Source organism: Eschscholzia californica, unplaced genomic scaffold (assembly GCF_041429995.1).
Source record: "Eschscholzia californica isolate CP2 unplaced genomic scaffold, dmEscCali1.0.p SCAF_5, whole genome shotgun sequence".
NCBI lineage: Eukaryota > Viridiplantae > Streptophyta > Magnoliopsida > Ranunculales > Papaveraceae > Eschscholzia > Eschscholzia californica.
Window position 1 is genome coordinate 38,335,431 of NW_028238472.1, and position 55,546 is coordinate 38,390,976.

Genomic DNA, 55,546 nt, shown 5'->3' on the forward strand with positions numbered 1-55,546 from the left:
ATTTTTTAAAAATAAAATATTGACTAGGATACTCATTACAAAAACATTGATACATCGGCATGATGTGATAAGTACTTTCATGAGATCGAACTTAGAACCTCCGTATTGGGAGTAGATGCACTTATAAGCTGAGCTACCAACTGTTAGTAACATTGTTACATCAATACGATGTGATAAACACGATAACCGCGATCTAACTACTTTGTTTACAACCATGTTCAATAACTCCTAAACTTTTACTTCGATGAGATCGAATCTGAGACTTTCTTATTACACAATAGTTGAGTTTCTATATTTGGTAGTCCAAGTGGTTAGGTGTTGACATAAACTCCAGAAAGCCCTGGAGGTTTCAGGTTCAAATCCCAGAGAAGATGAAATCTTTGATTATTTGATTTGAGATTATTAGGGTATAAATAATGTAGTTGGGTCATCGTCTTGTTGGGCTATAGGCCCGGTCTTGTTTCAGTTTGAGTGGCCAGTTAGTGAGCTTATCACATATTTGATGTATCAATGCCTCAAAATGTAACGACTAAAGTAGAAATAATTCAGCTGCATCAATTTTGTCGTAACCCTTCTTTTTCAACATTTCTACCCTTCCAGGGTATTGACGTCATATCTTTAAAAGAATCAACCAATTAACTTGATTATTTAATGAATTGAAAATAAACGTTTGAAGACCCAAAAACAATCAAAATAAGGAAAGAAAACCCTAGGAAAACGATTCAAAACCAGTAAAAAAACATCACTCACCAACAAAAGCATCAGAAAATTTAGTCATTTTGGCTTTATATGTTGTTGAAATTTCATAAACAGCAATCCTCCTTGCTGTTTCCACTTCATCTTCTCCTACTTCTATTATTCCAAGTCTCAATAGACCTTCATTTATAATCATCAACTAAAAGAAAGAACTTCAAGAACTAGAGAGAGAGAGAGAGAAAAAGATGAAATCGATGGTGGAAAGATGAACTTTTGAGTAAGGAGTGAAGAGATTAATAAATTTAAGAAGTACCCTTTACTTATCTCAAGTGGAATCTTTTTCTTTTTCTTTTCTTTTTCAAAAGTTTGGGTGGAATCTGGTTAATTTAACAAGTACAGAAAATGGTGGGTTTTTCTTTGACAACCTTCTTGTAATTATCCAAGCAAAGTATTGAAAGAATCAAAACCCAGTATTACTAAGAAATGAAGTTCAAGAATCTCTTGAGATGGTTTCTTCTTCTTCACTTGGTTATATCTTTTCATGGCTTGGGTAATTTACTTTCCTTTGGATCTGTTTTTGGGTTATTCTTTTTAGGTATCATTTCTTTACTGAATGATTGATCATTGTGGTGTTTGTTTTGTATGCTTTCTCTTACTGTATTAGATTCACCCTCTGGTTTAGGTTTTTGATTGATAATTTGGACTTTCAAAGTTCAAACTGTTAAACTGTGTGGATTTAGTGAGAAAAGATTTGATCTTTACCATTTTTCTTGTCTGGTTCAAATTATTGTTTGTGTGGGTTTGGCACCTTTCCTTTTTGGGTCAAATTGAAGATTTGGGGTTGTAAAATTTATATCTTTACTAGATTAGTAAGATTTGGGTTTGGACTACTGAAATTTAGATGGATTGGGTTAGTGAGAAAAGTTTATTGAGGATGCTTCCTATATATGTTCTTGCCTATAACAATTGTCCAAGTTTATTATTTTTGAATTCCATGATCTTAGGGTTTGACGAAGCTCGTTCTGGTTGTACCAACTTCTATTAAATTAGTCCATAGAAGAAAAGAATTTTTGTAAATATTAGTGTATTTTATTTGGAATGTCATATATATGATGAAGACTTGGTATACGACTGACTACATGTTCTGTTTCTACGTATCTCTGATGTTAAATGCAGAAAACAGTTGAACCGAATTATGATTGAGCTCTGAGCTCTTAATTGTCTAGTACTGATGCATTCAAGCATTCGAGATCTCAAATGGGCTATTAATGTGTACTACTTTGATGTATGTGGTCATAGTGCTGACGTAATAGATTTATGATGTAATATGCTTGGTGCATCTATTTCTGGCGTTTCTTTTATTCGGTGAAGTTTCTATTTCCTTATTTTTGAAAATATCGAATATGAGTCGCTCTTCGTTGTGCTATATGTGATATGTTACCTATCTTGAAATAACATTAGTAACATTACGTTTAGGAAAAGGTGTCAATGAGCTATTTGAATTTGAAATGTTTTATGTAGAAATTTTAACCCTAATCCAGTTTACCACATATCTCGTGTAAGTTGCGATTATTTCCTCATAAGAGGTGTGTGGACTCTTATAACCAAAATAGAAGACCGCTTCTTGTCCAGAATCAGAATTCCATTATATCATCAATATTTTTGTTTTTTAATCATTGATTTTCTTCTTTTGTAGCTCTGGGAGAAGTTCGGGGGTTTACTGGTACTTACGGAATAAATTATGGAAGGATTGCTGATAATATACCTTCACCTGAGAAGGTTGTAAAGCTTCTAAAAGCAGCAAAAATAAAGAATGTGAGAATATATGATGCTGATCATAGTGTCCTCAAAGCCTTTAAAGGGTCTGGTCTTGACCTAGTTATAGGTCTCCCCAATGAATACCTTAAAGATATGAGTGCTGATCCGGATAATGCCATGAGTTGGGTAAAGGAAAATGTGCAACAATTCCACCCGCATACACATATTGTTGGAATAGCCGTGGGGAATGAGGTTTTAGGGGGTAGTAATCAAGAAAATGAACAAGCTTTAGTTGGGGCAGTCAAGAACATCTATAATGCCATCAACAAGCTTCATTTGGCTGATGTGGTTCAAATTACTACTGCACATTCACAGGCAGTTTTCTCTAATTCCTACCCTCCATCTTCGTGTATTTTTAGGGACAATATTGTTCAATACATGAAACCATTATTGCAGTTCTTTTCACAAATCGGTTCTCCTTTCTGCATAAACGTCTATCCTTTTCTTGCATACATGAGTGACCCTGGAAATATTGACCTCAATTATGCCCTTTTCCAACCAAACCCGGGAATTTACGATACCAACACTAAACTTCACTATGATAACATGTTCGATGCTCAAGTCGATGCTTCTTATGCAGCTTTAGCTAATGCTGGATATGGAAAAATGGAAGTCATAGTTACTGAGACTGGTTGGGCTTCTCATGGGGATGAGAATGAAGCAGTAGCAACAAATCAGAATGCAAGGACTTATAATTATAATTTGCGTAAACGACTTGCTATAAGGAAAGGTACTCCATATAGGCCGAAGATTTTGGCTAAGGCTTATATTTTTGCATTGTTTAATGAGGATTTGAAGCCTGGACCAACCTCAGAGAGGAACTTTGGACTCTATAAACCGGATGGTAGCATCTCATACGACATTGGTTTTCCTAGTCTCAAGTCTTCTGCATCCTCTTCTATTTCGTCTCTGAAGGTATGGAGCTTGTTAAAACCAGTTTTTGACTTTCTCATTATTCAAATTCTTTTTTGCTTTCCTTTTCAGAATTTTTGTGGTCCTGCTGTCCTTAAATGATTGAGACCTACTTTTGTGGAAAAATAGGTTATCTCGAAAGCAGGTGTTTGAAAAACTGGATATTAAAAAAAATCAAAGAAACTAAAGATAGTAAATAGAAATTAAAATTAATCAAAGAAGTAAAGATAGTAATAAAAAAATATCGAAGAAGTATAGATAGTAAACAATTCCAGTCGTATCAACAACTTGTCTTGCCTTTTAATAATTTGTAGAATGAATTTATTACGTATAAGATAACTTTCTGATGTTTTAAATCACTTACTTTGTAGATCGATTGATGTAGCTATAACAGTCTGTGTGGGACTATGGGGCGATACATTATATCGACTTTATCAAATATATCAGTTATATGTTGGGTAATGTTGCAGATAGACAAGGGGCAATACCTGATGTATGGCATACCAACTACGTATAGAACACCACCTAAAGTTCCTATAGACTTAGCTGGGTCAAAAGTTAGGGCTAGACAATGCTCAAAAGCTACTTAACATGGATATTCCTTTTTAGCATTTGTTTCCATGTCAGACATAGAAACTTGTGTTCAATACAAGGATAAGTGCAAGTTGCGTTCTAGTAGGAGTATAATTGAGATGTCTTATGTACGAACTGGGTGTTGCCTACTATGATGTTAGAACCATAATTAGTCTAGGTTTATATCGATGCGTGAGTGTTCAATCCACAGCTGAAAACAGAAGTTTTGAAATAAAAGACGTAAGACAGGAAATATACTACACACGTCATTGTTATGGTATTTTTGTTACATTGCCGTATGTGACGCCTCTTACTGCTGTCAGCTTCCCATACATGTACCTTTTGCCATATTAAATAGGACATTAGAGGAGATATATGAAGTAAAAAAAAAAAAACTACAGATACAGAGTGGGTTTTAGAAGGCTGTATTACTTTACTACTATAACCTAGATGTGAGGGGTTGAATGACTGCCAATTGTTAGTTTTTATGCCTAAATAGTGATATGTTCTTGATATTGAAGTTCCTGATTCAATTAGAAGAAAACATTTCAATATGCGATTGGTACCCAATACGTAGAAATAAGTGAGCATCCTACTTCCTACCTGTCAATTGTTGGATATCAAGTAAAAAAAGTTAAATGTTTTTCTCAATAGGACTAATTCAAGGTAACAAAAAACAAACACCCTTAATTAGCAATGTTTATACTAATAGTATTAGAAAAGACTAGTAACCGATCTTAAGGCATATAAGAAACTAGGTTAACAAATTAGGTGCATAACTGAGACTATAACTTTAGATGTGGTCTTGTCACTGATAAAATGCATGTCAACCGCGGTATGCTTCGTCTATAATGCTGTATTGGATTCTTGTAATCTCAATTTGAAGATTGAGAAGAATTTTTCTACCTCCCTGCTAGGCCAGGGAAGTGTTTATAGTAAAAGTATACTCATCATATTTGTGATAATTCAAAATTTCTTGTGCTTGTTTTTTTTTGGAAATTGACTACGATGTAAGATGTAAGATAGTCATTACAATGACGTTGATATATCAAAGATGTGATAAGCACGATAACTACCAAATTTAACAAGAACAAGCCTAAAGCCCAACTACATTATTGATACCCTAATAAACCAAATTCAATAACCCAAGGATTCCACCTCCTCTGGGGATCGAACCCGGGACCTCCAGGGACTTTTGGAGTTTATGTCAACACTTTAAACCACTTGGGCAACCAAGTGTTGACATATTAAATGCTTGTTAACTTGTTTGAACTTTGAACTAAAATATTTTGAGCCTCTATCATCTTGAGAATCTGATCCATTCTGTGTCATATTCCCCTCAGTCATTCTCAAATGACAACTCTACTTATACTTCTGGTGCGGAATTGACGTATCAAAGAATCCAATTTGCAGAAGTAAGAAATGGTTCCCGTTTTTATTGTTTAATTTATGCTTGGATGCATGTAAAACGAATGTAGTATGTAGAAGTTCTTGTAAAAGTGTTTCATAGCTACCTGCATATTATCTATCTGTTCCTATTCTGATTAAGAAAACAACTTCACTCGTCTTGAACTGATCCATCAAGAATTCAAGATAGTGATTTTGTAAACTGACTAGTTTGTATGTATTCAATTTGTTTGCCGACCATTTCTCAAGTTTCATCTTTTGTAATGCATAACCAATATGATCGGATGATGCATTAGAGAAGATTAAAGGGTCTTCACAGTAAATGAAAGTAATAGGTCCAAGAAACAAGGAAAAAAAGATTGTTATTGGTAGGAAACAAGCTTTGCAGTTTGATAAGTGCATCACTTGTATCTTGGATGTCCGATACCCGTGGTGTCCTATTCCCAAATTATTCTTTGGGGAGGGTAAAGATACCCAAAGACCCGAAGGTAAAAAGCTTTTGAACTATTTCGTGGTTTGATGAGTTATTTGTAAAGCTCGAGATAGGGCTTCTTCAAGAGTGAAAGGATCGATTTTATGGTGACAATCCTTTTGCTCCTCTTTTATTAGGGCCGAGATGAAGGCAATTTTTGCAACAGTGTAGAACTAGTTTGTTAAGGTGGTATGTGTTTTAATATTTGAAGTATAACAGAGAAGTGAAATACTATTTTAGTTGTTTTTGCATGACAACCTAACTCTTAAATCACGAACTCATATTATTTAGATTATTATTATTATACACTTCGATTTATTTATTTTCCTTTTTCTCCATACGATATTACAGGAAATGAGAATCCTAGGATCGTTTGCACCACACAGCATTATTATTACTACTTGTGCTACACTGTTGCTTGCAGTCATGGCTTAGCCAGTGAAGAAATTGTCACCGAAGAATATGCCGAACATTTCAGAGATGGATTATGGATTTGTATATCATTTTGTTAAATATCTCATTGATATGCAAACTTGTAGGTGAGTTACTCTTTTGATTGTTGAATTGGATACTGCTGATAATTTTTATTTATTCAGCAATCTATACTGGATTTGTACAAATTACAAAATCAATCCTCGATAACTGGTTCATTATAGTTGCTAAAATATCTTGAAGTATGAAATCATCCCCTTGCTCTTATTGAATTATTATCCAGAAAATTGCAGCAGGTCAATACATTATACATGTTTGGGATAAGGTTCAAACTTTTCTCTGGCTATGATCCCTTTTGAAAATTGCAGCAGGTCAATACATTATACCTGTATAACATCCTCTATACTTGGTTTTATCTTATGAAACACAGTTGAATATCTCTTTTTTCAGATTCGTCATAATACTATTGCAATTTGAGAAGTAAGACCTATTCTTTCCGAGTCACTCTCCTCTATATTAGTAACTTAGGATGACCGAACAAAAGGATACCACATCCTGACTCATCTTGCATTAAAAAAACTGACTCTAGGTTTGACATTTAAGTTCCATAAATACCTCCAGAAGGAGAGATCATTAAGGTCCGTAGTTCAATGATCTGTTAAGTGTTTGTAAAAAGAAGAGACTGCCTATGAGGATGGAGGGATGGTAAAACCCTCTATCGTTCATGTATGTACGTTATTCCGAAGAGGTAAAACCCCCTTAACATTAATGGAGAAGCAAGAGAAGAACCAGAGGGAGAAAGAGAGATGCAACCGAGTGATAGAGAGGTAGAGAAAAATATTAATCTGTTATAGCTCATGTGTTAATAACACAAAGGTATATACAGGTACATGGCTGCATGCAGATAAATTTGATGAAAGATACAAAATCTAATTATCTGAACAATCGTAATCTATCTGACCATTTGGCTGTGGCTAGGTCAACCGGGTTATACACGGGTGGCCGAGTTTAGGCCGGGTCGGGCCCAAAGGATTCGGTGGATCCTATTACTCCCCCTCAAGTGCAACGGGGATGGAAACGACGCCCAACTTGCCAATGATTTTATGAAAATTGTCCGTGCCTTTGGACTTGGTAAAAATGTTAGCAAGTTGATCGACAATTAGTGTGAAGCGAGGACCGATGATGTTAGCATTGATCTTCTCATGAACTAAGTGGAAGTCGATCTCAATGCGTTCATGGAAGACGGGGGTTGTCAGCAATTTGGAGCGCCACACGGTTATCACAATGTACAGACATTAGGGAAGAGTGGTCAAAACCTAGATCGTAAAGAAGGTATTAGAGCCATTAAAGTTCACAAGTGAGTGGCGAGAGCGAGATACTCGGCCTCAACGAAAGATTACACAACAGTATGCTGTTTTTTACATTTCCATGACAGGGGACTATATCCGAGCATGGTGAGGTAACTAGTAGTGGTTCTTCTGGTAGACAGGCATCCCGCCCAGTCGGAATCACTATATCCAGAAATGCATAGAGAACTGGTCGTAGGTAAAACAATTCCTTTTCAAGAGAACCCTTTAGATTTGGAGTACTCGATGAGCCTTATTGCGGTGAACAATACTCGAGTTTGCAAAAATTGACTTAGATTATTGACAACAATGTTATGTCAGGACGAGGCGGCGATAAACTGTTAGCTCTGGAAGGGGATTGCCATGACATGGGCCGAGCGGAGTTTTTGTTCCATGGGAAACGAGGACAGACGGGAGGCAATTAAGCCTGAATCTTCAATTATGTCTAAGGGCAAATTTCCATTGACAAAGGAAGATGGAAAAACAGGATACTTCTATGCCAAGAAAATATTGAAGGTTGCCGAGATCCTTCAAAGAGAAGGTGCGATCAAGAAGGACTTAAGTTTAGAAATGACGTAATCATTATTACCGTTGATAATAATATCATCGACGTAGACCAGAACTTAGAGAGTGGTAGAATTTGATGTAAAGGAGAAGTAAGAATAGTTAGACTTTGACTGATAGAAGCCTTTGCTGAGAAGAATGGAGAAATTTTTTTGAAAACCATTAGCGAGAGGCTTGTTTGAGGCCGTAACGTGATTCGCAAAGACAGCAAACGCGAGATTTCCCCTTAGGGGAAAACCCTGCAGGGAGTTTCATAAAAACTTATTCATTGAGATCATCCTGAAGAAAGACGTCATTAACATCAAGCTTGTGAAGAGACCATCCCTTAATGGCGGCAATAGAAAGAACGACACGAACCATTTCTAATTTAGCAACATGGGCAAAAGTGTCATGATATTCTAAGCCCTCGGTTCTAGAATAGCCTTTTGCAACAAAGATGGCCTTATACCGTTCAATGGATCCATTAGTCTGAAATTTAGTGGAACAATTGACGGACCATGTATTATTCGTTTCCAACGCCTTAATTTCTTTGGCCATTGCCTCACGTCAGAGAGGAGATCGCATGGTCGGAGAGAAGGATGTTGGTTTAGTCTTGGAAAGAACCGAAGAGAGAAAAACCCTTACGTGAATTTGAGAAATAATTAATAGAGACATAGTTCGTCAAAGGATAAGGAGTTTAGAAGAAGTTTGGCAGACATATTTACTAACTTTTGATGGAAGGCGCCTTACCCGTTGTGGCCGAGAAGGGGCAACAATGGAAGCGACGATGCCGATATGAGTCGAGGAGGTGTCAGCAGGAACTAAAATACATTCGTTTTTCGATAATGTGGGCTCTAGAGGCACACGGTGGTTTCTGGAGCAATAGGTGTTAAAGGTGTTGTTGGGGTATTAGACACTGTTTGTGCTAACTGTTGGGTTTTGTGGTCTCTTAGTGTTGGTAGCGGAATCTCAGACATCTAATATGTCTAACACTAGTATCCCCAAGATCTCATGCATAAGCTAATAATCATAACTAAGTTAAACTAGTTCGATAAATACCTTAATGACTAGTTTTTTCTCGAAACTTTCCAATCGCTTTTGACAAGACTAAGAGCTCCAATTGTAGCTCCTTTACTTGGGACACCGAGAAATCACCTTGATCTCCCACCTTGTTGCTAGTTAGAACACCCATGGTGGTTAGATGAAGAACACCTTCTTCTTTGACTAGATAGTTGATTGGGAATTATCTCTCTTTCTTTCTCTACTTAATGTTGTAGAGTAAGAAAGCTCCTTGAGAATTTTCTACACCTTATTCAACTCTTAAGATATGGAACCTTAAGTTAGAGTAAGACCCTAATTAGGTTTCCTAAAAGACCATTTTGAATAAGATTAAGAAAATAGTCAAAAATAGAAACCTATTTCTATTTTTCCAATTCCCTTACTCTGGCCGGCCAGAATAAGCCCTAATAGAGCAGATCTTGCCGACCCCTATAATGGGCCCAAATTGTCCTTTTAAGCCCGACCCAAAACCCACTTGTTTTGCCCCTTTGTACTATCTTTCTCCAAACTTCCTTTAGGCCTTAGGGACACATTTATGGGTCTTACCCATGTATATATGTCTCGTCCCTTTAGTCATCTCTTCCGATCAAGTTGACACTCTTTGTGTAACCCGTTGTAGGATCCGGACGAAGTTAGCTGCGAATCGACGATCGTAGTTGGTTTCTAGCTAAACACTACGACCTCTAAATCATCCGGACTTGATGATCTTCTTCATCAATTGTCCTATCCGACAAATTACCCACATTACATCTTTGGTTGAAGGACATCTCCTGCATTAACTTTGCTAAAGGCGACACTGTGGGTTCTAAAGTTGTGGGTTCTAACGGCACCATACTAGTCGACCGAGGTAGATAGGGGTTGATTAAATGAGGGTAAGTTTTTTGAGAGGAAAATTCAGAGTCCCCGTTACATCTTTGGTTGAAGGACAAATTGCTCGCATTACATCTTTGGTCGAAGAACATCTCCTGCATTAACTGTGCTAAAGGCGACACTGTGGGTTCTAAGGTTGTGGGTTCTAACGGCACCATACTGGTCGACGGAGATAGATAGGGGTTGATTAAATGAGGGTAAGTTTTTTGAGAGGAAAATTCAGAGTCCCCATTATCAGGAATCGAGAAAAATGGGGTAGGAGAAGGAGGCAGAAGTGGTGGTGAGGAGAAATTATGTGCCATGGGAATACGATCCTCATGAAAAACTACATCACGTGAAGTGAAAAGTTTACAAGTGGTAAGGTCGCAAACTCGACAGCCCTTTTGTTCGTATCTAATAAAAACACCTGGGGAGGCACGGGGGTCCATTTTGATCTTGGTTAAAAGAACACATACGTAGCATAAACATTTGAATAACCGAAGGTGAGAAAAGGTCGGAGGAGAGCCTAAAAGTTTCTCATGAGGTGACAATCCACGAAGTAGTGGTCTCGGAAGTTTATTAATTAAATAAATTACGGTAAGAACACATTCTCCCCAAAAGGATAGATGGACAATTGCTCAAATACGAAGAAAACAAACTACTTTGAGAATGTTGCGGTGTTTTCTTTCCAGCACCCTATTTTGTTGTGGGGTGTGATGTCGCGAACTTAGAACTATTGCTGGAAATCATGGGTCATGAATTCTGTTCCATTGCCGGAACTAAGGTTGAAGTTGAAGAAATAGGATGGAACCCTTATCAGAGTGAATATTTGAAATTTTTGTGAATGAAATTGAGTAGAATTTAAAATAAAAAAGGTAGAGAGTTATTCTTTAGTGCTTGATTTAGAATGCATAAGAAATAGCCAAGTGCATCGGGAAAAATCGTCTATTAAAGTTAGAAAGTGACGACAAAAGAGCCCCATAAATCTTCGTGAAGTAATTCAAAAGGTCTAGTACAAGACTGGGAAAGACAAACTGGTTTGCTTGCTTAGATTAAGGACAAACATTGCACATTATTAATAATATAACTAAAATTCATACATGTACTTTTGGAAAAATATACTTGAAACGGGAAGTAGAAGGATGACCCAAACGCCGATGTCATACATCATAAGAAAGGCCCCCTACTTTATGACCAGCTTCCAGCGTAACCTCCTACTTTATCGAAAATACCCAGAACGACCCTTTTTTCAGTCACCGTTAAATGTCCGTTAACTAGTCATCACCTCTCTCTCCTCCATCTCATCACCTCTTTCTGCCACCTCATCGTCTTCACCGGCGAAGGTCGTCGACCGACCAATTTTTCAGCCGGCGACCTTCAAACATAAAAAAAAAAAAAAACATTTTTTTCTTCTTCTTCCTCTCCCCTTTTCTCCCTATCCTCTCATTTTTTTCTCTCTTCTCATTTTCTCTCTCTCTATACTGGCCGGCGAAGGGGGGAGCCCTTCGCCGACCAGTATAGAGAGAGAAAGAGTGAGAGGAGAGAGAAAAAGAGAAATTTTTTTTTTATGTTTGAAGGTCGAAAAATTGGTCGGTCGCCGACTTTCACCAGTGAAGACGATGAGGTGGCAGAGAGAGGTGATGGGATGGAGGAGACAGAGAGGTGATGACTAGTTAACGGGCATTTAACGGTAACTGTAAAAAGGGGTCTTCTGGGTATTTCGATAAAGTAGGGGGCTACGCGGGAAGCTGATCATAAAGTAGGGGGCCTTTTGAGAAGTAACCCTAAGAAATATTACTACGACTATTACTGTCTGAACTAGAAAAAGATAAAATCCTAACTCTGTGAGAAGAAAATAGAGGCCATCACTGGGATCGCCAAGTGCAATCGTCTTGTTCGTTGATTGGTCTTGAAAGACACAAGAAGTAGAGTAAGAAAAACTTACAATGAAGAGGGGAAGAGATTTCAGAAACAGTAATTAAATTAAATTTAAAAGAAGGGATATGTAGTACGCCAATTAAATAAAATGTATCCGAAAAGAAAATAGAAACAATGCGTAGTACTTGGACTCTCGATCCACTGGGTAACCGAAAAAATAGTTTCCAGGAGCAAGCGAATAATTAGATAAATGAGAAAGGACTGAGCAAATATGTTTTGCAGCCCCAGAATCAATAACACAAGAAGATGAAGCAATGGACACACTGATGAGATTAATGGGCGGTTCGGGAATCCCTACAGAGGCGTTGCGTGCAGACGAAGTTTGCTGCTCCAAATAGTTGACAAGGCAACGGTATTGGTCGACCGTAAGGGATGTGTCTAAAGCGCCATGGAGAGGTCATTGTCACTAGAGACAGAAGCAGCTACTGGGTCGGGACGTGATCGGGTTCGACCCTTCAGACCGGGCTGAAGTGGATAGCCATGCAATTGATAACATGTGGATATAAGGTGTCCATGGATCTGACATTGATGACAGTAGGGACGGGGTATCATAGGTTGCTGCTTTTCTGGTCGGTCCAGTCTTAGAGGAAAAGAAACCATCAGGTGGCCAAAGCCAAGGGCCGCGACTTCAACGCCGGTGGTGGTGGAGGAAATAATGTTTTGTTGAACCCCCTCTTATGTTCACTAGAGAATGAATTTGTTGAATGGAAGGGAAATAGGCCATTAAAAGGATTTGACTACGAATAGTCAGAAAAACGGTCATGTAATCCTTGAAGAAATTCCATATCTCGTTCTTGATTTGAGTAGTCGAAAATGGATGTTCCATGACCACAAATGGAAGGGTCAAAGACCATGAGAGACTAGAGCTCATCTTGAAGAGAATTAAGATGAGTAATTTACGACGTAACATCTCTTGGTTAAACGAAGATATTGCAGGTTTGAGTTGATAAATTTTTGTGCATTCATTTGAAAGAAACGGTCATGAAGATCCTGCCATATATAGGTGACATTGTCTGCGTAAAAAATTGAAGACATGATGTTCGTATCAACGGAGTTGATGATCTAACTTGCCACTAGGTCATTCGCTCCTACTAATGGAGTTCATGTGAAGAGGTAAAACCCTCTTAATATTAATGGAGAAGCAAGAGAAGAACCGAGAGGGCGAAAGAGAGATAAAGCCGAGAGATGGAGAGCAAGAGAACAACATTAATGTGTTATATATTTTATGTGTAACTAATACGTAGGTATATATACGTACATAAAGATAAAGTTTTCTTTTTTTTGAATTGTTCAGCGTGTCTCGAACCCTTGACCTTTAGGATGGAAGATTATACCTCTCACCACTCCAACCAAGGGTTGTTGACAAAGATAAAGTTGATTGAGCTACAAAACCAAAACGATCCTAATCTATCTGACCATTCGTTTGTGACTAGGTCAACTGAGTTATACTCGGGTGGTCGAGTTTAGGCCGGGTCGGGCTCAAAGGATCCAGAGGTTCTTAATAGTTATGATGCCATCAAAATTCATCCCTTCTTTCTCTCTTCTTAAGATGTTGTAGTTTCGCTTGTGAAAGACATCCGCTGCTTATGAACTTCAGAAGGTAACTTCACATCTGTAGCCAACCCAATAACTTGAAGTAATCTTACAGTGTACCAAGTCATATCTAATTGCCACCATTTTAGTCCATGTCGAGCAGAAAATTCAAAAGCATGATGGTTGTTATGCCATCCTTCTCCAAAGGCAAGCACTGCCACCCACCTGATCATATCAAATTTTTAATTAAAAAGTGTGAGAATTGTCTGACACAGACGAAGGAAACTCTTATAACCAAACATATAAACTTTAAAGCCTTCATGCCAATTTTTCACTGATTTTGAGTTGAATGAATGCCAACAAACTAATAAAACGTAGACCCATAAATGATAAAGTATCAAATGTATGCCCATGAAATCGAACTGAAAAACAAAAATTACACTCTAAGAACACTACGAGTGAGCGTGAGAATAGTCCACACATAAATCTTGGGACCAAATATATATACTATTTACGAAGACCTCTTAGCTCATTACGAGTTGATTTCGAATAAGGTGCTTACAGACTTAATAAGTGAAGTACAAGTAATTACCAGAAAAATTTGATGATTTTAAACAAAAAAGATGTTTTGCATCAAAGGGACAGAATTCATACCAATTGTTCTTGGATAAGTCCTTGGTATTCCATTCCTGATTTCCCCAAACATGACAGGCTGAATTTACTAGCCAAGTTATATGGTAAACCCATACTATCCTTACACCCTGCAAAATTAAAGAGTGAAAGATAAAATCAGCTTGAATAGACTAAGGTGTTCTTTTTTCTAATAGAGATGTAAATTTGAATATTTTTTTTAGACAACTGTAAACATCGTATGTATTTATATTCAAAGGTTCATAGAAGTGAAAACAAAGTTACAACAAAGGAGTTAAAATCTAAAAAATACAAGTTGAAATTTATACTCCTAATTGTAATTGTAACCCTTATGGTTGTACCATGGGCCGCCAGAGACACCATCTCGTATCTAGCAGCTTTCCAACCATCACTTAAAAGTGGACGAGTATCAATGAAATCCAACAAACAATTGTTTAGCAAAGTCAGAGTCCACTGCAACCCATCCAGACTCGAGCATGAGATCCCGAGAAACCAATACAAATCTAAAAAAGTTTTGAACCGATCAATCCATACTTGTCCCAAAAACACAAAAATGAATAACAACTCCCAGGTAGGGTGAAACAGGAATTTAACGTCTTCAATGAAGAAAATTAAATTCCAAACTTCAAAATCAACTGACTCCATGGTTACCCTCCAGGCTTCTCTCGAAGGACAAATAATATCCAATTGTCTGCCAAAGGAAGAGAAATTGAATACCTGGTAATTTGGGTTGCTGATACAGATCAAGCCAAAAGACCCGACTGGAACAGTAAAAGGAGGTAGCAAAGCTACCAAAGGTGGAGAGAGTGTTAATAAAATTGTATTGCATGACAAGTGAAGACTAAATCCCTTTCAAAGAGCAATTAAAGAGATGTGTTCAGCTCCAGTGGAGAAGTAATCAGCTCTTGTAGTAATTTGACTAGTAAGACTTAAAATTTACTAGGATCAAACGATTGGCCCAATAAAAATAAGGCCCAAGCTCGCGCGATTAGAAACTCCAAGATAAAAATGGTGCCCTAAACAGTAATATATACAAGCCCGATAACATGAAAGATAAGTGGGCCACCACCAAGCCCCACTAAAATGTAGTAATCCACCCAAGATTTTGTGTGAGAACAAGTGGAAGGATATGTGTGACCTTCAGAAGAAACAAACTCTGCACTAGGAACACGTGTCATTTCTTCTTCAATTGGCTGATAAATTACTAATACCATCGGAATCCTTGAGCTCGGCGGCAAGCAACCCATGAAAATATAGTATTTCAAATAAACCAAAAAAAGCTTATCTTTTATCATCCTAACTAGATTACCAGATCACAGAAGAGTAAAGGAGAGAGAGAGAGAGTAACTGTTGGAACAACAAAACCAAATAGATGAGGATGAGCAAACCGAAAGAAAATAGGAAAGACTTAACCAAATACTCTAGTCCATGAGATATACAAACTTTAATCAGATAGATGCTCGACAGAAATAGTAGACAGTAAAGATGAAATCTGGAAGCAACCCTCTTAAAGGTTGGGCAAGCCATTTCCTCCCATCAAAGACCAATGCATAGAAAACAACTATATACACTAACCTAAATTAAAACAAATCTTGGATATAAGTTGTACATGTTTATGATTAGATGGTTGAATAAATTCTCTCCAAACCTCTAATACCTTATTTTCATGAACTTTTGCATAGGAGTCCCATTAGTGATGGGGCTTACTACTCTGACATTGGCAAACAAACTACTTCTACAAATGATCCCAATGTTGTTACATGTCAATAGTGTCGTAGAACAGGACACGCAACTAATCCTTATTGGAAAATGCTTAAAATTCAAACCGAGGTAGTCACAATTCATCCCAATGTGTATGTATGATGAGCTCATGATTGTCATGTTCTTGAGCAGCTTTGAGCTTGATCTTCTCATTCACTAATAGGGATAAGTGGGATGTTGCACAAATTGACTTAAATAATTCAACAAGTAGCGATATCGGGTCTTGTTATAAGTCAATTTGTGCAGCATCCTCGACAAAAGAGAATGATCTGACGAAGATTGGAAAAACCTTTGGCTTTTAAACCGGAGGAAAATTTAGCAAATCATTGGCTAGAAGTTTTTTTCAAACCATATAATGATTTATAGACTCTAGTATCACCTTGGCTGCTAAAACGGGGAGGAATTGTCATATAGACTTCCTCTTGTAAGTCTCCTTGGAGGAAGACATTATTGACATCTGAATGATGCAACAACCATCCTTGCATAGACATAAGAGATAAGACAACACGAATAATAAACAATTTGGCAACTAGAGCAAAAGTTTCATGATAGTAGACGCCTTCAACTTGAGTATACTCTTTGGCAACAAATCGAGCTTTATAACGTTCGATTGAATCATCAAAGCGGTATTTAATTTTGTGAAGCCATTTACAACCAATGGATTTCTTGTCAGAAGACAAGGGAGTCAGGGACCACGTATTATTGGTCCCGAGAGCTGAAATTTCTTTGGTCATTGCATCACGCCATTCTAGAGATGCAAAGGCATTTTCGAAAGATACTGGGGCGCCTTTAGAGCACCCCCACAAACAATACCCACTCATCTTGTGTGGAGCAACAACCTCTTTAGCACTCATTACTACAACTCATATTTTCTCATCAAAAAAAAAAAACTACAACTCATATTTGTAGTGGTCAAAAATCGTGTTGGGCCCACTTCGTCTAAAGGTCGCCTAGACCGAGCCTACTTCGAACAAATATCACTTGGGCCCGACCCACTTGCCTACTAGTTGGACACTCTCCAACGTGGAATTCGGCCAACAAAAGGTCCAAACGGCTCTAAGCCCTTGTGAACGTCCATCTAGACGAACAATAACCTATTAAAAGCAACAATACTCCAAGCACCCCTTGGTCGCCCTCAACCGAGTATGCCGGTTACCGAGTCAACCTCAACTCCGGAGACCTCGCCACGTATTCATTTGACGAAGTCCCTCTAAAACCCCACGTCGCCTTAAGTACCGTTAGGTGATCTCAGACTACGAAGAGCCTAAAGTCGAGGCGGCGTAATCGTACGATCGAGTTACTCCAGGTGACAGATCGACGGCCAAGAACGAGTCTCCCTTAGGGTTTGGGGTCACCCTCGACCCCAATCATCTCGGATCTGACAGACTCCACGAGTCCATCAGTCGCCTATAAATAGAAGGAGACTCAGACTCCAAAGGCATCGAATACCGACTAGAAAACTACAGAACATTCTTCTCTCTCTCTCACATATTTAGTATCTTCTGATCAGTGCTCTAGACGGCGAGATTACATCTTCAAGCTCCATCACCCTCGAAGTCCTTCTCAAGTTCCTGTTACATCCCACTTCTTCCTTATCCAGAATCTCCGATCGAGACGACCTTTCGACCTGCTCCAGGAGATCAATCCGACCAACTATCCCGTAGAGTCGAAGCTCCGGCCACTCTACGAGTCTAGCCACCCTCCGACGATACAACACGGTGACACCCTCAGCATTCAATCGTTTAAATACTTATCTTTTATAGTTTGCTGACTTGACCGTCGGAGTGCCTTTGGCAAGACACCATCCCGGTGTCCCCAAGACTTCACGGTTTTACTTGTTTTTGTCTGTCTACAGGTCCAACCGAAACTTCGTCCATCTCGAGGTCTAAAGCCCAAGTTGTCGGTGGCCCACCAATCGATGATCTACTAATTGTGTGATTTTCTACCGTCCACAATATTAAAGAGGTGAATGCTACAAGTTGAGGCACCATGAGAGGTTTTTGGGAACAAGGGATCCCACTTTTCTGAAATATTCGAAGGAAATGAAAATGCCATGAAAAGGAAAAACACTTTCAATAAGAAAAAGGGAGTCTAATAGATTTAGGCAGGATTTTTTTTTTTTTTTTTTTGTTGAGAGATTTAGGAGGAGCAAGAAAACCAATTACCATTCCCCAGACAATGAATGGAAGTCCTCCAAACCAATATAATAGAACCCCAAGTCCAATTGGATGGACAACATAGGTAGTTTTAAGAAACCTATAGAACTCTTGCTTCTCCAAGTCACCAACATTAGCAGGTTCTCCACACTGCAACCAACCATATACATTAGATATGAAACAAGAGAGTGAGAGAGAGGTAAGAGTGGAGTGGGAGGACTCACTTTTTCAGCAAGAGAGTTGGTGTCAAAGAGCCAACTCATATGACTAAACCAAAAACCTTCAATTGGACTATGTGGGTCTTTATCTGAATCACAAAATTGATGATGATATCTATGAGTACTAACCCAATCAATTGGATTTCCCTACAAAACTCCCCAAACATAAAAATGGGTTTCAACATTCACTCAAATTCATTACCAATACAATTCAAAAGAAAACTCAATAATTTCCCTCACCTGCATTGCTTGAACACCACAATAAGCAAATAAGTATTCAAGCCATTTAGGAAGTCTAAAACTTCTATGTGAAAGGTTTCTATGAAATGAAAGAGTAATCCCAAATAATCCAGTAATTATATAAAGACTAATTGATACCCAAACTGCAGTCCAATTGAAGAAGAATGGAGCAAAAAGACACAAAATATGCATTGAAAGAACAACAACCCCTGTTGCTATGTCACTATTATTCCATCTTCTTCCTAAATAAACCCTTCTTTTCTTCTTCACCTCCACATCTGATAACAAAATTTTTCCAAAATTCTTCTGTGTTGATGAAGATGGTAAAGAACATGCAATGGGTTTTAACCATTGATTTCGACATGGGTAATGGCCAGAGACGAATGTTAGTGTTGTAACTCTGTTTTTGCTTATTATTTTAGGAGCTCTTAAATGAAAGAAGCTTCCATAAAAATGAAGAGAATTTTTTTTTGATTGGTTGATTGAATGGTGAGGAAGATGAAAGGAAGAAGAAGAAGAAATGAATTTGGGATTGGGTGATGCGGATATTAGAGCCATTGATTGAATTGGTTGGGTGTTTTTTTTTTTTTTTTGTAAGGAAATGGTTGAATTTTTTGTGTGATAGTCTAGTGATTTGGTTACGATGGGGGGGATGGGGACAGGTATTGATTAGGTTGGAGTTTGCCGCATATGAACGGATGACTAAGCCAAAGAGGGGATGAGGGGGGAGATAGAAATCGGCCATAACGGACAGAGAGGAGCTAAAAACTCGAACGTGTCGTTTCGACTCAGACTAGAAAATCTAAAATGGTGGCCTTTTGATTTAAAGCCAACATTTTGGTTGTGTTTCTTTGTTCGTCTGTCTAGAAGTTGTTAGTGTTTTTTCTCAACTTGAAGGAATGACCAAGTAGAACCTATTACGGTTTGCTTAATATTACTGTCTAGTAAAACCCTTAAGTGTTATAAATAAAATTTATTTAATATAAACACATTATCGCAGGTCTTGTGGCATGGCATGTTAGAGCAAGTCCAACCCCAGCCGGGCTGAGGCCAATAATTCAAATTATTGGCCTCAGCTCCCCGCTCCAAGCCCAGCCGCTTGGAGCGGAGGCTGGGGTCGGCCATTCAGTCGCCCCTAACATTAGGGGCGACTGAATGGAGGCCCCAAGTGACCGTTGGGGCCTCCAACGGTCACTTGGGGATCCCCCCTAGCCGTTGGATTTGCTCCAACGGCTAGAAATGGATCCAACCCCTATAAATAGGGGTTGGATCCATTTCATCTCTCACCCTCTTCATCACTTTCTTTCTCTCCATCTCTTGCAACTTCCTCTCCATTTCTATCTCTCTTTCTTTCAATTTTTTTTTCATCTTTTCATTTGTTCACCCATGGATCCATTAGACATCAACGAATTCGATAACCAAAGTTATATGGAAATGTTGTCCCCTAATTCTACTTACCCGTCGGCTCAATTAGGAGTTGATGATTATGAAGTATGTGAGGATTCTTGTGTGCAAGGAGGGACGTCTTCGACAAAGATAACTAAACGGGAACCGTATAAGCCGGATGAAGATATTTTACTTACTAATTGTTATTTGAAAATAACATTTGATGCGGTTGTCGGAAATAGCCAAAAATATAAAGTATTTTGGCAAAAAATATCGGATGAATATAATGCGAGTGCAAAGTTTCAACGCACACTTAGAAGTTGTAAATCTCGTTTCAGTGAGATAAGCTCGGAATGTCAAAGTTTTATATCGACTTTGAGGATAATAAATAAAGTTCCAAAAAGCGGAGAAAACGATTATGACCGGGTAATTGTTTCTAACTTTTTAATTTCTTTTTTCTATCTTTTCACTTCATTCATAATATATACTTATATATATATATATATATATATATATATATATATATATTTTGTTTATTTTAGTTACAAAGAGCTATCGAAATGTATAAAAAAAATCATCAAGGTAAAGGGTTTAGGTTCATACATGTTTACAAAATTTTGATGACACACAACAAGTGGATGGCAGACATGCCAGGAGAGTCAACATCCGGTAAAAGAGATTCTAATACCAATCCATCGGAAGAAAGACCAATTGGCCGTAAACAAGCCAAAGCAAATGCAAGAGTTGGCGAACCATCCACACATTCTACCGCTTCAAAAACTCCCAGTGAGGGATATTGGGAAAAAAGAGACGAAGATTCCCAACAAAGATCAGTAACTTTGAGTGAAGTAGTACGGGTTCAACAAGAGACCCTAAAGGTGCAACAAGATTTTCTACGGGTGCAAACGGAGTTGGCGAACCGACAATATGCGATGGATTTAATGAAGATTGATATTAGGTCTCTCGACGAACATGCTCAACAAATGCTTTTAGCGGCGCGAGACGCTTTGTTCAACGGTGCACCACGAGACCCAAGAAACCCCTTCTAGTTATTTTTAATTAATTTTTCTAGTGTTGTTTAGTCGTATTTAAGTAGTTTTAAATTTTTAATCAATTATTAGTTGTAATCGATGTTTTTTTAATGGAATTTTATTAGTAAATTGGGAAATTCCAAATTCAAATTTTCGGCCTCAAGAGAGACTGGGGTTGGAGCTGAATTTTAGAGGCTGAGCTGAGGCCAATAATTTTAGGTGAAAAAGTGGTTTTTTCGGCCTAAGACAGGCTGGGATTGGACTTGCTCTTAGGTACCACGCGTATTTAGGCAGGTCGTGTTGTCGTTCCTAACGAATTGGATTAATGGGTCTGGAAACCGTGATGGGTCAACACGACACGTCACAACATGTGTCGTGTTGTGTTGACCGGGCTCCTAAACAGTGGCGAAGCCAGGATTTTTCTTATGTGGGGGCACATTTAAGTTAAAGAAAATACAAATTCATATGTTATAAGAAAATGACTTTTACTGATTGATAAAATTTTGAAATCGTTGCATAATAACTTCGTTACTTATGGTATCAAGTAAAAAAATACATTCTATGCAGATAAATTTTAAAATGTTTTGCAAGTGAGAGAAAATTTTTTTTTGAGTAAAACAAGTTAAGATGACATAAACTTCAATTTAATTGAAATAAAGATGAGAACAGAAAAGAAAAATCATACATCTATCTTCTTTTAATGTCACGATCAATAAAAAAGATGAGAATGTGGCTTCGTGAAAAAAAGAATGACTAGATTTATAGTTTTTGCATTCTTATTTATGTCCTATTTGGGTTGGAACTAGGATTCAAGTTAGTTTATATGAATCTTCAACAAAAAAAAGTTAGTTTATATGAAAAAAATATTAGTATACGCAGATGGAATGGATTTTTTTTTTTTTATTTCAGTTACTCAGATAAATAATTTTAGAATTTGAGTAAAAATAATGTTCCTTGGTTGATTAGGGTGAGTGGATGTGTTGGGGGCAATTAGTTTGTTTAACACAACAAAATAAATTTGAAAAGCACTCACCAATTTTGTCATATAAACACATAAAGATAATTTTTGTTTAGTTTAAGGGAAAGATGTGAGTGTTACAAAGTTACAACAAAAATGGTGAGTGTTTTTAAAGTTTTCCTCGGAAACGATGGAGGGTCATAAGAAACCAATGACCCTCAAAAAGACGGGTGGGCCATGGGCCATTTGAATTCTTTTATTTTTGCAATTAATGATGGCCAACAGTTTTGTCAGTCTATGTGTTGCCACTTTACAAAATTAATTTGTTAGAAAGACACTAAAGGCACCTCTATACATAAAGGAGTTCACATTTGGAGTGTGGGGGCCTATGCCCCCTCGGGCCCCTATGTGGACCCGCCCCTGCTCCTAAACGAGGTTGTGTTGGTCCATTCTCGGGTTGAAATGATCCTCTGACCACCATCACTGAAAATCAGACGGCTTTAGTTTAAGGGAGTGGTTAAAGGCACTAGGCAGAATTGCTATTCGGGTTGGGTTCCTATTAGTACCCAGTACTGAGTGGGTGTGTACTTGGGTAGACACCCAGCACCCCCCTTCAGTTGTCCTAATTTTTTTTTCTTTTGTTCTTCTCTTTCTTCTTCGTATCGTCATCATCCGCCATCATGGAAAAAACTTGTTTCTACATCCACCATCATCGATCTACAATTAGAAGTTTAAGAGATAAAGAACCTTATTTTAGAGAGAGAAAGAGAATAAAACCATCATGGAAAGAACTTTGGCCCCAAACAAACCTCGATCCATAATGAGGAGTTAAAGAAAAACAACCTTGATTTCAAACCCTTGATCCAAAACCACCATTAAAAACACTCTCAGAGACCCTACTCTCGGACTCGTCAGTCCTCGACCCAAACCCTTGATCCAAACCCTTGATTCCTAACCCTTAAACCAAAGGTGACAAACTAGAAATGGGTCTCCTATATTTGTCCAACATGACGGGCCCTTGGGGTCCGATGACTTGTGGGCCCATGTCCGAGACGGGCATATCATGCCGCCCTGACAAAGCATAATGTGCGGGCTCAAGTGTAAAGACTTGTCCGTGCTACCGCCCACAGTTGAGCCTGCTTGGTGCCCCATCGGGCGCCCGCAGCTATGACATCAAATATTTCCAATTTAAAATCGATAAAGTACCTGAAAGTTACTTTTGCCAAAACACTTTTAGGTGTCGTTTGGCAACCAAAAGTAGAAGTACTTTTGCTTGTAGTAGAAGTTCTTTTGCTTTAAAAAAGAAAAAAAATTCCAAAAGTATATTTGGCAAAAGTGTTACTTATAAGTAAAAAAGTCAAAAAGTTAGTTTGGTAACTCAATTTACTTTTGATAATTTTATTTTTCTTTCTCATAGAGATACTTGATTTTAATTGATTTTATATATGATTTCCACGATTAGTCTTGTATAGGAAATAGTGGTGATATTGGTGGTAGTGGTGGTGTCATGAAGATATGGTTATGAGGTGTGGTGGTGGTTGAGATTTGATGGTGGTGGTGGTATAGAGGTATGATGGTGGCAGCGGTGGTGGTGGAGGTATGATGGTGGCGATGGTGGTGGTGGTGATGGTGGAAATGCGGTGGTGGTTGGGATACGATGATGGTGGTGGATAAGGTATGTGAGTGATAGTGACGGAGTTATGGTGGTGGTGGTATGGTGATTGTAGTAAAGGTGGTGGATAAGATATGTAGGTGATAATGATGGAGGTATGGTGGTGGTGGTGGTGAAGGTACCGTGGTGGTGGTGGTGAAGGTACCGTGGTGGTGGTGGTGAAGGTACCGTGGTGGTGGTGGTGGCGGTGAAGGTACAGTGGTGGTGGCGGTGGTGGTGGTGAAGGTACCCTGGTGGTGGCGAAGATACGAGAATGGTGGTGGTGGATCTACGAGGTGGTTGTTGTCGAGATGTGGTGGTGTATGGTGGTGGTGGTGGTACGATGGTGGTGGTTAAGGTGTGGTGGTGGTAGTTGAGGTAGGGTGGTGGGGGAGGTGCAATGCTTGTTGTGGTGGTGGTGAGGGTAGAATGGTACGGTAGAAGTTTAGTTGTGGTAGTGGAGCGGAGATAGACAAAAAAAAATCGTCAAGTAAAATTCATGCATGTCTAAAAAAAAGTTACTTTACTTTGAAGTCAAAAGCTAAAAATTTTAACTTCAAAAGAAAGTCAAATTTTAACTTAAATGAAGTCAATAATTTTTGCGTAGCAAACTAACTTTTTGACTTTTCTACTTAAATAAGCAAAAAAGTTACTTATTTTAGTGTTGAAAACGACACCTTAAAGTAGTTTGAGTACTTGCAATTTTCTCCGAACAAGTTGATATGTTACATCTTTAGATATTCTCAATCACTTAACCTAAAAAAATGTAAGGTTATTTCCCTAATGGCCCCCAACTTTGTGACCAGCTTCCCGCCTGGCCCCCTACTTTATGAAAAATACCCATATGGCCACCTTCCGTTATAACACCGTCACTCTCTCTCCTCCATCATGTTTTCTCTCTCTGCCAAGTCATGCCACATCATCTGTTACGCCACCTCATCATCTTCTCCGGCATGGGTCGCCGGCCGGCAAAATTTCTGGCCGGCGACTTTCAAATTTTTTTTCTCTCTCTCTCTCTAAACTCCGGCGAAGGGGTTTCCCTTCGCCGGAGTTCGATCTGTTCAAGAACAGACGGATCTGTTCTTGAACAGATTGAGTCTGTTCAAGAACAGACGGGTATGTTCTTGAACAGACTCGAACTCCGGTGAAGGGTTTCCCTTCGCCGGAGTTTAGAGAGAGAGAGAGGTGAGAATAAAAAAAAAAAAAAAAAATTTTGAGAGAGAGAGGAAAAAACTTTGAAGGTCGCCGGCCGGAAATTTGGCCGGCCGGCGACCCATGCGGGAGAAGATGATGAGGTGGCTTCAAAGATGATGTGGCGTGACTTGGCAGAGAGAGAAAACATGATGAAGGAGAGAAAGTGACGGTGTTATAACGGAAGGGGGCCATATGGGTATTTTTCGTAAAGTTGGGGGTCAGGCGGGAAGCTGGTCACATAAAAGACTAAGCCTGTCCCTCCAGCAAAAAAAAAAAAAAAGACTAAGCATGTCCCTACAATTATAAAAAGGGCCTCATTTTCGAAGTTTATCTTAGGCCCACCTAAATCAAGGACGGCCTGCTCACACATGCAAACACCTTATGTGTTGTCATTTTAGCGGATTGGTATAAATACTCACTCACATCTTCGTTTCGGTGTACACATTTACACGTGAGCTAAAACAATTTGTGTATTACTTTCGTGTTTGGATGACGGAATCATGAATCCGCGGATTCATGAATCCTTGGGACTCATGATTCCACGGATTCATGAATCCAAGTAATATTTTTTGGCTTGTTTGGCAACTAATAAGAATCCTATAATTTATTATTATTTAAGTATTTTTTTCACGAAAATCTTTTTTTTTTTCCGGAAATCTTTTTTTTCGAACATCGTTTTTTCTTTTGGGAAAAAACACAGTCTCTATCAAGCAAAAAAGTTTTTATAAAATTTCAGTTTTCGGAAAAATATTTTTCGAGAAAAAAACAATTTTTTGGTAAAAACGGATTTGGAGGAAAAACAGTTTTCAAGGGAAACTCTGCTTTCTGGAAAAAAAATTGGATATTCGAAAAAAAACTTACTTGGGGAAGAATCGATTCTCGAGGGAAAAAATGGTTGTCGGGAAAATCAGATTTTGGGGAAAACGATTTTTTGAAGAAAAAAATGATTTTTGGGGGAACAATAATTTTCGGAAAAAAAATGATTTTTGAAAAAAATATATAATTTTTGAAAAATACAAATATTTTATAAATTTAAAATAATTATTTTGTAGAAGAAAATATTTTTTCTTTGATTTTAAGTTTGAAATTTAGATTTATTATCCAAAATCCTATTAAATCCTAAGGGGTAGGGTGGGATTTTGGTCCAATAAAAAATTTTGTAATTAGGAATCCTTTGGATTCAAGAGTCTTAAGATTCTTGGTAGCCAAACAGACCAAGAATTCATGATTCCTACAAAATCTCACTTTTGATAGGAATCTTATTTAAGAATCCTGCAACCAAACACACTTGTTACTTCGGTTATTACTTGATACATATTTGTGTAGTCTTGTTATTCTGTCCACCCTATCCCAAGATTTTTTTCTTCAAAATTTGTCTACTTGTTCAAAGATATTTTTAGTTTGTGTTGAAGTTTGTCTTTTGTTTTTTTTTTGATGAAGTTGTTTTGTTTTTTTTGTTTTTTTTTTTGTTTTTTTTTTTTTTTTTGTTGAACTGTGAAGTTTATCTCTTTGTTAGGGCTGCATCTTTTTGTGCTTCTCATGAATGGGTCAAATTTCTACTCAAATCAATTTATTTGTCTTTATAATCTTGTTTACTTTGTGATAGATATACTTTTTTGGTGAAATGTGTGTTTGTGGTTTAAGTTTCTCTCTCTATATTTCCTGCTAAGCTGGTGGACTATTCCCCCCCTCTCTCTCTCTCTCTCTCTCTCTCCTCATAACACAGTATCTGGGTGCAGTTTATCAATGGCAGTCACAACTGCTTCAATAGTTTCTTCACCATCCCAGCTTCTATTCAAGCTTGGTTCTTATTCAACTTCCAGTTCTGGGTTCTCTACTTCTAAACTTTATGGTATGATATTACTACTTTTTTGCCTCTCCACTTCTTTTCTTTGATTTCCCTTGTTATTGTACTTCAACCTCAAATCACCATCAGCTAAAATACAAAAATTCTGATTTTGAATTCAAATTTCACAAACTACCCACTAATTCAATTAGATTCATAGTTAAAGTTTGAATTAGTCAGTAGAAGATTGTTACTCCAAATGATCAGCAAATAAGATTTTGGGTGGATTCCAATTGTTTCTTCATCAATGGTGTGGGATTTACTTTCAATAGTTTCAATCTTTTATAGTGTCAAGGGTAGGTATAAGAAATGTTTTCTTTGAGATGTTATACAAGTTTGGTAGAAGTCAATAACTAATCTGGCTAATTCAGCATCTTTGTTCTTGTAATCTTATTGTTTGGAAGTGAAGTGAATTTTAGGTATTTGTCATATAATTAGACTTGTGATACATAAAAGCTCATTAGACTTGCAAGTCCTATCCCATGTAACATAGACACTACCACCATCCTATGAGTGTCGATATCCCACAGCGACACGAGGTATCAGACGTCCATGATATGTCAAGGTGACTCGGGACAAAATCGATTTGTTCTAGACTAAATTGAAAGACAGTGTCGAATAATTTTATGCAAACTGTGACATGGGTGTCCATGATATGTCGAGGTGATTTAGACTTTTACTTGTCCGAGCTAAAGCTAAAAAAACTGTTTTCGTCGATGCAGCTACGGGTTTTGTGGGTGTTCCCTTGAGAGGGAATCTTCCAAACAAGGGGAATGTTGTGAAGATAATCACGAAAGTCAATGCAGCAGCTGTTGCAACCCCAACACAGGAGGAAACTGCAGAGTATGTAGTATCAATGGATATGTTTTCTCTTCTATTAGTGAAAATTACATATGGGTATCGCTGGTAAACTACAAAATGCTCGCTGGTTTGACGACTATACTTTTACAGGTACGTTCTTCCTACATGGGCTGAGTTCGACCTAGGAAGAGCCCCCGTGTTTTGGAAAACCATGAACGGTCTTCCTCCTACATCTGTAAGTTGCCCAAACTAGCTAATTGTATGATGCTTTATTGCTTTTATGTAACTTGTTTTGTATTGTTGAACTGACAATGCACTCAAACTCTCACAGGGAGAGAAATTAACAATATTCTACAACCCAGCAACCAATAATTTAATTCCAAATGAAGAGTTCGGGATTGCATTTAACGGTATTTTCGTTTGGATCTCATAACCTATAGATTTCAAATTTCACTTTGTATTATTTTAGCAAAGAAGCATCTCTCTTTACATTGAACGGGTCGTAAGAAGCTTGTTTTTTTAATACTCATTTTTTCTTTCCATAGGGGGTTTTAATCAGCCGATCATGTGTGGTGGTGAGCCAAGGTCGATGCTTAGGAAGGATCGAGGAAAAGCTGATCCTCCCATATATACCATCAAAATCTGTGTTCCTAAACATGGTATGTATTGTCCCATATATTTGTATATACACATTTCGATTCAATATCTTTGTATCTAATTCTACTATAGTGTATGTATGATGAGCTCATGATTGTCGTGTTCTTGAGCAGCATTGAGCTTGATCTTCTCATTCACTAATGGGGATAAGTGGGATGGACCGTATAAATTGCAGTTTCAATTTGCCAACAAAGCATGGAGAAACAAACCAATCACCTTCTTCAATGAGGTAACTCTAAAATATACGTTGTGAAACTAAGTTGATCATAGTGGAGGCCATCATAGATGCATAACGAAAAGGAAAAGGGTGGATGCATTGTGAAACTACATAATATTGAGGTTTAATCTAGAAATTACACGTTTAATTTGCTCGTACGATTTTACACTCAATTTTTTTCAATGTGGGGCTGCATTCAAGTGAATACTAGAAAGGGTTATTTTCAATTACGTATTGTTGAGAAGCGAAAAAGTTCAAAAAAGAACCATGAATAAACTACTAGCATCACACAAACAGAGTCTAGGAATCGCACCTCCAGGGAAAGTTTGCTTCCTAAGAATTGGAAGACTAACTCCTAGGGACTTCGCGAAAGAAGAAACAAACAATTGATTTTCGTAATGCTTAGAACTTAACGACACAACCACTTACATTAGTGACAACTACGCATGAATTTTCTTCGACTATGAGATTTCACGAAAATTGACTTCCAAAGTTCCTAAATCAAGATTTATAGAGTACTAAAATTCAATCTAGATTAGGCCTCCATTATGCAATATTCCAAGTGGCCTGTTCATCTAAGATATGCTAAATAAGACTAGGGCCCTTAATCCTCTTTTCTACGCCTTCGATTTACCCTTAAGCGATGCTCCTACTGCTCTCTATCATTCTTTACCTTAATGTGAGATTCTGTTATGTACATAAGATCATATTGAGCATTTGCCAGGAAATTTTATTTTTATACCAAGCAAAGAAGGAAAAACCCAAAAATATCACATTATCTAATATGCAGGGTTTGGCGGAAGAAATGAGTAAAGATGGTGCTTGTGATAGAGCGATCTTTCCTGACTCCAATATTGTTGCTACTCGTTGTGCGATGGTTGGTAATTTATCAGCTGAAGGGGTAAGCTATTAAATAAATAGCATTAAGTTACAATTTGTATTTCGTTTCTTTTTGTTGAATTGTTCAGGGGGTGTCTCGAACCCTTGACCTCTAGGTGGAAGATTATACCTCTTACCACTCCAACCAAGGGTTTTTGGCTGATAATGGTTTGATAAACATTACAGGGTGATCGATGCAATTTGGACTTCGTACTAGGATGCACAGATCCAAGTTCCCCGTCATTCGACCCAAACGCGAATGTAGATGATGGATCATGTCCATTGGATTCAGACTCAGAAGAATAGTATTCTGTAACTCATGCATCTTCACAAATATATGTATATAAACATGTAAATGGTTCAAGTGTAGTAGGCATAATAGAATAGTTAAGTCATCTTTCTGTATACTAATTAAGACAGAAACCTTGGTTCTTTCGTATGCCAATGTCTTTACAGTATTTGCAGTTGGAAGAATACAATTGAACTTGATCATCAACCATGGAAACACACATTTAGCCTACAAAAAAATGTGGCTAATATACACGTAAACAAAAATCTTATATGGATAATATTTTAAAGGGACAATAGATGTTAGAAATTTTATAGGGACAAAAAAATTGGAGTGAAACAAATATACAACATCGAAACTCATACCCTCATAAAATAAACCTTAGATTTATTTCTACTTTTTGACCTTTTGTTGCGTTTCTTTTAACTAAAAATTGGACCGAAGACTCTAAAGCTATATTTTGTTTGGTTACAACTTTAGAACTTGTACTTTCTTTCTTTGGTTAATAACTCAAAATTTGTATTTTATTTAGTTAAACGCTCAATATTTTCCACAACTTTTCCGCAAACTACTGAAAAACTGTTGCAAACCTCTGGCAAATTACGAAAATCCTAGGTAGCTAAAGACTACCTTTTTAAATCTAGTATATTTGTTTTATGATATTAAGAAGGTTAATTCTTATTTCAGTGTTTGAGTCTCTATAGTTGTGTCTCTTAATTAAGTAGATGTCAAATAGGTCAACTATATGTCTCGTAATATTGTCCATATAAAATTTGTTTGTCCGTACCACAAAAAAAAAGAGTTTTACGAGTCCACACATCACTAACGAACCATTTCTGCAATGAAGAAGGGGATGGCGGCCGAAAGGGTGCTGCCAACCTATTTCTGTCTTTCCTTTTCTCTCTCTTTGTCCTCAATTGAGGTCAACAGAGAGCCCTCAATCGAGGGATTCCGAGCTAAACCCTTAGACGGATTTGAATCCTCCAGGAAGGCATTCTCACCAAAATAAAACCCTGGTGGTAGTAAACTGTAGGATTCTGATTCAATGACCATATATGGAAAAAGTTCAATGACTCCAATACTTGTTCTGCTAGCTAAACAAAACAGCTGCAGGGATCAACACACAGAAAAAGAGATAATTTCTTATTCCATCTCGAAAGTATGTAATTCACAGGATGGTTAAATAAACTTAGGTTCCTACCATCTGACCTCCACACGCGCGCGCACACACACACACATATATATATATATATCCCTTCTACATTTACAACCTTCTGCTCGAGCCTTCTACGTGCGAAACCAAATCAACTCGAGTCTTTGATCACAGGTAGTGAAGCTGATTAACCTACCTAATGTTATTCTACTGAAATCTGACAAAGATAGTACAATCCAGATAAATGGCACTGAGTATCATCACCTTTGCAATTGATCTGAGCCAGAAGCTGGATTTGATGCTGTACTTGGACCACCTCCATTTTCAGGTGGCGGATTGGTTCCCCATTTCCCTTCAGACTCTAGGGGCTCAACTACTACAACCCCTCCATCAGTCAGTCCAAGTGCAAATTGATTAGGTTCAGATGGATGAGCCGCTATCACTAGTGGGTAAACCCTTGCGCTATTTGGGCTGTTAAAAGTATCATCATTTAAAATTTACTTCCACCAAACAAAAATACATAGTTTGAATAATCACTCTGTGAAAATTACCTGGGATTTGAAGATAGATAAGCTGTTGGATTAATTCGACACCTCAATCCAAGTGTTGTTGAGGTGAAAACTCCCACACTTCCATCGCCAAAGCTAGCATATATCGACTGACTATCACAGGAATATGTAGCGTTCGTGATGGGTATACCTGATTCTTGGGGAATCCACTGCGAGAGAACAAAATGTATTAATAATTTACTGCTCCTTGAAGAGTAGAGTAGTTTAGAATTTAGATTTTCTTCGGACAAGCAATAATTCTTTATTTTAATCCGAAAAGTTCGCAAATTAATACTGTATAACTTTTTGTACAGAGGGATCATCACAATTGGTGGTTATATCGTTGATATTAACCTAATTGCGGATTAAATTTCTTTTATTATTATATTAGGTAGCTGATATATATTTTTCGGGATCCTAAATATAAGTCTGATTTGCTTTTCTAAAAAATAAAAATATGATTCTAAGGTTTCAGATACTTCAGTTTTAAGCTAGAAGATGAATTAATAGTATGTGATGTTCTTCAATTTGCTGCAAGGAAATAAGTCTATCATATAAACATTTAACCACCTAGACTATAGTAGTGGATAAAAACCTAAATTAGAACCATCAAACTTTTGGTTATTATTTAATTCGATTAAACTGTGCCAGAAGCAAGTGATGAATGTAACATGACAAAAATAAATTGTATCGAAACACACCTGCTTAAGACATTCTAGTTTAGATGCTTCATATATGGCTATCTGTGTATCGTGGACAACCAAAAAATGTATCTGATCTTGGTGAAACTGTACACGCGTTTCAGCGACAGAAGCTGAAACTCGCCCACTAGGAATTTGTAAGAACTTACTGGACTGCTTCTCCCACCCATCAGTATTCCAAACGCAAAGCTGTAAAATAATGGATACATGTTAGACTGATCTTAAACCATTTCAAGATATAATTAACCAAAAATAATGATTTTCTTTGTCCGGTTAACAAGAGAATAAGAGTTCATAAATATTAATTCTTCCAATATTAGGGTGGTCATTGTTCATGATGCTCATTCCTCATGCATGCTTTATACAAGACAACCTTGAGATGGTCTTTTCATCCTTTTGATCACAGTCACATGTCAAGTCTTTTTTTAAAACCTTGAATTAATTGTATTTATCAAGAACTGCACAGCAAGATTCTAGGAGCTGTGGATCAGACTTTGATAACAATTGGTATTAGCGCCTACATGTTATATGACTAGAGCTTCCCGTTTTTACAAAGTCAATATATGTTTTTGCTCTCCCGGGTCTTACTCCGGTGAAATGAGGCCCCTTTGGTGTATTCTATGAGTTATTGGAATGATAACATGTTCTCCTTGAATTCTATTGTTCCTCTCCTTCCATATGCACCAAAGAATCACACGGATATGAGTTTCCACGTGGTTGTTCTCTGGATGCGTTGCCGGTGCTATCGGGGGTCTTAGCTACTAGCTTCCGAACATTCTTCCACCGCCTTCTGAGATCTGGGTTCTGGCTATAGACTTTGTTTTTGGGCTGTGTTTTACCAATCCTTCCCATTGTTCTAAGACCTCTTTTACGTTTCTAGGCATGCTCCAATCCAAATCTAAGGAGTTAGAGATATTATTCCAGATTGAGGTTACTACTTCGCAATGGATGACTTGGCGGTTCCTCTCTAGTAACACTTCTTCACCAAAAGGTCTTTGTCTGGATTATCTTTCCACATCTTCTTGTCTTCATCTTCGGAAAGTCTTACCATATCCCAGACCGGAGATAGGGCTGCTACTATCGCACTTCCCAATCATTTAAATTCCTTCGAACCACTCCGTGTTTGCCGTTAGTACTGAATTTACTTGCAGGGTACCTCTCTTTTAGGCTCACCAGACGCTCTGAGCACTAGACATCACCCCAGAAGCGAAACATGTTACGTTTTATGTTTCCACTATGGATGCCCCTCCACACTCCACATATATCTCATGCTGAGTTTTGTAGTTTCCAGCCTCCTCTTTGTTCACCAAAGTTTTCTTTGCTAATTTTCTTCCACCAAGCCCCTTTCTCAAAGCTAAATCTCCAAATCCATTTTGAGAGTAACACGTCTGTTCATGTTGTGAACATTCTGTATGTCAAGACCGCCTTGAGCTAGGTCTGCATATTGTGCTTTTTGTGTTTTGAAACTTTGAATAAATATACATTGAACAAAATGGATTTACAAAAGACCGAGGAAGGTAAAGGGTCTTTGCATATAGTGGTCCACTCAATCCAGTGCATTTTTCCCTCGACTTCATCCCATGAGAAATTCCTCATTAACTTTACATGGTTGGAAGTTTTAGACTGATGTAACTTCAAGGAATGATCTAAATGACGAATCATGAATAAGTAAGAACAATCATTATCCTGATAGAAATTAGTTGTTAGGATAGGTTCATATATAATACATTGAATGTATAAGAGACTACGAAAATTCTTTCTACATATATATAGGTGGCAGTGGCAAGATCAGTTGACAGCTTATTTTCACATAATTCGCTGGTGACACATGGAAATTATCCAAGGCTAATTTTGTAGAGAGATATCCTCCTCAAGATGAAGATCATCTGGACAAAAGTTTATCCCATTTTGGTTTCCAATCTAACCAATGTCATTACAGTTCAAACTTCAGAATCAAGATATAAATGTTCAAGGAAATCACTCTAAAAAAAAGAGAGGAAATCATTCTGAAGACTTTGGGCGGACTTAGAAATTTTAGAATGGGATAATCTATTGTAACAACTAACAATAATCTTCATGATGTGGAGACATCTTCCCAAAACTCATCTATTGGATCATTACTATGTGAGCCCAGAAAGCTCCACCTCAGTTGTATTAAATAAGCTATCCATGGACACCAAACTTGTACATATATATATATATGGATATCCTTTTTGTGTTTTTTACGTTCCAAAGACTCATTGTTCGGATACTTGTGCCAAACACTCACTTGTCACTTTAAAGTGTTTAATTTGAGTTTTTGTTTGTACATCTTATGTGTACTTAAACATAACTATAATAAGATCAGATAATATCACCCTCAGTATGCGTTTGTGAGTGTAACAATCGACGATCCCACAGTAAGCCGCAAGTAAAATAGCGAAGGTTCTGACATTTAAGTATTTAACTACTAAGACACTGATGTATAGACATACATGACATGTTAGACCGTGACTTTGTTCTAGCATTTTTTCTAACTGTGACAACACCTCATACCAGTGTCAAGATTTAGGTACCTCTATGCGTTTAATTCTTCCATTTTAATGCTAGATGGGCTGGATAGATTCTTACTTATAACTCATTCCATTTTTTATACTACTTTTCATTTTTTAGAAGGATTGAGAATGATTTCTACCTGAGCGTCAGCCCCTGACGATACAAGCACATTTGATGCATTTGAAAAGGCAAGACCTGTTATTCTCTTCTGATGCCCTTTAAGTTTGCTTTTCACCTGCAAAAATATTTGCACAATCTCAATCTTTGAGCAATTATTGAAATCGTTACTATATTCAATTTGCAGCTGTAACGAGAGATTGTGACCTCATCAACTCGAACATTATATATTTGAATTGAGGAGTCCTCCATTCCTATTGCAATGATGTTATTGTCCTGTGGATGGAATGCAAGGAATGTTGCCGTTGGAGGCGGGGGCATGAAGGTTGTCATTGTCTGCGTCATAAATAAGTTGTCCATCAGCAGTGGAAAGAGATCAAATGGTTTAAATTGAAGGGAGAACTAGCAAAAACTCCCTATGCCAATTTTTTTGACAAAAAGATCCATATTACTTTCGAGCTCCATCTCCCTATGTAAGGTTTGCATAGGTTTCCACAGTGTTCCTGTAAATTGAAACCAGTACAAGGCCCAATTTCCTATAAACTAAATAGATTGTTTACTACTAAGAATATACCTTAAACGTCATCATATTGAAGAGGGATATTTTTCCTCCTGATGCGGACATAACATAAGAATCATTCTTGGATAGTGCAAAGCAAGGAACAGCATCTTCAGCTTTTGTATCACTTATCTCATTGGTCATTAATATTCCACTTGGAGGTTTCCATAATTGAGGCTGTATATTCGTTGTTGCCTACACAAGGTTATAAATTTGGTTAGACCAGTTCAGGAAATGAGTTATACGAGGAAGGATTTAATATTTAATCAAAACCTTTCCATTAATGTTGCGATCATTTCTCGTCCACTTCCAGAGCTTGTGAACTGCATTAGATGATAAAGCTAACAAGGCCATTCCTGAATTAGTATAAATCAATCTACACACCTGAGACAACCAAAACAAACAATTAAAGAACGAAGAAGTGTCAAATTAGGTTATCCACTTGTATAAATAGTATATAGTGGCCAAAAGAACCATTAATAACTCATTCTCTTCTAATGACGATTCTCTACACGTGGTGGAAACCACCCCCACACATGCTTACTGTGAGCGCGACCATATATGTAGTTCCTTTTTTCAAAAATAGAACGTACATTCCTGACCTACCAATTTTAGGGTCCAACTACCGTACAGGTAAGATACAAAAAAAAAACAGATAGCTATTGCATGATTATGCACCATATAAATTTCATATATGACCTACAGCGCGAAGAAACAGATATTGCATGGGAATACCATATGACAACCATAAAGTTGTACAGTCAGATACTTCGCGTCTACACTAGCATTTATTAAGAACACTGTATCTGATACCTCATACATGTGCCAAATACTGATATTGATACTTGCAAGAAGTCCAAATTCACAGTAGAGCTGACTCAACTATGATGTTCTTACTTCTTACTTAGGACTGTAAAATAATTCGACAGATTGCTTGAGCAACAATGGTCTATAAGGAACTAAAATAAAGAAGAGAACTCCAAAATTCCAAATGCACTTTGAGGGCATAAAAACAAGAACTGAGTCAGGTAGTTTAAAACAATGGCCTTTTTTTCCTCTTCTAGACTTCATAACATAAAAGGAGTCATTTCTGACTTCTACACTCCTAGGACCACTAAATCCAGGCCATTTAAGCAATATTTGAAATCAAAATTTCTAGATAACGTATTTTAACAAAAGATCTCTAGATATCAGCATAGTTTCCTCATAATTCTGTTGTCCCCTGTAAAACGCACACTGAACTTGTTTTAACTGAATCATGGGTTTCCTTCACCTACCGAACACATAAGATATGCATGCAGAAACTTAGTCACGTGCTTAAACGGTTTATCTGGCTACAAAGGAGGGTCAACAGTATCAACTTCGGTGTTCGAACTTCCCTAGTATTTAACCTTCTCTTACACATTTCTCCCAGTACGAGGAAAGAATGTGCATGTCTTTTGTGCATTTAAGGTACAACAAAATGTGTGTCTTGCTAGTATATAGCAATTCAAATAAATAAAAATTATTACATAAGGAAATGAGAAATACATAGAAAAGGACTCACAGTTAAGGTAGAAATGTGTATGTCTTTTGTGCATTTAAGGTAGAAATTTTATATCAAGTTATCAAATATATTTATGAAGCAAGAACTCACAGGCTATATGCATCTTTCATGTCGGAAAAGCTAAGCTATTTCATATGTTCTGAAGGTTAGAACTTAGAAGAGCGAATACTTACCCTTATAGGCAATAAGCTATCAGGGAGCTTAAGGGAGCGGCAGTGAGAAGGTTCACTGATTTCAGTCAATTTCCAGATCTTAGGTTTCTCTACTGCCTCATCAGTAATTTTAGGTTTTACATCTACCATATTTCGACTGTCTCCATTCTGAACAAAATAAAATACAACTTAGTTTTTGGATCTTCAAACAGTATGATATTATCTTAAGCAAAATGCTAATAACGAACATCTCAAAGAACCAAAAACATATTAACATATTAAGTTGGAGTCAGAACTCAGAAATTTCTGGTAAGCATCGTAGAATCATCACAAGTTAAATATCATAAACTTACAAATCCGCCCAGTGTTATCAATTGAGGACTTCGGTCTGAATGTCCAACACTTGTACCAGCAATTGCACCTGGAACTCCTACTGGACTAATAATTGGTCCCTGCAACAATTTCTACATAAAATGATGATGCGCCTACAGGCAATCTACTTTTATAAGGTCAAATACTCAATGGTATCCATCCCCGAGGCCGCACAGGCCTAGAGCCTTGTTTAAGGCTCAACAAACTTTTTTTGTTGAAATTTAAGGCTCAACAAACTAATCAACATTTTTCACACCTTTAAAACTCTTTACTGCATAGCATTATGATATTAAACCAAAAGAAAATGCCGGAAACAAGCAAGTATCAACAACGAGACCTCATTAAGGAAATATCTAGGATTATCATGTTAGCATCAATATTTCATGGAGAATATGGAAAATAGTATCGATGCGACCCTTTAAGCATAAACTTGCCTTCAAATGTTACATGTCCAGATTAATGAGCCAAAAGGTTCTTATCGAAAAGTTACCTTTCCAGCAGCCTCAGAAGCACCTCGAGAACCTTCAACAGAATGTAGAAGCCGAAGGCCCTCTGTATTTGCTAATATTTTAATACCATTATCGTTTGATGAAACAGCCAACAACAATCCTTCTTTGTTGAACCGGATACGAGGAGAGGCCTGCGGATATTTAAGAAAACATATATTATTCTTTTACTATGGAATATCTTGTGGGATAACACTGAAGCTTTTGTAACACCTACAAAGGTAGTGCTACGGTGACAGGTCTCGATATGTTGAGCCTCAAATTTTCATGGACTTCAGATATTAGACCATTTTTTATCATCATTTTCGACAAACTGTGATAAATAATAAGTATACTTGCAATCCTTTCTAAATGAACTTATACCCCACGATTTAAATATACCAATGAACTCCTGACAACAGGATAACTAAGGGTTTTTTCAGGTGTCTCACATGATTTAGGTTGTAACTTATTCCTGCAAAAGCTGCTATGTCCACGTGAAAGAGTAGAAAGAAAAAGGACAGATAACACACTTACCTGTAATCCCCCATCTGCTTCAATTGTCGCTAGGATATTAGGACTATCCATGTCCCATATTTTGATTACAAATTCATCTCCAACGGCCAAATATCGGTTTTTAGTGGTATCAAACTGCACAACTCCAACAGATCGTTTCCGGAATCCTTGATATGTTCTCTTTACAGCACCTTCACTTTCATTCCACTCCACAAGATACGACTCCCCTTCTTTGCTAGTTCCACACGAGAATAGTCTGGAAATCAAAAGTGCAGATGTTTCAGTGCAATATATCACATTTGAAACAAAATAAATTGTCAATGTAGTAAAAAGAGACTTCTGTAAGATTATTACGCTTAATAGAAAGGACCGATTAACAAACCTTGTCCCATCTGCACTGTAAGACATAGTGGTACAACAATGACCTGGAGCATCATAGTCAACTCTTGATCCCACGTTATCATACAACCACGCCTTAATTTTCCCGTCAACAGCTGTTGAAAAGATAAACTGCGAAAGTGACATAGAGCTGTAAGAGAACTGCAACTCTTAAAAGCTTCTACTTAAGAAGCATGACCAAGAAAAAACATAAAAAATCAGAAGGCAAAACTACCTGAATGTTTTCCTTGTAGTGGGGACAAACAGAAAAAACGGGTGCTTCGTGACCTTCGAAAGTGTACTGTTTCGCTCCGGTTGCAGCATCCCATACCTACATATACTCAATCTCTGTGAATTCATGTCCACACTTCGAAATTTCATAATGTGATCCTTTTCTGGAATGAAATTCATTAGAAGTGATATAAGGTTCTGCTATACCTTGATGGCCTTATCATCTCCACAAGTTATAACGGACAATTGTTTGTTTGGGTGTGAGAAAGCAAGATCATTAACAGCACCAACATGAGCATCGATCTGCAATTATTGAATGAATACACAAATAACTCAAGATGGAAAATACAAACTACCAAGACAAGGTTTTTCACATCATGTAAACGTGATCTGACGGTATGACCCCTGTTTATAAGAAATTGATGGGATTGGGAGTATATAAACAGATAAGAGTATATTTTTATCGGTAACAGAACATGTACAGATTGTTGAAAAACCAAAAATAATGACAAAAACCTCTAAATGGTGCCGCACATCATCCCCACCATGGTAGGAATACACATGAACAATGTGTTTGCTAAATGCAACGCCTACAGCAGAGTTGCAAATATTGTTAAGTAGCAATATAAAATTTTCAAGTCACGCCTTTAAATAAGAATGAACTACCAAGTTTAATGACTTTAATAAAAGAATGTTCTGTCATTCAAATTTTAACATTACCGAGAAAGGCACCATCAGGACTCCACATTACTCGGTTAACGGATATAGCAGTTTCCTTAGCAAGAGCGGCCTAATCAGATAAGAGAAAAACTTAAATTTGCCTTGTCCTTTGTACTTAAGAAAATAACATATGCTGTTTCTAAGACTAGAAACCGACCTGCAAAGGAATTGAGCACGAGGTACTTTCGTAAATCTTGAAATTTTTATGTGCAATCCTTTCCCGGCTACCTAACTCCCATATAGCAATATCACCAACATTTGTTCCAACTGACAATTAGAAGCCACCAGTGATTAGAAGACACCAATGATTAGAAGCCACGGATAAGATAACAATCTCCTACTACACACTGAACAATAGGGGACCGGAACTAGAAAGACAAAGATGAAATATCTAACCAAGAAGTACTGTCTGCTGCACAGGATGAAAATCCATGCTGTTAACCGCAGATCCTTGATGTAGAGTGACCACAACATTTTTGGGTAGTTCATCTGAAGAATATAAGTTCTGGGTATGACTTGGGCCAGGGTATGCAATTGGCAGAATGTTAACAGGCAGATTGTTGGCCTGCATAGTTGATGAAGAGACAACTTAAACCGGAAAACATAAAAGAGTGGATAAAATACAACCCAATAAACAAAGATTCTTCGAAATCACAAATCTCCAAGTGCAGTAACTAAAAACCCTAGATGGGTCCTAGTAGAAAGGTAAAAGGTAATACCAAGTTCAAATCTTTAGTACCTCCTCTGAAATTCCCAAAGTCCTTGACCGCTTGAGCGCATGTTCAGAATCTGCAGTTTGATAATCCATTCCAGGGTTGTTGGTAGGAGTCCTTGGACGCTTTAGAACAGATGCTATAGTGATTATTCAATAACAAAGAATTAAATCATGAAGAATATTGTGCCAATGAAATTCATACAGATTGGTTTAACCAAAGTCCTTCTACTAAAAGCATGATATCCATGTCTTCTTTAAACGAACTGTATGATATCTAAAGTAAATTACGTTGAGCAATACATTCCGTCGAGCCCAACCACAAGTGACTTCACCTGTTCTCAAAATGGGAAACAGATTTCATCTGAAGGAAGTAAGTGAAATTAGGCATGGATTTCAAACATAACATTATCCAAAAGATTATCTGCAGAGACTTTTCTTATCTTTAAGATTTTCAAGGATGACAAAGAATATTCTAAGAATAAGAACTGTAACATACTAACATATACCCTACCAAGCTAAAATTGCTGATAAAACATCTCTCAACAGATCCTGTTAAACCCATGGAAGCTTCAAACGTTGGATCGACAAGGAAAAGACCCTATGCATGTCTAACTCTAAAACACATTTTTATTACAATTGGTTAGCCCTATATTAGCAAAAAGTAAATTAACCAATAGTACCTGAATTACTTGGAGCGCCTAAGCCCATAGGCCCAGCAGAAACTGCAGGGTGTGGGACAGCAGAGGGATTAGCCATCCATCCGGCAATAGATGTGGGAAGAGGAGCTTGCAGAGGCTGAAATGTCTGCATAAGTGAAAACGCAGATTAAATTTCACCACCAGTACTTTAGTTTTTCTTCATTAGAGAGAGACAGAGAGTAGCCACTATCTAATGTCACTTACACCATGAGGCGCACCCAGAGGTGGAAATCCCCCTGTTTTCGCCATAGCACCCATTAGTGGATTTGTAGTGACAGGCGATGGAGCTCGAGCGCCATTTGGTTGTGCACAAGTATGGTCCACAAAGAGAGTCCTGATGTCAGGATTAGGCCTTGGATTTTTACAAAGTTGATGTTGCCAATTTAAACTGCAGCTCAATGTAAGAATCAAAAGACTAATCATCAGATACTAATAACTTATGCTGCACTAATTCATGGCAAACTGGATCATGCATTGAACATGGATTCATGAATTGGATAATACAATTTATATAACTTAGAACTAGGTAAAATTATTGTACTCAATTTTGAGTTGGATGGTTGGACCATATTTATAATGCAGGATCACATAGCTACGAACAACTGCAGCATCTCCAGATTACATTAATCGGAAAGAGATCATTAACTGAAAAACATATTGTGGATAAACATGTAAAGAAGGCTAATCGCTACACAAGGAAGGAAAAAGCATAATAGTAGAACGACTCATATAGGAATTAATGACTATAGCACGTCACAATACTTTATATTGATACCAAAGACGTGTCCATGCATTTCTTTGTCTTAATTTCCAAAATATCGCTGTAGTTATGAGACCATCTTTACGCATTTTCTGTTTTATGATTGATAACATTGAAGCACTTTTACAAGAACATCGAAGCTAAACGTTGTAATTCCAACTAGAGTTACCTCTGATTAATTAGAGTCCGTAGCCTCGAGTTTCTCAAGGTGGGAAACTGAAGCTTATCCCTGAAAAGAGGGTTTGCCTCAATCAACTTTTTGAGCTCGACAAGCATTATACCCCTAGCAGACTTAGTGTCACCATATTTTGATAGCTGCTCATTCTCTCTGAAAGTTAAAAAGCATAAGAATGCATATCACGAATTTCATAATAAAAAGTTCATCTAAGTAACCATAGATTTATTTACTAGAGTACCTGAAATTCTCTAAAGTCAGTAGCTGGGTTATTTCTTTGAAAAGCTCTTCATTAAAAGCCGAAAATACTTTCAAATCCTTGACTAAAATGTCTACTCCTTTAGACCGATCATGCCTAAAAGCAAAACACATTCATTCTTCTTATTCAAATTTTGCATATAATAAAGTAAAATACAGGGTAAACAAAATAGAAAAAAATCAAATACTTGTCTAGAGCTTCAAGATATTTCTGTTTTCTGATCTCGAAGAAAATCTTCATGGAGTATCTATTATCATCAACTTTGGTAAATCCAGAGAGATACTTCTCAACATCATCCCATTCTCCATTATTCACAATATCTTCAAAATATTTCATGTTAAAGAAAAACCCTGATTCCTGCTCCAATCTTCATATAACACATACAAACTCAACCAAATCAAACTCAAAATCACATAAATGGAACTCAAAATCAACATGTAAACAAAAAAAATCAATTTTTTTCATAAACCTAAGGAACTAAAGAAAGAAATACTTACTTGTGAACAGATTCCTTGAATTTCTCTTCATCCAAGAACTGAAGTATCAAAAAAACTAGTTCTCTGCTAAGAGAAGACATCTCTGTCTCCTCCCAGATCCTTCAAACCTTCCTTAAAAGAGCAAAACCCTAAGAAATGGATCCAATTCAACCAGAAAATTTACAAGCTTCAAAATCAAACAACAAGACACAGAATAAAATGATTGAATTAGGGTTTCAACTCTAAATAACTGAAGTTCCTCGAAAAGCGATCTAACATATTGATAATTCTTAAGAAAAATCAAACCAAATTAACTATAACAAAAATCAAACAACAAAATGAGGGGTTTTTCAACAACTACTCGACTGATGAATCGAAGGATAAGAAAATGAGACAGATCTGTATAAATAGATGAAGATTTGCATCAACAAAGGCGAAGAGAGCTAGAAGAAGAAGAAGAAATCGAAGAGTTCGACGACCAGTCGTTTTATTCAGTCTTTACTTTTCTGAGTTTCTCTCTCTAACTTTCTATATATATAGACTCTCTCTCTCTACTTTCTCTCTCTAGTTTCTCTCTCTATAACTCTTCAAACCACAAAAACAAACCGAAATAAATACCATAGAGTCAACCTTAACGAAGACAGTCAACTTTAATTTTGGACCGTTAGATTATAAATTTTAAGATTATTAAATCTGAGACTTTTAGTACGCCTCAGCTGACTTTAATATTAATGAAAGAAAATGCCTTGAAATAAAGCTTGATGGATGTGATAACTGAATCAGATTTATATGATAAGAGCTATTATGATTATCTTATTATCAATGAGTTTGATATTTTGAGGATGATAAGTGAGTGTTCTTATTGTATCATCCGAGATTTTGAGGGAATCAATTGAGATGTGAGAATTTGAACGTTTCTCGCGAGTATTATTTGTGTGAGCGTGAGAGCTGTGACCGACGACTTTTTACTAGGAATTTGTGTAATGACTGATATGGACGTCCTCTATACGCCGAGAAAATCGAAATGTATCGACGGGTCTATGTGTCACGCGGTGCATTACCACCCGTTAGATCTCATGTTATCCTTGGGAGTTTGGGAGCATGAATCAAGGTATTTTTTTTGAAACCAAGGGAACAAATTTCTTTAATAAGTGATTGAATCACAATGTTTACATGGATGAATTCTTATTTCTCTCCTATGAAAACTTCATGAGAGTTACATACCTTTAAATGCAAAGTGCCTCATGAAGAGAAAGAAATTGGACTAGACACAGACACTGTTGGGATCCTAAAGATCCGAGAAAAAAGACCCTAAAGATCTGACAAAAGGATCCTAAAGATCCGTGAAAGGAGACCCTAAAGGTCTGACTAAAAGCAAATTACAACAATAATAATTGAAAATACAAATTAAGAAAATACTAAATTTACATCCCCTTCGTTTTCGCCGGAAAACTGCAATTGTCGCCGGAAAACCGCCGTAGGAAAACCACCGTAGGAAAACCACCGTCATCACCGGAAGGAATAATCAACTCAGTTCCCTGTGATTCTGTTAAGATCTTCTCCATAAAATCTTCATTTTTTCTTTGCTAGAGAGAGAAATTAACAACTTCGGCCACATCCTTTACCAACTCCAACAAATCTATTATTATTTCCTCCATCAGTTAAGATCTTCCCATCAGACATGGAAACCCTAACACAAACAGTATCATTGATGGAAGGCAAAGACTATTTCACTTCAATTGATACCTAGGAAACCATAATGCAGAGAATATAACTAATGGGAGAGTTGTTGCTAAGCAAATCAATAACGATTTCACTTTAATTCATACCCTGAAAACTCTAACACGAAGAGTATAACTGATCGGAAGGTTGTTTCTAAGCAAATGAAAACCGATTTCACTCCAATTCCTACCTTGGCACCCTTCTCTTCACTGCTATTAAAGTTTTTTTTTTTTTTTTGAGAAGAAGTGATTTCTGCTTGATTGCTTTGGATTACAAAAAGAGAAATTGATGGAGAAAGTAGTGGTGATGGTGTTGGAGGAAATAGGAATAGTGCTTACAGTGAAGAGAGTAAACAATAAACAAACTAAAAAGAGGAAAATCAAAGTATTGGTGGACATTTATGAACAAAATGGATATAGATATGGCAAGATATTGCAAAACATTTAATGATATTGCAAAATATTTGAAGACATTTGCAGAATTAAGTTTGTTTATATTTTGGAGATATTTCAAAGTATTTCCGATGTTTCAAAATATTTATGAATAAAATATTTTAACGTCAAATATGTGAAGAAATCCTCTTGGCTTCACAAGAAATAACTTTCGACGTGACTGGGTATTTGTTGTTGTTCGTCGAAGAAAGTTTTGTCGTCAACTATCTTGTGCTTGTGGAGGATATTTTTGTTGCTTTGATTACACCCTCGCTCTCTGGGAGAATTTTTTTGTTTTTTGTTATACATGTCCCCCCCTTTATTAAAGAAATGAGTATTCTCTATGTTGTTGTTTTCCTTTTGTTCTTGTTGCTGCAAAATTTATTTAGTTTTGTAGTTTAAACTTGACCTCTGACTGATCTCTCGATTATTCATGTCCATTCACTTTACTTGTGCCCCGAATTCATAGACTCGATTGGATTTCCAATTCACACTGGCTATCTTGAGTTTTCCCCTGGATTCTGAAATTTACTTTCCGGATCAACATTTGGTGAAGGGCTTCACGTCGATCTTCATCGGGTTGGTTTTCATTTGATGATCTGCTAAGACTTTAAATTATTCGGGGTCATAACAGAAATGCCTCAAAAAATTTATAACGTCGTTGTTCTTGTAAGTTCGTTGCTCTTGAGGAAACAAGACTTATTATGTCAAATTATATTGCCCGACAAAGCAAGCTTACCGTGCATGGCGAAGCAGGACTTACAGTGACTAGGGAAGCATGGCTTATTATTTGTCTGACAATGTTTACAGTGTCTGGCGAAGCAGAGCTTATTTGTTTGGCAAAACAGAGCTTATGAACAAGGCTTCTCTTCTTAATTCATAAGTGTTTTTTGGTTGGGGCCTTGTTCATATAGGAATTTTGGTCGTGAACAGTTCAAAACACTCTTCTACTAAACTGGCATGGTTTTTCTCATGAGTTAGTTATCGCTTCGACAATTCATTACTTCAGCTAGCATGCCTTTTTCTTGTGGCCTGATTATCGTTATAGTAGTTTCATTGCTTCAACTAGTAGCCCTTATATTTGTTGTCTTGTTACCAGTGGCGAGTACATGATTTTTTTTATGTGGGCACACATTTAAGTCAAAGAAAAAGACAAATATATATACTATGAGAAAATAATTTTTTATTGATTTCTAAAGTTTTGCTTTATTACATATTTATAGGTGTCCTCGACAAGTTTTCATCTTCTGAAATAGTTGCATAATAACTTCATTACTAATCGTATCAAATACATCCTTCTTAATGTAAACAAGTAAATTATCATTCATCCATTTGTCTCCCATTCTACTCCGTAATATGTTTTTTTACAATACTCATACCAAATAATATTTTTTCTACTGTAGCAGTTGCAATCGAAAGCGTTAGTGCCAATGTCAATAGTAAGTAAACAAGCGGGTACACTTTATATTTCCTTTCTCTACCATTTTTTGCAAGATCAGAGGTCGCTTTCAATCCTATGAACTCGTCGCTAGACTTCATATCAATTATAGAATTCTCAAGTTGATCTTCAAGCACCATAAGATCCCATATTAGAAAAATCTTGTGCGTAAAATTTAGCAAGACAGATCAGATTTTCCTTGTCAAATGCTGCAAATGAGTCGACTAAATTCATACTAGCTAGACAAATAAGAAACTCAGTGTTCACCTCATTGAATCGATTATTTAACTCCTCAAGTTTCATATTAGTGACTGTAGTAAAAAATTCAACACAATAATGATACATATTTGTGATTTCTTGAGTATTACGCCTTGGGTTACCTTCACGTCTAAACATATTACCCATATTAGGAACTTCAATATTGTGTTTCTCACAAAAAAGAAGTCACTTGAATAAGCAAAGAATCTCAACCACTATCTCGCATCTCTTGCAGGCGTAACTTGCATGTTTTTACTAACTTAACAACATTCACTACTTGATGTTTTCTTTATAATGCTTGTGACAAATCATTTTTGATTCCTAATATATTTTTTGTTAGATGAAGAGATAAAACAAAACAAAATGTCTGAGTAGAACTTAATAAAATTTTTGGTCATCGACCACAATCTCAAATGCATCTATTATAGATGAAAACATTTAATCATACTTGATAAAGTTTTGTTGTATGACCTCAAATGTATCACCAGCTCGTGTAAGACTTGTTTCTTGATTCAGTCCATGTCAATTAGAAGAATCATACATAAACCAGCTCGTGAAGAATATCACGACATTTAGGTGATGTTCTAACAATATTAACAACCAAAGTAAATAAATCGTTGGTTTCTGTGTGATTCTTCGCCACAACGACTAACAGAAGCTGATGAGCGAAGCAGTGAACGAAATGTGCGCATTCATTTTCTTTTAAAATAAGTGTTTAAGACCATTAAACCCCCTTGGAGGAAAAAAATTGAAGGGCTTTTGTTGCGGCCCAAACCGCAACAAATGAACGAAAAGTCGTAGAAAATGAGCTTTAGCTATCACAAATAGCATGTAGCCAATAGTGACGTCGCAAATGACTTTACCTACAAAATTTCGACTACGGTGTAGTTTTTAACTGAAAAATAAACTTTTTGCGTATGGCTTTAGTCGTAGCAAAAGGGCATATATTCATACAATATATGCTATATTCATTTCACAAAATTTATCAAAATAATTATGTCAAATGTACAACTTTGTGGGTTGCAACTAGGGCTGGGAAAACGGTCCGGAAACCCGCGATCCGGCCCGTTCGGCACGAACCGTGAGAGACCGATGACCGAAGCAGCCCCGAGCCGGGCTAACCCGGCCCGATATATCGGGCTAATAGGGTCGGGACTCGGACAGGTTCTCAATTCCGAGTCCCGACCCGTTAAGCCCGTCCGAGTCCCGGCCCGATGCATAGCCCGACTACAAGCCCGACGAAAGAGCCCGACTACAAAGCCCGACAGTTAGCCCGAGAGGGTACCCGTTAGAATCCGCGTGTCATTTTATAATCCAACGGCTGAGATAGGGCGCCCCTTCAAATCACATCTCAGCCGTTGGATTAAAACGACGAGCCTATAAAACCCCTCACAGCCGAACCCTAACTCTTCTCTCCTTCTCTGCCTCTCTCTCCCTCTCTCTCTCCTACCACACCAGACACCAGAAACTTTAACCCTAAACCCTAAAGCCTCACGAAAACCTAAAGCTAGAGCTTGTTTGTTAGTAACCCTAGTCCCTAAACGAAAACCTAAAGCTACTGGTTAGTAAGGATCTACAAAAATCGAAAACCTAAAGCAAAATCGACCAGTAAGGATCTACAAAAATGGTTAGTAAATCCTTTTCTTCTATCTACTTTTAGTCTTCATATGTTTCTACTTCTGCATGCGATGTGGGTTTCGAGTTTGGACTTTGGAGAAAGGCGATCTACTTCTGAGTTCTGATGATGTTCGGTTAATGGTATACGCTGATGATCTTTAAGATCAAATGAAGCGGTTAAGCCTTCGAACTCATCTTAGATAGGTTTTTTATTTTTATTTTCTGTTATGATGTTGTTATTTGTTTTTGATTTGTGAAAAGTAATCTTATGTTGTTATTAGATCTTAGATAGTTAGTATATTCTTAAAATGTTAACAGATCTGTTTGATCAGAGTACAGATCAGAGTTCTAAACCTTTGATCTGTCTGATCAAATAGATCGGATTAGGGTCTGTTCCTGTTGTAATTTTTTTTTTTTTGTGGTTGATGACTTGAAGTCGATGTAAGATGTACAGACACAAAAATTAGTGGAAAAGTTTTTTTTTTTTGTTCTGAAACAGAACACTCATTTGATTTAACAGATCAAACTCAAATGAGTGTTCTGTTTCAGAACCATTAGATAATATACATTGATGATAGATCATAGATAATCATTTTTTTTTAGTTCTGAAACAGAACACAAACATTTGAGTTTGATTTATTTAATCAGACAGATCTGAGTCATCTGACTATCGATCTGTCTGATTAAACAGATCCGAGTGTTCTGTTTCAGAACCATTAGGTAATTAATAATATTTATAAACAGATCTCTTTTTTAAACAACTTAGTTAGACTTGATCATAGATTAAAGTATTCTCTTTTTTCAAACAACTCAGTCAGACTTGCTCACAGATCTGAGCCAACATGATGATCTTGCCTTCATTTCTTCTTTTCTTAAAACTATTCTCTTTTTCTTCTTTTTTTAAAACTATTCTCTTTTTTTTTCTAACAACTTTTTTTTCTTAAACTACTTCTCTTCTCTCTGTTTTCCAAAACAATTCTTTTTATAAAACAATTACCTAATTTTCTCTTCTCTCTGTTTAAAACAACTTCTATTCTCTTTTTCTTCTTTTTTTTAAACTATTCTCTTTTTCTTTTTTTTTTTAACAACTTTTTTCTTAAACTACTTCTCTTCTCTCTGTTTTTCCAAAACAATTCTTTTTATAAAACAATTACCTAATTTTCTCTTCTCTCTGTTTAAAACTACTTCTATTCTCTTTTTCTTCCTTTTTTAAAACTATTCTCTTTTTTTTTTTAACAACTTTTTTTCTTAACTACTTCTCTTCTCTCTGATTTTCCAAAAAAATTCTTTTTATAAAACAACTACCTAATTTTCTCTTCTCTCTGTTTAAAACTACTTCTATTCTCTTTTTCTTCTTTTTTTAAAACTATTCTCTTTTTCTTTTTTTTTTAACAACTTTTTTTCTTAAACTACTTATCTTCTCTCTATTTTTCCAAAACAATTCTTTTTATAAAACAATTACCTAATTTTCTCTTCTCTCTGTTTAAAACTTTTTTTCCAAAATAATTCTTTTTAAAACTACTTCTCTTCTCTCTGTTTTTACAAAACAATTCTTTTTATAACTACTCTTTTATGTTTTTAAAACTACTATCTTTTGTTTTTCTAAACTTCTCTTTTTTTAAAACTAATTTTCTTCTCCCTGTTTTATTTTCTTTTTGTAAAACTACTATTCTCTTCTCTTCTCTCTTTTTCTTTTTTCTAAGTTCTTAAACTTGTTTGTTTTTTAACTTGTCTATTTCTAACTTCTATGTTTCTTACCTTCTCTGTAGGACTCATGATTTCAGACTGGATCACTTGTCATTCCAGTTTTGGATGCGTTGTTTAAACACTTAGAAGGACCGAATTGATGAAGAACCTAAATGGTTCTCCCAATTGTGGACACTTCTTTGTTGTTAGAACACTGTAACCAAAATGGGTGATTCAAGGAAGCTGGTTAGAAATTGAATGTCCGAACGAATATTGATGTTCCTACAAACCGATGATGAACTTCGTTATCTTAGATCTCTTCACATGAACTCAAATTAGTAGAATGACTTTCTATGTTGGCTGTGGTTCTACTTAGGTTGATTTGACGGAGAGTCAGACTGGTGCTCATGGAGAAATATCTCCTGCTGGTACTGCTGATCCTCCTGTTCCTGGTGTGTCTGTTCCTGCTGGTTCTCCCGCAGGTGAAGTAGATGTGCTGACTGGAACATCAACCTGTACGAGAGGCAGAACTTCTAAGGTTTGGGACTTTTATTCCTTTCATGATGCTCCTGATCCTAAAAATGGAGGCAAGATCATTAAAATGGCCAAATGCAACTTTTGTGGTGTATCTCGAAATTCGAAATCTTCTAATGGGACAACACATTTCAAGAGACACACATTTAAGTGTGCTAAAACACTAAAAATCGACTTAACTCAATCAAAGTTGGTACAAGATCCAAACAGTGGAAATATGGGTTCATTTCAGTTTAGTCAAGCGAGAGCTCGCAAAAACACGATCAAGCTTTTAATCCTTCGCGAGTTGCCGATGCAATTTGTGGAGGACCCTTTCTTTCAATTTTATATTACTGATTCCTTCCATCCTGGGTTCAAGTCATTTTCTAGGAGCACTGTTAGAAATGATATCCTTAAATACTTTAAGGAAGAAAAAGATGCACTTAGAAATGCTTTACTTAGTGCTCCTGGTCGAATTGCTCTTACTTCTGATATCTGGTCTTCGAACCAGAGGCTTAGTTACATGTGCATAACAGCGCATTACATTGATGAAATTTGGTGTGTCCAAAAGAGAATCATCTCTTACATTCTGTTGGACAAGTCTCATACTGGGGAACATATTGCCAATGTTTTGTATGATAAGTTAACTAATGAATGGATGATATCTGGCAAAGTGTTTTCCTTGTCAATGGATAATGCTAGTGCAAATACTGTGTCTGTTTCTCGTTTAATCGAGTTAATGCCTCATTTACCATTGAGAGGCGAATTATTTCACGTTCGATGTTGCTGTCATATCTTGAACTTAGTTGTTCAGGATGGTTTTAAAGTTCCCCAGTTTAAAGAAATGCTTACACGGCTGAAAGGTTGTCATGAATATATCTCTGCATCGGAGACTCGAAATGCACAATTTCGAACACATTGTGAATCAAAGAACTATTCTCCTAAAAAATTGCAGTTGGATGTAAAACATCGTTGGAATTCAACCTATCTTATGTTGAGAAGTGCCCTTCCGTTTAAGGATCCGATTGACTCGTTCTTATCTGATCGATCTCCACCTTTTGTCTTATCGAGTAGTGATTGGCAGCATGCCAATTTGTTGTACAAGTTTTTGAAGCCTTTTTATGAGGCAACCAACTTCTTTTCTGGTGTTGATTATGTGACTTCTAACTCCGTCTTGGAGTATTTGGTTGATATTGGGATGGTATTTTTGGATAATCGACATGATCCTATGTTTGCGGGCATTATTCATTCGATGGAGGCTAAATTTTGCAAGTATTGGGGTGAAACTCCCGTATTGTTTGGTGTTGCATGTATTTTAGATCCAAGGATCAAAATGAAAGTTGATATGCTCTTAACCGAACTTGAGAACTGTTTCGATACTTCGGCTCATGTTATCAAGTGTTCTACTGAGCAATCTATCACCATGATCGGCAAGTTACGTGAATTATCTAAAGAATATATGTCTGATTTGAGTGTGCCTACATCCGTTTCTTCGTCGTCTACTGTTGATCAACCCGAGAGTGAGCCCGATGGACCGTCTAGGCGTGGTGCTTTTTAGAGAAGTATTAAGAGAGTCCGAAAGGACCCTATAGCTACCGCTTCCGAAGAAATATCTAGATATGAGTCTGAGCTAGATCCTGCGGTCGATAATATTGAAAAGTTCGATGTTTTGGGTTGGTGGAGTGAGAACGAGAAGAGGTATCTGATTTTGTCCCGAATAGCACGTGATGTTCTTGCTGTCCCGGTTTCGACTGTTGCTTCAGAGTCGGCTTTCTCTTTAGGTAAAAGAATTTTGGGGGACTATCGGAGTAGCCTAACTCCGGAAATGTTGGAGTGTTGTGTTTGTCTTAAGGATTGGTGGAAACATGAGCTTAATGTTAGTTTGAAGGAGTTTGATCCGTTAAACGACGGGTTTCCCGAACCAACTCCTAGTCCTAGCATTTCTCAAGTTCAATTGCTCGATTAATGAATGAAGGAGAGAAATGTAACTTTTTGTTTATATTTTGGACTTTTTGTTATTAAAATGTTGGAGGGAAATGTACTTTTTGTTATTAAAATGGGTGATTATGTAATTTTGTTTATGATATAATCTGATAATCATATATATAATGGTTGGTATTTTAATTAATTATTGTTTTTTTATTAATTTATTATTTTATTATTAAATTATTGTTTATTTTATTTTTTTTAATAATTCATTAAAACCCGAGCCCGCCCGACCCGAGCCCGCCCGACCCGAGCCCGTTGAAACTCGTTCGGGTAGCCGGGCTCAAACGGGCTACGGGCACTACAAGTGTTTGATTCGCCCGGCCCGATCCGCCCGGCTCACTACCTCGGGCTCGGCTTATCCGAGCCCGACACTTGGTAGTCCGAGCCCGACCGAGCCCGCCCTATTCCCACCCCTAGTTGCAACTACATTTGTTGAAAGAGTTTTTTAAGATATGAAGTTAGTCAAGACACGTAAGTCGACCCTAGTTTTTAGGAGGCCCAAAGCGGATCACAAAATTTTGGCTCCATTGGAGGAAAAAATACAGTGTTTTGTACATTTTATGATGTAAAAAATATTAAAAAATGGTCTTGTAGAAGTTGGACATGTTAATCTATGTTACTTAGACGCACAGTTAATCTATGTTACTTAGACGCACACCTTCCCAAGTATATAATGATTTATTCAAAATTAGTTCATTTTCTACAAAACTATAGTTGAGAAATGGGGTTGGGGATTTGAACACGGGTGTGAAAGGACAAGTAACAAGCATTAAACTGATGTGCTACAACTTCCTTGATGTTCAAACTGGACCTGCTCTAATACGTACTTACTACTAGCACATTGACCCCCTTCTAAACTTGGGGCCCAAAGCGACCAAAGTTCTGAAGACACGCTTAAGAAACAAGGTGAGTGATCCATAATTAAATGGTAGTTTAGTAGTCTTTATTGACAATAAGTCGATTATGCGAACATTTCAGAAGATGAACTCTTGTAGAGGTCAACTGCGCTATTAATCCTTAATGTATTACTATTATTTATGAATATAAGTATTTTGTTAATTTCAGTATTTGAAAAAAAATTGAGTATATAATTCCGCACCCCCTTGACCAAAATCCTAGATCTGTCCCTGGAGCAACAAAAATTCTTTTTCGCAACCAGTATTTAGAGGTAGTTATTTTTTAGTTTTCTCGCAAGTAAAATTAAGTTTTCTCTTCCTATTCAATATCTACAGGGAAGGTTAATTTTGTACATGAATTGTCGTTTGGTTAGATAAGTAATTTGAAATTTAGTGTTTCTTTGGTGGTCAATATATGGACAACCAAATATATTATGTGTACAACTATTTTTGGGTCTGGTGCAAGTTAATTGTGATTGACTTAATTTTAAGCGTTTTTCTACCATGTGTCTTTAGGGCACATAATAAACATTAAATTTTTGCATTGAAAATGTAATTTCTTTACTACAATCAATTATGGGGTTTCAAACTAATTGTAATTCCTCTTTTATCCTTAATCATTTATGGTTTCAAACTATTATCACTACTTTTTTTTTTTTTCTCTCAAGATTACGTCTTCTTAATTAATGACACATTTTTCCTTTTTCCCTTTTTCTTTCTTTCTCTTACGAACAATTACAACTAAAATGGCTCTTAATTATATTAGTCTTAATTAATAGTAACATTCTTTTTTCTTTTTCTCTCTCTTACAAACAATTACAACAATCAAATTATTTCTACATCTATTCTTTTTTATCTCTAACAATTTAAAAAAAGGTTACACGTCAACTAACATATTGTCATAGATTAAACAAAATTAATTCATCTCCTGTTATAAATTACAACTTCTGTACACTAGAGTTTAGAGGTATGTTTTTTTTTTTGTCATTTTCTACAAAAAAAGATCTTTACCAATTCACATTTCTTTCTACCAAATGTTCGATATCAAGTGAGACAAATGTTTTTCAAAAAAAAAGTGGGACACATGACCGCAAAATTTCAGTTTATAACTGATGTTATTTTGGGAGACTTTTTGGCATAAATTGTGACTATAAATTGGTTGATGAGTAACCTTTTGTTATTGGTATTTAATATATTACAACTTAATTATCATTATTTTTCAATATGAAAATATATTTTTTTTATCTTTTCTTATTAATTTATAAATCATTTTGACAAAGAGATTCTGACAAATAGTATAAATAGTTAGTGAATCTAAAAGTAATTTTTATAAATGATGACAAAAGGTACACATATATTCTAGAGAGAATGAGTTAATTCATAGAGGATATAGATTGATTTACAATAAAAGAAAACAAAAAATATATATATTGGAGTAGAGATAAATAAAAGTTAATCTTAGTTAACTAGAATTATTTTTAATGATTAGAGATATAAGAGAATAGATGTAGAGTCATTTTAGTTGTAATGGTTCGTAAGAGAAAGAGAGAGAAAGAGAAAAAATATGTCATTAACTAAGAAGACTAATATAATCTTGAGAGGTCAACATTATTCTTGAGGAGATCTAGCTTCTCACCGGATACTAATACGAGGGATTAGTTGATCGGTTTTTTCGGTGCTACTAAGTTGGGATGGAGAAGGAGTTTGAAGATATGATTGCCCTAATGGGGAACCTGATGGGGAGAGAAAGTGAAGGAAGGATTAGACTAGTCGAAGATGATATCAAATCTGAAGATGAAGGAAGAAAGAGTTTAGCTATTAAGCTTATCTCAGGAAGAACACTAAATCTGAATGTTTTGAAAGAGATATTAATCGGTGCCTGGAGGCCAATTGGAAAAGTTTGGGTGAATGAGTTCCATGAAAACTCATATCTTATTACCTTTGAATTAGTTACTGATAAGGAGAAGGTTGAGGAAGGGTCTCCTTGGTATGTACAAGATGATTTACTGATTTGGGAGAGTTGTGATAGGAACAAAGTTCCAGCTGATTACAGCTTCAGTAAAGTTGATTTTAATCTACAAATACATGGACTACCTGTTGAGTACCTCACTGCTGAGGCTGTAACAAAGATTGCTAAGATGATAGGGGATCCACATAAAGTTTCTGAAAGCGATATTAAGAAGTGGGAGAAGTACGCCAGAATTAGGGTTTGCATGGATATAAAGCAAGCGTTAAAATCAGAGATAACAATAGAGTTGTTAAACTCCAAACCTTGTACTTTGAAAATCAGGTATGAGAAATTGTGTAAATATTGTTATTTTTGTGGAAAGATGGGGCATTTAATGCTAGCTTGTGAAGCAAGAGCCAAGATTCGAGAGGCCATATCC

The 55,546-nt window shown here is 36.8% G+C and overlaps 4 protein-coding genes across 7 annotated transcripts; 2 read left to right on the forward strand and 2 right to left on the reverse strand.

Moving 5' to 3' along the window:
* Positions 1 to 531: 531 nt before the first annotated feature.
* On the forward strand, positions 532 to 6,560 carry LOC147539046 (glucan endo-1,3-beta-glucosidase 14-like). Its single transcript, XM_086641071.1, has 3 exons — positions 532 to 1,246; positions 2,393 to 3,429; positions 6,230 to 6,560. The coding sequence occupies exons 1-3, from the start codon at positions 1,180 to 1,182 to the stop codon at positions 6,311 to 6,313; spliced, it is 1,188 nt and encodes a 395-aa protein (XP_086497197.1). The 5' UTR covers positions 532 to 1,179; the 3' UTR covers positions 6,314 to 6,560.
* Positions 6,561 to 7,139: 579 nt separating this feature from the next.
* On the reverse strand, positions 7,140 to 19,377 carry LOC147539047 (palmitoyl-monogalactosyldiacylglycerol delta-7 desaturase, chloroplastic-like). 3 transcript variants are annotated; one of them, XR_015225385.1, is made up of 6 exons: positions 18,605 to 19,377; positions 18,371 to 18,511; positions 18,156 to 18,296; positions 14,233 to 14,339; positions 13,410 to 13,803; positions 7,140 to 7,204 (listed from the first exon to the last, which is right to left on the reverse strand). XR_015225385.1 is itself a non-coding variant. In XM_086641072.1 (5 exons), exons 1-5 carry the CDS (start codon positions 19,160 to 19,162, stop codon positions 13,590 to 13,592), a joined length of 1,161 nt encoding a protein of 386 aa, XP_086497198.1. In that variant the 5' UTR covers positions 19,163 to 19,377; the 3' UTR covers positions 13,316 to 13,589. The 3 variants fall into 3 exon arrangements, 1 of the variants encoding a protein (XP_086497198.1); XM_086641072.1 differs by lacking the exon at positions 7,140 to 7,204 and having other exon boundaries at positions 13,316 to 13,803; XR_015225386.1 differs by lacking the exons at positions 7,140 to 7,204; positions 13,410 to 13,803; positions 14,233 to 14,339 and adding an exon at positions 16,818 to 16,886 and having other exon boundaries at positions 17,944 to 18,296.
* Positions 19,378 to 26,278: 6,901 nt separating this feature from the next.
* Positions 26,279 to 29,720, forward strand: PIFI (post-illumination chlorophyll fluorescence increase). The gene is made up of 8 exons (XM_086641073.1): positions 26,279 to 26,676; positions 27,393 to 27,513; positions 27,622 to 27,706; positions 27,803 to 27,881; positions 28,017 to 28,130; positions 28,242 to 28,357; positions 29,136 to 29,246; positions 29,411 to 29,720. Exons 1-8 carry the CDS (start codon positions 26,571 to 26,573, stop codon positions 29,528 to 29,530), a joined length of 852 nt encoding a protein of 283 aa, XP_086497199.1. The 5' UTR covers positions 26,279 to 26,570; the 3' UTR covers positions 29,531 to 29,720.
* A 919-nt stretch (positions 29,721 to 30,639) lies between these two features.
* LOC147539049 (topless-related protein 1-like) lies at positions 30,640 to 43,390 on the reverse strand. Of its 2 annotated transcripts, XM_086641074.1 has the most exons (25): positions 42,631 to 43,390; positions 42,321 to 42,500; positions 42,116 to 42,229; positions 41,869 to 42,027; positions 41,144 to 41,327; positions 40,922 to 41,045; positions 40,266 to 40,378; positions 39,923 to 40,091; positions 39,684 to 39,793; positions 39,527 to 39,596; positions 39,323 to 39,396; positions 39,014 to 39,109; positions 38,811 to 38,906; positions 38,580 to 38,707; positions 38,219 to 38,453; positions 37,687 to 37,836; positions 37,178 to 37,276; positions 36,846 to 36,992; positions 35,400 to 35,510; positions 35,142 to 35,321; positions 34,775 to 34,903; positions 34,590 to 34,685; positions 31,916 to 32,104; positions 31,218 to 31,384; positions 30,640 to 31,137 (listed from the first exon to the last, which is right to left on the reverse strand). In XM_086641074.1, exons 1-25 carry the CDS (start codon positions 42,708 to 42,710, stop codon positions 30,927 to 30,929), a joined length of 3,411 nt encoding a protein of 1,136 aa, XP_086497200.1. In that variant the 5' UTR covers positions 42,711 to 43,390; the 3' UTR covers positions 30,640 to 30,926. The 2 variants fall into 2 exon arrangements, with proteins under 2 accessions (XP_086497200.1, XP_086497201.1); XM_086641075.1 differs by lacking the exon at positions 37,178 to 37,276 and having other exon boundaries at positions 42,631 to 43,201.
* Positions 43,391 to 55,546: the final 12,156 nt, after the last annotated feature.

What these genes read in the sequence shown, in the direction of transcription:
- LOC147539046 (XM_086641071.1), top strand. Translation starts at nt 1,180, where the DNA reads ATGAAGTTCAAGAATCTCTTGAGATGGTTTCTTCTTCTTCACTTGGTT. An exon ending in TATATCTTTTCATGGCTTGG is followed by an intron (nt 1,247 to 2,392) that starts GTAATTTACTTT and finishes CTTCTTTTGTAG; the next exon opens with CTCTGGGAGAAGTTCGGGGG. An exon ending in CTTCTATTTCGTCTCTGAAG is followed by an intron (nt 3,430 to 6,229) that starts GTATGGAGCTTG and finishes ACGATATTACAG; the next exon opens with GAAATGAGAATCCTAGGATC.
- LOC147539047 (XM_086641072.1), bottom strand. Translation starts at nt 19,162, where the DNA reads ATGGCTCTAATATCCGCATCACCCAATCCCAAATTCATTTCTTCTTCT. An exon ending in GTGGTGTTCAAGCAATGCAG is followed by an intron (nt 18,512 to 18,604) that starts GTGAGGGAAATT and finishes GGAGTTTTGTAG; the next exon opens with GGAAATCCAATTGATTGGGT. An exon ending in GACTTATCCAAGAACAATTG is followed by an intron (nt 13,804 to 14,232) that starts GTATGAATTCTG and finishes TGATATGATCAG; the next exon opens with GTGGGTGGCAGTGCTTGCCT.
- PIFI (XM_086641073.1), top strand. Translation starts at nt 26,571, where the DNA reads ATGGCAGTCACAACTGCTTCAATAGTTTCTTCACCATCCCAGCTTCTA. An exon ending in ACGGTCTTCCTCCTACATCT is followed by an intron (nt 27,707 to 27,802) that starts GTAAGTTGCCCA and finishes AAACTCTCACAG; the next exon opens with GGAGAGAAATTAACAATATT. An exon ending in CAATCACCTTCTTCAATGAG is followed by an intron (nt 28,358 to 29,135) that starts GTAACTCTAAAA and finishes TCTAATATGCAG; the next exon opens with GGTTTGGCGGAAGAAATGAG.
- LOC147539049 (XM_086641074.1), bottom strand. Translation starts at nt 42,710, where the DNA reads ATGTCTTCTCTTAGCAGAGAACTAGTTTTTTTGATACTTCAGTTCTTG. An exon ending in GAGATGATAAGGCCATCAAG is followed by an intron (nt 38,907 to 39,013) that starts GTATAGCAGAAC and finishes GAGTATATGTAG; the next exon opens with GTATGGGATGCTGCAACCGG. An exon ending in ATCGCAACATTAATGGAAAG is followed by an intron (nt 35,322 to 35,399) that starts GTTTTGATTAAA and finishes AACCTTGTGTAG; the next exon opens with GCAACAACGAATATACAGCC.